The following is a 72,089-nucleotide window of genomic DNA, read 5'->3' as shown; positions in this document are numbered from 1 at the left end:
GAAGACTAAGCTACTTATTACAAAAATACTCTTAATGAAGTAAGGGCCTTGTTTGGTAGTCTTCTTTAGGATAATGGCTTGAATTGCGAAAATAACCTCTTGCATAGCTAGCCACCATCATGCTCCACCATCTTATATTTGCTCCACATGACCAAGCAATCATCCATACATCATATGCTTGATTTGGCTCACGTGTGCTACTCAGGATCGTATCATCCTCCCCTTCTTCAAAAGGATTCGTCCTCGAATCCGTACCTTGCAAAATGTAGAAGAGATTGAGTACATACCCTCTCACAAACAAACAAGGTAATCATCATAAGGCAAATGATAATACTTAAAGTAAGCATCGCATGCAACCAACACACTAAATGACTCACTCTTATGATATAACCAAGCATCATATGGATCTCGAAAGAACATGTATCCAAATAATGCCAAAGACACTTGGCTATTCAAGGCAATGGGACAATAGGGTAAATCAAAGGAACCAATGCACCTAGGAAAACAATCATGCAATTTCTCATTGGTCCTAACAATCAAAAGGCACATATTTTCCCTTAAGTCTAGAAACAAGTGAAATCCCTCATGGATAAGTGACATTTTACAACAAGCCCAACCCAAGTTAAGGGTCTAATCATCACACTAGACCACCTTAAGAAAGGAATCTCTCCTAAGTCCACACCGGGGTCAAATACAAAGGTATTCCCCACACTCTTGTGCTCATATTTCCCATGCAAGCCCAAAATACAATCAAGTAGTAACACTAGAATGGAATCGCATGAATGTCTAGAAGTGTAACCACCATACGCATCACACAAAGAAGTTACCTCCGCAGCTTTAGAAAGCCCAAGAATAAGCATAAGCCACGCATACATACCGTCCGTGAAGGAAGTACAAGATGTGACATCATACCAAGTTGTTGTCCAATGAGGTCTCCTCCAATGGGTATCCTCTTCAAGTCTCCCCTTTGATGATACTTTACAAACAAGTCAATCAAAACATCAATTGCATCAAAAGAAGGAGTTTTACCTTTAGGCTCTTTGAACCTGTGCCAAGCTTCGAGTAGCATCTCCTCACCCTCTAGGTTAGAAGATCTAGCATAGTCCTTCCAATAGGTGTGCTCTTTTCTTTTCAAATTGCTACCCTTCTTTAAAGAGCACTCATCACTTTCGAAAGCCTTTTCCGAATTCGACGTTGGTCTATCAAGTGGGTCACAAACCCTCAAGAAGGACTCTTCGTCATCGGGGATGGTGTCAAGAACTTCACCCACCCCATGCTTGTCATCAAGACCAAGCTCATCATCATCCCATAATGGATTACAAAATATATTATAGCCTCCAAAGGTAGCCACATGCTCAACATTGCAATACAATCCACTATGCATATTATCCTCACTAGTGATGTTATCATCGAATAAGACATTATCTTTTAAGAGAGAAGAATCTATGAACAACGAAGAGTCAAAGCATGCAATTCCACTCTCATAAAGACAAAGGTCACTTTCCACAACACTTTCATGCACACGACTATGTAAATGATCAATTATACAAACATCATTATTAAATTGATGGTCATTAAGCACATCACAAGGTTCCTCAATTAGTGGATTATCATAGCAATCAAATTGATCAACACAAGTATCCACACTAGTTGGACGCAAATCGATCTTGCAAGAAGAATCAACTCGGTCATCGCTAGAATTAACTAGTGGGTGAGCTATCATATAACTTGATAATGTATTAACATGCAAACTACAAATGTCAACACTAGGTGGCCACAAATTGATCTCACAAGAAGAATCAACACGGTCATCAAGAGGATCAACTAGTGTTGGAACACTCACATCAACATCATTGCCAACAACCATTAAAGCACTATGCTCAACACAAGGTAAAGACTCATTAAGCTCAATTAAGTACAAGCTATCATTCACACTCACTTCAACAACATGGTCAATCACATCATTTGGTGTGTTAAGATAAGCTATTTTACCTTGAAGTTTGCACACAACATCTTTTTTACCTCGAATTTCAACTCGGGAGTCCATTTTCTCCTTCGGGAAGCTCTCAAATACCTCATAAACTTTCAAAGTTTGAGGCTTAACATTCGGCTTGCTTCTAAGAATACCTACACCATTATCAAAACAACTAGAGAAGAAGGAAAAATTACAAGGGTTAGAATGGGGTTGTGACAACTCCCTCACAACACTCCTCACAACCTCTCATTTTTCCATTCTAGAGTTGTCACTTTTCACTCCCTTTCTCCTCTCAATCTTTTCTCTCTCAATTTCGTGGGAGTTGGGACAAGCGTCAATTATTCCTTGAGAAGGGTTGAAGGAACCCTCCACTTCAATCTTCTCTTTCGCTTCACAAGGTTTGGGTTTCTTTTCCCTCATTTGTTCCTTCTTGAGTAATTGTTCTTTCAATAGGAGTACTTGCTCCATCAACACTTTGAGACATTCACTTGCGCTTGTGTCTCCTTTAGGATCATTTCTCACTTGAGACCTTGAATTTCTTCTACTTCCATCACATATCAATGCTTCCCTCCTACCATCCACATCATAACCATATTGAGAACATGACACATTCGTATTAGGATAAACAGCATGATTCATTGTATTTCTTGAAGTAGGAAATGTATATTCCTTTCTTCTTCTAGGACGACTCCTACTTGGTCCAATCCACACACTTATACCATCTTTCTTAGTATAGGAAATATCACAAAACGATGTACGTGAATACCCACCAGAAGACTCTTCACAAATTTCATGTTCGAATTCATTATCTCCCCGAGCATATTCACCACAACGCGTATAACCATAAGGCTCATTTTCATCACACTTCCCAATTCATGCAAGTTTTCATCAATTGGTTCATAACGTATATGTGAGTAAGGAATATACTTCAAGTTGCCTCCATATCCATGGTGTGTAGGATGAGAATCGTCATAGCCTTCATCTTCACTATAGGATTCTTCATAGACCTCTTCTACTCCTTCGTCATCTTCATAAGACCTATGAAATCCCCTCGTCTCATATTCGCCTCTGGAGTAGTACTTTTCACCATCATATCGACCATGGTCATAAGTCGTATCATCTCCCCCATAGCCTCCTTCACTATCATAGTCATACCCTCCATTGCTAGAGGCATAACTCTCCAAATCATCACCACAAAATTCCGAAGCTATGGATGACATCCTTATATCTCCGCTCCTTATGACTTCCCTTCCTGTACCTACAAAACTAGCAAACAAGATTAGTAGTAAAGTTCCTCAAGTCACTCGTATTTGCACTCAAGCTTGCCACTCAACCTAAAGTTTCTTCCAATGTTGGCCAAGAACCACTTATCCTAATCAATTTACAAGATTGCTAATCTTTGTGGAAGAATAGATTCTTGTTAATTGAAAGACGGACGACTCGACTAAACAAAAGGACTTGAGCCAAGAAGTTTTAACGATGTTAAAACGAGAAAAGCTTGAAAGAATTGGCACAACATGAAATTCGGACTCAAGAACTAGTTAACAACACGTAAGAATGATTACTCATTGTTAGTTAGCTTTGGAGAAGCAAAGAAGTAAGAAATAATTCGAAATACCTAATCTGCTCCACGCATCCAGAGAAATGCGGCTGCAGATGGGCAAACGCTATAGCAGATGGATAAATGCTAGAGCAGATGGGAAAATGCTGAAGTAGATGGGCAAGTGCTAGAGCAGACAGGCAAATGCGAGGGCAGATGGGAAAATGCGAGGAAGATCGTAAAGCAGATGGATTTTGACCTCACTGTTTTGAAACGCTTTGGGATCTGTGAGGGCATTTGGTGTTTTGCGATACATACGCTAGAGCGGATGACCAAATCATTGGAAAATTGCCATTGCCGTCACTTTGTCCTTGGGATCTGTTTGGAGGCTTTTTTTTAATTATTATTCCTTGTACTTTTTGAGATATTTTGCTATTTTTGACCTCACAAACACTTTTTCCACTTTTTGGACTTGACTTTTTGGATCAAACCCTTCTTTTTGTCTTCTTCTTCTTCTCCTTCTTCAATATGAAGATATGAAGATGCTCAAGAATTTGAAAAATACCAAATTTCTAATTCAACTCCAAATCACCTCGTTTTTCCTCCAAATTACAGATCTAGACTCCTAATGAGTAGGAGAACAAAACTCAATATGAATTAACCCTCAATTTAACCTCAATACCAAGACCCATTTTATGTTCTTCTAAAGCTTGAAGGTCTTCAATGGTGATTTATTCAAACACGTCCAAATGCTCCCAAATTCGAGATCTATATAGATTTGATATCAAGGAACTCCAAGCTAACCTCAAATCAACCAACAACACCAAATTTTCTAATTTTTGATCTTTTTTTTTGTTCAACCAAGGATTGAAGAATTGATGGAACAATCCCTCAACCTTGCTCAGCTACCAAATGATACGATCCGGCTTGTGGAAGACACAGATTCAAACAATAAATACGCGAAAACAAAAGATAGAGTAGAAATCAAAGGTAAGAGGTGAAGAATTTAAGATGAGAAGAGACAGATAGGAGCAAGACCACCTTGATAATTAATACTATGAGCAAACTTGAGTATATTAAACCCAAACCCTCCCAATCGGAAATCAATCAAGGAACCTATACTATTTGAAATCCAATCAAGAGTCACAAACTTGAAATCCACAAATAAGCAACTCTCATATGAATATCAATGGAAAATGGTTCATAGCCAACAAAGGAATCCACCTATGATGAACTATAACTATCACTATTCTATAGCTACCTAGCTAAACAAACTCTCACTCCAAAGAGTATTCTCAATTCATAATTCATCCAATCTAAGTAATGAAATAACAAAATGTAGTATTTATACTACTATGCTGAAGAAGACTAAGCTACTTATTACAAAAATACTCTTAATGAAGTAAGAGCCTTGTTTGGTAGTCTTCTTTAGGATAATGGCTTGAATTGCGAAAATAGCCTCTTGCATAACTAGCCACCATCGTGCTCCACCATCTTATCTTCGTTCCACATGACCAAGCAATCATCCATATGTCATATTCTTGATTTGGCTCATGTGTGCTCCTCGGGATCGTATCTGTAAAAGTAGCTAATTTATGAAACTAGAGGGGCATTTTTGACCCTTTTGCCTAGAAAAAAAGGTTCTCCATGTATTAGAGTTGAGAAGTACATGTGTTGTGCAGTAACCAACCATTTTTCAGAAAAGGGTCAAAAATACCCCAAAACTTTTAAATATTATTTATTCGTACCCTCTCTTATACTTTTCGTCTAATTATGCCCCTACCCTTATACTTTGGCTCAAATATACCCTTACTTTTAACGGAGCCCCCCCTTGGAAACTCCTTATTAAGGAACTCACCCCCAATTTTAATCTACCTGGTTTAAAACTCATCTACACATAATCTGACCCGTTACCCGACCCAAAACCAGCATTGTTCTTCCATCTTTATCAATGTTTGCTCAAAATTTCCAAACTTCTTTGAATCTTTACCAAATTTGTTATAATTTGAGATTTATGCTCCCAAGAAATCCCAACAAAACCCAATAACAAAATAATTCACATTTTCAAAAAATCACTTCACTATTTTGTTCCTTGTTCCAACTTCAGTCTGGAATCTGATTGTGATCTATCTCAAATTGTGATTCGATATGGGTAACAACATCATCGCATCAATCCACTTTCAGAAATAATTTTCAATATTAGATTCGAATATTTTAGTAACAAATTGAGTCCCCCACTTGCTTCCAAGCACAAAATTTTCGAGTACCAAGCAAACCCACCTTCAAAGCTTCATTGTTACTCAACAATGACGGATTACAAAGTTCACCTTTAAATTTCACTTTTGGATGTTGATGATCTGTAATGTATGTACAACAATGCCAAAGCTGGAAATTGAAAATAGCTATGCAAGGATGCAATTTTTAGAGCGAGAAATTGAGTAAAATCAGATCTTTGAAACACCCCGATAGAGAGAAAGGAAAAGGAGATAGAATATATTTGAGAAACGGTCTACTTTTTCTTCAAGTTTAGAGAGAGAAGGGAAATGGGATAATTTTGATTAGAAAATTTTTAATCCATGAAACTTTGGGGACCCTACTTTTGTGATAAAACAATGGAGTGTTTCAACGGAAGAAGGAGATGAAGAAGGTTGGAGAGATTGAGTTTTGGGGTTTAATTCGGTATTGTGTTTAATTAGTTAGCGGGTCGGATCTAGTTAAAAGAGGGATGAGTTATTTAATTCCTGAGCTGCCACGTGGTGCTCCGTTAAAAGTAAGGGTATATTTGAGCCAAGTGTAACTGTAGGGGATCAATTAGATAAAAAATATAACAAGGGTACGAATAAACAATATTTGGAAGTTCAGGGGGTATTTTGACCCTTTTCCGATTATTTTTTGGGCAAGGGTATTAGTTGAGTTCTAAAATCTTAGTTCAGTTGAGTGCACAAATTGTTCTTAGAAAATTGACGTTAATGTTTATTAGTATATTATACGAGTTTAAGTTTTGGCATTGACAGTATAAATTTTTTAACCCAATGAGGTTACTTTATAATAGGCTAATATAATTAGATTAATTATGTAACTTCAATATATATGTATTTAATAAATAAACTCCAAATCCATTGGGTTACAAATGGTAAGTCCATATTGTTAGGTCCAAGATGCCATCTTATCCCAGAGGTCCAAACTTGTGCATGTGTCAGGTGACATGGCACGCCAAATCAAATCAAGAGCCAATATGATCATATCACATGTCAAAATGATGTGTCATGCTTAGTCCAATCAATTAAAAAATCACCATGAGCAAGGAAAATGCTCCGGCTAATCAAATATAACCATGTCACTTCAATCTGATTGGTCGAAGAAGAGTTTGTCCTATTAGCCCCGTAAAGGATCGGTTAGTTCGATTTTGACGCTTGTAGGTTTGAAATTTCAGTTATCCTATTTATCAAAATTTACAACAAATTTATATAGGGTTAGGTTTAATTTTATGTCGATTCAGTTCGATTGAACAATTCGGTTTTGTTCAGTTATCCAACTTTTACTATCAACTATTTTTATTTCAGTTTTTGAACTGTAATAGTCTCATCAAGAACAATAGATAAATCTTATAGCAAATGAGGAAGAAGTAGCAGAAGAAAAGGAGACCCAGAGAGGAGATATTGAAATGCAGATTTGAGATACCGAAAAATTAAAGTTTTGTCAATTCCAACAAGTTTGAAGGAGGAGTGTTGGAAAATAAACTTTATGTTGGAAGAAGAAAAGACTTTCTTTGATTTTGTGATACATGAATTATCTTAATATATGTTTTAGAAATTAATTCAAGGATACATGCAGTGCCGCCTGAAGCCTAAACAACTTGCTTTAGGCCCCAAAATTTTTAATGCCACAAAATTATTATATATATATATATATATAGTGAAATAATTATTTTCACTGGCAAAATTTAACTTTTACCAAATCAATTTCATTTCCAAACATGGTTTCAACATTCATGTATTCTTGTACAATTTCAAAATATTTGTGTTTTCAACTTCAATCAAATATTGTCCAAACGAGCTGTAAATAATTTGAAGTATACCTTCTATTCTATTCTTATGTATGTTTTTTGTTAGTTTCTCACATTATGCAAAGATATATACTAGTTTTATCAAATAGTCTCACCATTTCAATTTAGGTGTTGTAATCTCTTTTTAAATCTATATATAAAAGTGCATCTTTCTATTCAAAAGAATTTCTAATTCTACTTTCCATTTTAGCCTTGATGACATTCTCTAATAGAAATAACATGACATGTTTAAAACCAAAAAATTCAAAAAATATTTTTTGTATGTTATAAACACCTTTAATATAAATAATTATATTAAAAGTCTTTTATATGTTTTAAACTTCATGCTGAGTCAAATTAAGACATAAAATAAAATGAATGATATATCTATTTAAGACCTTTTTTAAGGCTTGACTTTAGGCCACATATCCGTTGAGTCGCCTAGGATACATGTATTCTTTTGTTCATGAATTAGGGAAGAAAAAAATTCGAGTACTATTAAATTAAGGTAAATGCATTAGACTAGGTACATGTTAGAAGAAAATATATACCCCCCCCCCCCCCCCCCCCAAACCCCCTTTCATTATATTTGGCCCTTATACTATAAATTTTCTCTTTTGCTTGTCCATTTTAGCAAATCAAGAGAGATTTATTATTTTCCTCCGGTATTATCCTTATCTTTAAATAAATGCATAAAGTACTTAAATTTTCAAAGCATAATTAATAAGGATAACTTATAAAACAAGCCCCTAATAAAATAATTTCTTAATGGGAATGCCAAGTTAACAAGAGCCAAGTAAAATGGAATGGAAGGAGAATAATTTAACCATTTTATGTAAGCCAAGTTGAGAAGTAAAAATACTTTCTTCCACTTATGTTCCGAAGAATTGAGTAGAGTGTCCCTCTCCTAAAATTTTCAACAGTAATGTTAGCCCAACTACTTTTCCTCATTTTTAATGTAAGTTTAATTTCCCAAATCGAAAATCTTGCAAGTTCATATAGACAATTTGTTGGAATTATTGACGAAAGAACTTCACCGGAGAAGAAGACTGGCTGTGCTTCAAAGAGAAATGATAAAAAGAAAAGAACAGAAGAAGGACTTCGATGATACTTATGTTAATGTCGGTATATAAGAATGGAATATTCCACACAGTTGCAAGCTATACAAAATATGATATATATCTGGGCTGGACCATTTCAGTTTAAGTATGGGCCTGCAGCTACAATTCATCTACAAGCCCACGATAAGTTTCATCCAGAAAAGCCCATTTGTGCTCACATTCTCAATCCTTCAACAAGTACAGCTGTAGAAGGAATATACTTGTATTCTATAGATTTATACTCTAGAACTTTCCTAGTAAATACATTTCTGTATTTTTATTTTTGGAATAAGAATTTGTTAGATAGGAAACAAATAGGAGAAGGACAAGTGTACAGACAGTTAATCCTTAGGATTCTTTTTAGCTAGTTATATATACAGCATTTTAAATGATGGAATATACACAGAAAATTTTAGCTCAATCTTCTTTTACATTTTGCAATCTTTCATGGTATCAAAGCTAGAGATCTAATCTCTAGTCTTTTCTCTTTTCTAATCATCTTTTCATATCAATTTTCTGTTACAACGACTGAAAATGTTGAAACATCTACTGGTACACAAGCACCTCTTACAGCTTCGAGAACTTCTACTGCTCAACTTATCAATTCTGCTCATCCTTACTTCATTTCACCATCTGATTCTCCTGAAGCACTCCTTGTCAACACAATATTTCATGGCAAGAGTTTTGGTGGGTGGAAAAGGGCTATATGGATAGCTTTGACTGCGAAAAATAAGTCAGGATTCATTGATGGCTCAACAGTTGAACCTGAAGTTGGATCAGAATTACACAGTGCTTGGTCAAGGTCTAACAATATGGTAATCTCTTGGTTATTGAATTCCCTTTCTAGAGATATATCTGAAAGTGTTTTGTATTATGCTACTGCTAAAGACATCTGGGTAGAACTAGAATCTAGATTTGGGCAAAGTTCAGGAGCTAGGTTGTACCAACTCCAAAAGTAACTAAGTGATCTCATCCCAGGTTCATGTGATGTTGCTAGATACTTTACCAAAATTAAGCGACTCTGGGATGAGTTGGATACCTTGGATTCATTTATACCATGCTCTTGTGCTTGTTCCTATGGAGCAAAAAAGAAAAAGGTTAAGTCCAAGCAAGATGAACGACTTGTTCAATTTTTAATGGGGCTTAATGACTCTTTATGTGGTGCCAGAGGTGACATACTTATGATTTCACCTTTGCCCTCTATTTCAAATGCTTATGCATTGCTCATTCAAGATGAAAAACAAAGGGAAGTTCAAAACACACCAAAATATCCAGGAGAATCCTCTTCTTTTGTTGCTGCTAGTCAGGCAAACACTGGACAAAAATCATTTACTATTGATTTCAGGACACAAAGGGGTGCTTATGACAACATGAAATCTAACCTTTTCTGTAAATATTGCAAGAAACCAGGACATTTGGTTGACAAGTGTTACAAATTGCATGGTTTTCCACCAAATTTTAAGTTCACTAAACAGAAAAATTTCAAGAATCAGGTTCAAGGTAATGCAGTAGCTTCTAATGATTTTTATGAAGATTCTTTTGTTACTAGTACAGATGCAGAGGGTCAGGGGAAACTTCTTTCTCCTGAACAGTTAGCTCAGGTAATGCAGATGCTACAACACATGAAAAATAGTAATCAAGGCAAGAATCCTGAGATCATAGCACCTGTCAACTGTGCTAGCATAACTATATGTCCCAGTTCTTTCTCTTTTAATCTAAATGCTAATCCTAAAGATTTCTCAAAATCCATTTGGATAATAGATTCTGGTGCAAGTGAGCATATGAGCTATAACAAGGAATTCTTCTTTAACTTTCATTTATTACCCAGAACCATTTCAGTTAGTCTACCTAATTCGCAGAGAGTTAGAGTTTCCTATTCAGGATCTGTCAAGCTTTTCTCCAACTTAATCATTCATAATGTGTTATTTGTGCCTAGTTTTCACTTCAATCTTTTATCTGTTCACAAGCTATGTAAACAGCTTTCTAACATGCTGTTTTTCACTGAATCTCATTGTTTCATACAGGGCTCTTCAATGAAGAGCCCAATGCTCCTTGGTAAAAGTCAAAGTGGTCTCTATGTCCTCAAGAATAGGCTTCCAGTTGTTTCCTCTTCTACAAATTCCTATCCTAGGCTTTCTAGTTCTAGTTTTTATTCCCAGAAGGATGTTATATCCAGTTTATCTTGTATTTTTAATTTTGATGTTAAAAGCAAGTTATGGCATGTAAGATTGGGCCATATGCCCCTTTCTAATATAAAAAATATTAATGGAATTCCTATTTCTGTTTGTTTAAAGTTTTCTATTCCTTGTTCTGTTTGTCCTTTAGCCAGGCAAAGACAAACTTCCGTTTCAAACTAGTCATATTACTTCTAAATGTATTTTTGAATTGATTCATATTGATACTTGGGGGCCCTATCAAACACCTACTTATGATGATTATAGATATTTTTTAACCATAATGGATGATTTTAGTAGGGGAACTTCGACTTTTTTATTATCTACTAAAAGCGATGCTTTCATTATCCTAAAATCTTTTCTAGCCATGGTAGAAAGACAATTTCATATGAAAGTGAAAATTATTAGATCTGATAATGCTTGGGAATTAGGATCCAGTCAAGAACACTCTAAATTTTTATCTTCCCAGGGCATCATTCACCAAACCTCATGTGTAGCCACACCACAACAAAATGGTGTGGTTGAGCGAAAACATAAACATCTTTTAGAAGTTTGCAGGGCCCTACTGTTTCAGTCCCATTTACCACATAAATTTTTGGGGGATGCTTTGATGACTGCTACCTATATAATCAATAGATGCCCTACAAAACTATTTTTTTTTAAAACACCTAATGAGAGATTGTTTCAACATCCTCCTAACTATTCTCATTTTAGGTGTTTTGGTTGTCTCAGTTTTGCTTCTACTTCTGCTCATGGTAGATCAAACTTGGCCTCTAGGGCTGAACCTTGTGTGTTTCTTGGCTACCCTTTTGGCAAAAAGGGATAAAATTATTTAGTTTACATTCTCAGAAGTATTTTGTTTCCAGAGATGTCATTTTTTATGAAGATGTTTACCCCTTTGCTTCCATTCAAACACCTGTTTCTATTTTTCATTTTATTCAACCTACATCTCAAGTTTCTACTGATTCTTTATCTTATTCTGTCACACCTGTGTCCTCTACTTCTATTCCTACTGTTTCTTCTGATCCCATCTCTCCTACTCCATCTTCCCCTATTTCAGACCCACCTTGCCCTATTATATCAACACCTACTCCACCTGTTAATTCTCCACTTGTTCCTGGTCCTATTCTTCTAAGCAGATCAATTAGAGCTATCAAAGCCCCTTCTTATTTAGAAGATTATGTCTTCAATAGTGTACATTTATCTACTGTGTCTGATATCTATTTTTCATCTCCTATCTCTGCCTCCCCTTTTGCTTTTTGTGATATATCTATTTCTAACCAACACTATCACAACTCTTTGTCTCAAATTCAAGAACCTACTACTTTTTCCCAAGCAATTCTTTACCTAGGTTGGCAAGATGCTATGACTAAGGAATTAGAAGCTTTGATCTCTAATGACTCATGGGAGGTGGTCTCTTTACCTCCTGGCAAGAAGGCTTTGCCCACTAAATGGGTTTACAAAGTTAAACTAAATTCTGATGGTACTGTGGAGAGGCTTAAAGCTCGGTTAGTTGTTAGAGGAGATATCCAAAAAGAGGGAGTTGATTTTACAGAGAGTTTTAGCCCTGTTGTGAAAATAACTACTATTAGATATGCTTTAGCAATTGCAATCAAGAAAGGATGGGGACTTTATCAATTGGATGTTAATAACGCTTTTCTTCATGGGGAATTAGATGAAGAAGTTTATATGAAATTCCCTGCCGATCTGAAAGTTGTTGATCCTACTCAGGTTTGTCGTCTCAAGAAATCTCTTTATGGCTTAAAACAAGCCTCGAGACAGTGGTACGCAAGGTTAACTGCCTGACTTTACGATTCAAAGGTTTTATACATTCTTTGAATGACTATTCTTTATTCTACAAGGTTAATGGTTCTTCTGTTTCTATATTAGACGTTTATGTCGATGATATACTTCTTACTGGCAACAACGGAGCTGAATTACAGGCTTTGAAACTCTTTTTGGACTCTGAATTTAAAATCAAAGATTTGGGAGACATACATTATTTCTTAGGAATTGAAGTCATCCAGGAACCACAGGGTTTGATTCTCAGTCAGAGAAAACTTATCTTGGAACTACTCTCTGAATATGGTTGTCTTGATCTTAAACCTGCTCCTTCACCTTTGGATCCCACTCAGAAATTACGAGCAGACATGGGTTTTCCTCTTTCAAATGCAACTGTTTATATGCGAAACCCCCATCACACCCATCTTTTGGCTGCACATCATGTATTCCGATATCTTCTTATGGACCCTGGTTTAGGAATTTTCCTCAATTCTTCTCCTTCTTTTAATCTTTTGGATTTTTGCGACTCCGATTAGGCTACTTGCCCGGATTCTCGTAAATCTAAAAAATAGCCTTCTATTTCACTCTCGTCCGCTGAGGCTGAGTACAGATCTATGCGTCGAGTTGTCGCTGAGTTGACTTGGCTTGTTCGTCTCTTAACAGATCTAACTCTTTCACCTTCTCTTCCCATTCCTCTCCATTCAGATAGCCAAGCAGCGATTCACATCGCTAAAAACCCAGTTTTTCATGAGCGGACGAAGCACGTTGATTTGGATTACCACTTCGTCCGCCAACAATATCTTGATGGCCTGATTTCACTTTCTTTTCTTCCCTCTTCTTCTCAAATAGCGGATCTTTTCTGTCACGACCCAACCCCATAGGCCGTGACTAGTGCCCGAGCTGGGCACCCATACGCACTCAATAACCGAAATCAGCATACAAACAATCTATACCGACATAGAGATCATACGTGGTTCCAAACTGTCACCTACAAACATATAAATTGCACGAAAGCCGGTAAGGCTGTCATAATATATATAACGTAACAAAGCATACATACACGCAGCCGACAAGGCTGGCACGGCGGATGGGCCGCCCAAACACAACTTACTCAACGCGTCCGAACCGAACTGTACATAACCCACATCTATGTCTACAGACCTACGTAATACGTAACGTAATCATATGACGGGACGGGCCCCGCCGTACCCCGAATAACCATAATCATATACATCGGAAAAGTATATACCCCAAAATACGGCTCCGAGAACAAAGGGAGCACTGCGAACAAACGACGGAAATCCTACGCCGGTGGATCACCAAAACGCATATACGTACCGCGGGCATGAAACGACCCCGAAGAAAGAAGGTCGGGGTGACGGAATATGTACTGAGTATGCAAAGCAGGAAGTACAGAACAAAATCATAACCGAAGTAAGGCGTACAGAGCGGAAGCATAACAACCCCAAATACCAAAGTACTTATATCCGAAATACAAATCATACATAAGCCATGCAGAAAACAAACACAACCATCAGAGCGTCCAAAATGCTTAGCTTTATTTTGAAAAACATTCTGTCTCACATATACGAAAAAATAGAACATATTATATAAGCCGACGTTAACCGAATGCGGGAACGTACGGCCCGATCCATAAATAAAATAATAGTGCGGGAACGTACGGCCCGATCCATATAGCATATAATAATGCCGAGGAACGTACGGCCCGATCCATATATCATATAGTAATCATATATCACATCACACCATCATATATCATATCGTATCAGATTATCATATCATCAAACATCATATCACGTATCACATACGGTCCGCAGTGGGACCCGGCGGACAGAACGTGGTCGCCACAACACATCATACTTCAGAAGGTTTTATATCTCCGAACATCTCCGTCACACATCATAACATATATCATATCACATCATACTTCGGAAATCACATCATACTTCGGAATATAACATAGTGCGCACGAACATAACAACCGGCCCGGGATCCGGTGAAGGATGTAACAACCAAACGCACGAGCAGAATCGTAAGTAGCCATATGCATACAATTCATTATTGCAAACTCAACAAAATCACCAAAGCGAACTATTATTTCAAAACCAAGATAACAGTCAAATCAAATTCCCCCGAGTGTCACTCGGGACATATCAAACCGAACTTCAGAAATTGTAACCACGTTTCCAAATCACATGCGTAAAAATCCTCATTTCAGACTTAACGGATAAATAAGGAATCACACTCGGGGGTCGGAAAATAGTTATATTGAATTCTTTCAAAAGCCATTAGAATTTTTACAGAAGAAGATCGCGGGACCCACGGACGAGCGTCAATCCAATCTGGGCCCGCCTACGAAAATCATAGTTATCATATATTATCAGCTCATTATTACCAACTCAAAAGACACGTAAACTATTCGTACTTGATATCGGAATAATCGTCATATCATATCCTTTCAAAAATAGTCATAAGTACATAAGAAAAGTCGCGGGGCCTACGAAAAGGTGTCGACTCAAGTCGGGCCCGCCTATGGAAAACATAATCATCATACATCATGGAATCATTTTTGAGCATATCGAGGTGATCCGGTTCTGTCTGTGAAAGTTACGGACTTTCGTAGTTTTCGGAATCATTTAGGAATAACACTCTCTTAAAACCAATTTTTTTATGCAACTTTTGAAAATCAATCATACAAAAACATATAAACCATAGTTTGTCCACGCAAGGGTGCCAACATAAAAACAAATACGACCCCCAAACGTGCTCGGATTGGAAGAATGGAATTTCCCCCGAAGCTCATAACGTATCATAACTTAGTCGTATCTAAGACATGCCAGAAGGAAGAAGGTAAGCTTTACATACCTCGTACGCACTCAACGCTAATCCAAATTCAAGCTAAAGCCATCCTACGCCTCGGGCTCTCCAAGGTCTACAAACAAGTCAATATATGCCGAACGTTAGCTATAGACATTTTGGGCATTTAATTCCAATTTAGCCCTTAATTCTACAGAAATTTGGGCAGCATTTCCCCTGTAAATAGGCCACCCCGAGAATTTAACTCGGCCAAATCAATCAACAACAACAACAACCAACCTAGCAACATTAATAATCAATCCGAAAAGCAATACAACAATAATAACTCTTTTTTCCATCATTCAACAACATTCATAAATTTAATTCGACGGCTTACCTTCAAGCCAACATCAACGCTTATACATTCAATTACCAATCCGAATCCATACTAACATCATTTAAGGACATTTCAAACAATATATACCATATTTCCAACAATCCAACAAGGCTCCAATTTGCTCAAAAACTGTCCCAAACCCAAGACACCACCATAGCCCATTTCTAACTTCCGAATCATGATTTGCACCAACAATTCACATTCTAACAATGTTATTCTCATCAATATACAATTTACATTAAATGCACAATAACCTTCAAATCAGCCCATACAATTACAGCATTAAACTTGAGTTATTAAAAGCTCATTTCCAACATAGAATTCATTACGACGACGACTAAAACGTTAATCGATATTAACCCATTCTTTGTCATATACCATGACCCATTTTTGGCCAACACAACATATATACATATTGATGATTCTCATTCATTCTTCACCCTACAATGATCATAACATACTAACTAGACCTTAATTCATCACTCAAACATAACACAACACACACACTTCACACGCCCAACCTCACACACATGGCCTCAATTCCAACTCACTATATTTCATGAATTTCCTTCATTTTAGCATACTGCAACATACATACAACCTTTATAACACATAAAACATAATCAAATCTTACCTTTCTTCTTCCAACTTCACAATAGGCTAGGGTTTCCAAGGATGAAAACTAGCGGGTTGATCGCTCCAAAAACACCTCCACGCTACTTAGGGACCTCAAAATAGTGGGTTTGCACCAACAAAATATTTTTGGAGGAGTTTGAATGAAAGTTCAAATTGTGGGGGTTTGGCCGAGAGCCTCCCTCTTGGTTCTTCAACTTCTTGTTTTATTTTCTAAGTGTTGGAATGAATTAGATGACTTAGAAGTCATCTTTTATGCTAGCTTATGAAGTGCACAAGTGTCCTTGGCCCACACCATGTGTTGGAGCAATAAAAATTGAACACAAAATGGGTGGGCCAACTCCAACATCTACACGGCCAAATGCATGAAAAATGCATGATTTGCAAGTTCCATTAATTCCAATTTTGGTCCCAAATTTTCCTAATTGTTCCATACCAACAAATTCATGAACAACTTATGTCTCAAAATAAAATCGAAGGTCAAAGGTCTCGACTTTGTATCCCGAAATGGTTTTGTCTCTAACTTACCATAGATAAATCGGATTGTTCCAATGTACGAAATACGGGATATAACATCCTCCCCCCCTTTAGAACATTCGTCCTCGAATGTTAGATTAACCTTACAGGATCTTATAAGCATTTGGGGGAGTTTCTCTTTCAATTATCACAAACAGTTCATATATCAATCAACATAACCAATTAAAGAATTCAAATTACACCCGCATCCGTACGGTGGCGCCTCACGATCCTATCCACGGGTCAACACATAGGCGGTTCGATGGACCGCCGAGAGACGGAGGCTCCGCCACGGCACGCGCTAGAGTCGGCGTGCCTCGCCCCATCGGGCGCATAGCTGCGAAGGAGAAGACGAACCGGCGGCCGACTCGGTGTCTGGGTCGCACCACCGGACCGCCCCCGTACGGACACTCTCGCATACGGTGACCCCGGCCGCCACAGTAAAACAAGCACACGTGGCGCGATAACACTCTCTCCGGATCGCCCCCCCACAATAAGAACACCGAGGTATGGGTGGCCTCCACCCGGAACCTCGGTCCACCTGTGGGCCCGAAGCCCTGGAGCTCTGACCCGCTCCCGAATATCCCGCACTGTCTGGCCTCCTATCAGTGAGCTGTGGGGGTGTACTCCGCGCTGGCTGGGGAGGATATCTGCTCTGCTGCTGCTGAGGCGCACACTCGGCACTCCCCGAATATCCCGCGGATCGGCCCTGTTGGGTGGCCCCCGTCATAATCCCTATCGGTGATGCCCTGCGTCGTCCTCCATGCTGCGGCGTGGGCACGTATACGGGCACATATCCATACCGGCCGGGCCGCCAACACTGCAATTGCCAACGGCCGGGTTATAATGTGCCGGTGCATCCGATCGGTCATATCGGCAACATATGCGAGCGCGCATATACCGGCCGACGAATCGAACTCTAAATCGTAATCCCGGACACACCGCCCCTCGCTTTAGCAACAGGGATCGTCCACTGCGGCTCGCCGTACCTCGGGGGCGAGAAAATGGGCCGGAAAGCCTCGCAAACTCGCCCCATACGGCCGGAGGGCGCCCTCGCCTCGGGACAGCATCCACGACTCATACCATTAGGCCGCTACATCGTGCAACCGGTATGACGCCATCTCAACCGACTGCGTCTCGGAAGCACTAATCAATCGCGGGCACGCCGCATCCGTCGGATGAACTCGCCGAGGGTTCTCTGCCGGGCTTTGACCCGAAAAACTCGGTGGCCCACAAAGTAGAAAATCACGGGCCCTCGACTATCGCGCTTTACGCACGATCATCCCCTGCTCCTGTTCCGTGGACACCCCGCTACCAACCGAGTCAATAACTATACTGCCTCTCGCAAGGTCCCGTCCTCCGCCCACACGGGCCGGCGGCCGAGGTGCGAGGGCGCTCGAACCTCGTGGGCCGGCGGTGGATCCGCCCCCTGTCCCGGCAGCCGTGGGCGCTCCAAATCCCTCCGACGATGCGGGGGGTAGCGAGAACTGGCCGTCGGAGGCACAATCTCCCGCTCAAGCTGGGCACGGGCCCTAGTAGTCATCCGGCTCGGCCGGTCTCACCCGCCGCGTTGTAGACTTGTCCTTATCGCGCGAACGTGGCCTTCCTCGGAGGCATCGCTGAAAGCATAACATTTCGTCAGAAAAGAGTCATCCTGATAACACAGCTCTATCGCACGATCTAAGATCAGAAGGAAAGATAACATCCTAAATGCCCTGTAGCTTCCTGCTTATAGATGTGGTGCACAACACACCGATAAACAAGACTCTACTAGACACGGTCTGTAGACATTCCGAGGACGAACTGCTCTGATACCACTTCTGTCACGACCCAACCCCGTAGGCCGTGACTAGTGCCCGAGCTGGGCACCCATACGCACTCAATAACCGAAATTAGCATACAAACTATCTATACCGACATAGAGATCATACGTGGTTCCAAGCGTCACTACAAACATATAAACGCACGAAAGCCGGGGAAGGCTGTCATAATATATATAACGTAACAAAGCATACATACACGCGGCCGACAAGGCCGGCGGCGGATGGGCCGCCCAAACACAACTTACTCAACGCGTCCGAACCGAACCGTACATAACCCACATCTATGTCTACAGACCTCTAATACAGAACAACAGAATCAGATGACGGGACAGGGCCCCGTGCACCGAATAACCATAATCATATACATCGGAAAAGTATATACCCCAAAATACGGCTCCCGAACAAAGGGAGCACTGCGAACGACGGGGAGAATGGAAATCCTACGCCGGTGGATCACCAAAACGCGTATCTGTACCTGCGGGCATGAAACGCAGCCCCCCGAAGAAAGAAGGTCAGTACGGAATATGTACTGAGTATGCAAAGCAGGAAGTACAGAACAAAATCATAACCGAAGTAAGGCGTACAGAGCGGGAGCATAACAACCCGAAATACCAAAGTACTTATATCCGAAATACAAATCATACATAAGCCATGCAGAAAACAAACACAACCATCAGAGCGTCCAAAATGCTTAGATTTATTTTGAAAAACATTCCTGTCTCACATATACAGAAAATAGAACATATTATATAAACTGACGTTAACCGAATGCCGAGGAACGTACGGCCCGATCCATAAATAAAATAATAGTGCCGAGGAACGTACGGCCCGATCCATATATCATATAATAATGCCGAGGAACGTACGGCCCGATCCATATATCATATAGTAATCATATATCACATCACACCATCATATATCATATCGTATCAGATTATCATATCATCAAACATCATATCACGTATCACATACGGTCCGCATGTGGGACCGGCGACGAACGTGGTCGCCACTCCATCTGGACGCCACAACACATCATACTTCAGAAGGTTTTATATCTCCGAACATCTCCGTCACACATCATAACATATATCATATCACATCATACTTCGGAAATCACATCATACTTCGAATATAACATAGTGCGCACGAACATAACAACCCCGGGATCCGGTGAAGGATGTAACAACCAAACGCACGAGCAGAATCGTAAGTAGCCATATGCATACAATTCATTATTGCAAACTCAACAAAATCACCAAAGCGAACTATTATTTCAAAACCAAGATAACAGTCAAATCAAATTCCCCCGAGTGTCACTCGGGACATATCAAACCGAACTTCAGAAATCGTAACCACGTATCCAAATCACATGCGTAAAAATCCTTATTTCGGACTTAACGGATAAATAAGGAATCATATTCGGGGGTCGGAAAATAGTTATATTGCATTCTTTCAAAAGCCATTAGAATTTTTACAGAAGAAGATCGCGGGACCCACGGACGAGCGTCAATCCAATCTGGGCCCGCCTACGAAAATCATAGTTATCATATATTATCAGCTCATTATTACCAACTCAAAAGACACGTAAACTATTCGTACTTGAAATCGGAATAATCGTCATATCATATCCTTTCAAAAATAGTCATAAGTACATAAGAAAAGTCGCGGGGCCCACGGAAAGGTGTCGACTCAAGTCGGGCCCGCCTATGGAAAACATAATCATCATACATCATGGAATCATTTTTGAGCATATCGAGGAGATCCGGTTCTGTCTGTGAAAGTTACGGACTTTCGTAGTTTTCAGAATCATTTAGGAATAACACTCTCTTAAAACCAATTTTTTTATGCAACTTTTGAAAATCAATCATACAAAAACATATAAACCATAGTTTGTCCACGCAAGGGTGCCAACATCAAAACAAATACGACCCCCAAACGTGCTCGGATTGGAAGAATGGAATTTCTCCCGAAGCTCATAACGTATCATAACTTAGTCGTATCTAAGACATGCCAGAAGGAAGAAGGTAAGCTTTACATACCTTGTACGCACTCAACGCTAATCCAAATTCAAGCTAAAGCCATCCTACGCCTCAGACTCTCCAAGGTCTACAAACAAGTCAATATATGCCGAACGTTAGCTATAGACATTTTGGGCATTTAATTCCAATTTAGCCCTTAATTTTACAGAAATTTGGGCAGCATTTTCCCTGTAAATAGGCCACCCCGAGAATTTAACTCGGCCAAATCAATCAACAACAACAACAACAACCAACCTAGCAACATTAATAATTAATCTGAAAAGCAATACAACAATAATAACTCTCTTTTCCATCATTCAACAACATTCATAAATTCAATTCGACGACTTACCTTCAAGCCAACATCAACGCTTATACATTCAATTACCAATCCGAATCCATACTAACATCATTTAAGGACATTTCAAACAATATATACCATATTTCCAACGATCCAACAAGGCTCCAATTTGCTCAAAAAATGTCCCAAACCCGAGACACCACCATAGCCCATTTCTAACTTCCAAATCATGATTTGCACCAACAATTCACATTCTAACAATGTTATTCTCATCAATATACAATTTACATTAAATGCACAATAACCTTCAAATCAGCCCCATACAATTACATTAAACTTGAGTTATTAAAAGCTCATTTCCAACATAGAATTCATTACGACGATGACTAAAACGTTAATCGATATTAACCCATTCTTTGTCATATACCATGACCCATTTTCGGCCAACACAACAGATATACATATTGATGATTCTCATTCATCCTTCACCCTACAATGATCATAACATACTAACTAGACCTTAATTCATCACTCAAACATAACACAACACACACACACACTTCACACGCCCAACCCTCACACACATGGCCTCAATTCCAACTCACTATATTTCATGAATTTCCTTCATTTTAGCATACTGCAACATACATACAACCTTTATAACACATAAAACATAATCAAATCTTACCTTTCTTCTTCCAACTTCACAATAGGCTAGGGTTTCCAAGGATGAAAACTAGCGGGTTGATCGCTCCAAAAACACCTCCACGCTACTTAGGGACCTCAAAATAGTGGGTTTGCACCAACAAAATATTTTTGGAGGAGTTTGAATGAAAGTTCAAATTGTGGGGGTTTGGCCGAGAGCCTCCCTCTTGGTTCTTCAACTTCTTGTTTTATTTTCTAAGTGTTGGAATGAATTAGATGACTTAGAAGTCATCTTTTATGCTAGCTTATGAAGTGCACAAGTGTCCTTGGCCCACACCATGTGTTGGAGCAATGAAAATTGAACACAAAATGGGTGGGCCAACTCCAACATCTACACGACCAAATGCATGAAAAATGCATAATTTGCAAGTTCCATTAATTCCAATTTTGGTCCCAAATTTTCCTAATTGTTCCATACCTACAAATTCATGAACAACTTATGTCTCAAAATAAAATTGAAGGTCAAAGGTCTCGACTTTGTATCCCGAAATGGTTTTGTCTCTAACTTACCATAGATAAACCGGATTGTTCCAATGTACGAAATACGGGATATAACATTTTCACCAAACCCCTTCCGAGTACATCTCATCATCTCTTGTTGAACAAATTAGGTGTTCGTTCCTTCCCCTTCAATTTGAGGGGTGGGGGGTGGGGTGTTGGGATTATTGACGAAAGAACTTCACCGGAGAAGAAGACCGGCTATGCTTCAAAGAGAAATGATAAAAAGAAAAGAATAGAAAAAGGACTTCGATGATACTTATGTTAATGTCGGTATATAAGAATGGAATATTTCACACGGATGCAAGCTATACAAAATATGATAAATATCTGGGCTGGACCATTTCAGTTTAAGTATGGGCTTGCAGCTACAATTCATCTACAAGCCCACGATAAGTTTCATCCAGAAAAGCCCATTTGTGCTCACATGCTCAATCCTTCAACAAGTACAGCTGTAGAAGGAATATATTTGTATTCTACAGCTATATACTCTAGAACTTTCCTAGTAAATACGTTTTCTGTATTTTTATTTTTGGAATAAGAGTTTGTTAGATAGGAAACAAATAGGAGAAGGACAAGTGTATAGACAGTTAGTCCTTAGGATTCTTTTTAGCTAGTTATATATACAGCATTGTAAATGATGGAATATACATAGAAAATTTCAGCTCAATCTTCTTTTACATTTTGCAATCTTTCACAATTAAACGAGGGAAGAGAAAGGGCTATTTAGCAACTTTTAATGCAAACAGTTCAAATTGCATTGACAGTTAAAGATGTAAAAATCAAATAATAACACTTTAAATTGCAAATTTCTGTGTGAAAATGAGGGGCGGGATAGAGGTCAATACAAATATAAAGGACAACAGCTAAAAAACACGTGAATAAATACATCACAAGCAATGAGCAAAACAACAAAGACAGCTTAGTCACAATATGATGGTACGAGAAAACTTAAAAGGGACATTTAGAACGTACATTTCCTATACCACAACTATGGCTTCTCTACACTTAAAATTTGCTGCCCTTGGCGCTATTCTCTCTCAATTCAACAAATATATGTAGAGAAAAACACATTGTTGATAATGAAATTTTATTAAATTTAAATCAACAAGAAATTCGGACTATATAAATTCAAGATATTACTCCAAATAAATATTGTGGATTAATATAATTTTGAATTAATTATTTAAGTTCAACAAATTTGGATTTAGTTGATGGTTCGACTTTATTGGGCTAGTCCATTAGTTTGGGCTACAAATGATGAGCCCACTTTACTAAGCCCAAGATACCATCTTATCCTAGAGGCCCAAATAGATGTCACGTGTCACATGACGTGGCATGTCAAGTCAAACGAAGGCGCTAATATGATCATGCCACGTGTCAACATGACGCAGCATGCCTAGTGTACAAGTGACATGTTCCGCCCAATCAAATGTGGTCATGTCACTTCATTCTGATTGGTCAGAGAGGGTTTGTCCTTATCACAACTCTTCCATCTTACAACTATAAATAGGGGTCTCATAATTCAGAGGAGGGAGGAGAATTCAGAACAAGAATCCAGAGGGAGCTCGTGGATCAAACGCTACAAGTTTTTTACAAGCTGCAAGCATTCAAGCACCCCTCTACAAGTTTCAATTCCCCGAAGATCAAGAACGAAGGCAAATCAAATAGAAAGGCGTTCAAGATCAAAGTCAACGAAGGCAAATTAAATACCAAGGCGTTCAAGATCAAATTCACTTGTTCGTCTGAGAATTATTGTTCGTGGCGGCCATCAAAGTGTTCGTGAAGAATCAATTCAAGATCAAGCTTCAAGCCCTCGAATTCAAATACAAGTTCAAGATCAAGAGCACCAAATTCAAGATTAAGCTCAAAAGCCCTTGAATTCAAGTACAAGGCAAGATCAAATAAATTAAGTTCAAGATCAAGCTCAAAAGCCCTTGGATTTATATTTGTAAAGAAGAATAAGAGGATTCATTGAGATTGTAACACTTATATTTGAAATCAAATACGACGATTGCTGCGATATTTTCCTGTCTTGATTATTGTTTTCTCGCGAGAATTTTACTGTCTACACACATATTATTCATTAACGATTTAATGCAAAATAAGGTTTTACCATTAAATTTCTGTGCGCCTGTTTTATTTGTCACATTAGCTTTTTTACGCTCATTAATAAAACATACAAGATATAGTTTACTAAGTTATCCCTATTTATTAGATTTTTTTTGAGAATTTAGTAGTATTAAAAGGTGCTACTTGTTTAGTTCTAAGGGTATAGTTGGAAATAATTTTCAACTTTAGTCTTGAATTCATAAAGTGATAATTATTTTGAGATGATATTTTAAGCTAAAGCGATACTTAAATTGAGATGGAAAGAGTATAAGTTTGAAATAATGGAAGTAAATAATTTCTGTATAATAAGTTAAAATACAATATAGGTTTTCTTAAGTAAATAACTTATGTATATAACAAGTTAAAATACATTATAGTCGGAATAACTTTAGTGTGTCACCGTCAAAAGATGTGGTGCAGTGGATGACGCTGATTCTCCTTTGACCAGAGGTCTCGTATTTGATTTGGGTAATGGAAATATCTTTGTTAGGGAACGCCTCCCCCAGAAATTGGCCTTACCCGACACGAATCAGGATATAGTCGGACTCCGAACACCGGGTGAAAAAAAAAACTTTAGCGTGTCAATCTCCATCAGTTGAATTAAACTCTGGGCATTGGATTTGTGAGGATTAGACTAATTTTGGGAATTTTTAGATAATTAATTGCAAAAAAGAAATACAAGAATAAAATAGAAATTTTAGGTTCATCATAGCATACCCTGCAAATCCGTTACAACCTCTATATAAAGGACAATACTAAGCCCACTTACCAGGCTACACGTGCCTTGGGCTATATTGAATAAAAGACTATCTTAATTAAAAGCCGGGCTTTGGGCCCAATACTAGCTAAACAAAAGGCCCTCTCTTCTGACCCGTCTGTGAAGCCCAAATTAGACTGAAATCCCCTAATTAATAAAATCATAAAAATACGATCTTTACTTCTTCTTCCTTCTCTGTTACAATTCCATCCCCCTTTAAAAATTCCCTTCTCATTTTCAGTCAACGAAATTTGGAAATTGCGATTTGCTGACAGTGTAATCCTCCCACGTTGCTTCATCTGGTGGGAGATTAGCCCATTGAACGAGGATCTGTCCTATGGCTCTGTTTCCCCTTTTTATCATGCGACGTTCTATAATAGCCATCGGCTCTGTCAAAATCTGTTCTTCGTTGGTGCAGTAAGGAGAATCTTTTGAAGGTAAAACCTTGTCACCAACCTTTTTCTTCAAAAGCGATACATGGAATACGGGGTGGATCTTGGATTCTTAAGGAAGACGGAGTTCATAAGCAACTGGTCCTACTTTGTGAATCACTTCATAGGGTCCAAAGAACCGTGCTGAAAGTTTGATATTTTTTCTCAAAACCACTGATGTTTGTCTGTAGGGTTGTAATTTAAGGAACACCCAGTCTCCCACTTCAGACTTTCTTTCTGTCCTTCAACTGTCAGCATAGTGTCTCATACGATTCTGAGCTCTTATGAGGTTATCTTATAGCACTTTACTCATCAGTTATCTTTCTCTTAGGATTTGGTCAACGGAATCCAACTTGGTTTAAGCAATCAGCTCGAAGGACGGCAGTGGTGGCTCATAACCGTATAAGGCCTTGAAGGGTGTCATCCCTATGGCTGAGTGATGGTTGGTGTTGTACCAAAATTCTGCAAGAGATAGCCATTTGCTCCAGTCCGTTGGTTTATGTCCTGTCATACACCTTAAGTAAGTTTCCAAACAACGGTTTCGTCGCTTCGACTGTCCGTCGGTTTGAGGGTGATACGCTGTGCTATGCTTGAGTTGTACTTGTAGTCCTTTGAAAAGCTCCTTCCAAAAGGTACTCACAAATATTGGGTCTCTGTCTGAGATTATAGAGCTCGGTACCTCATGTAATATACATATGTTATCCAAGAATAATTGAGCTAACTGGCTAGCCGTGTAGGGATGGGTTAATGCAAAAAAATGAGCGTATTTGGTAAATTTATCAATCACCACCAAAATGGCGTCTTTCCCTTTAGATTTGGGTAATCCAGTGATGAAATCCATAGCTAGATGTTCCCAAGCTCTCTTAGGAATGGGGATCGGCGGTAATAAGCTGGGGTAAGCTACATTTTCTTCTTTGTTGCGTTGGCATACATCACAAGTCTTCACGAAGTTTTTGATGTCTTCGTGTAAGTTAGGCCAAAAGAAAAGAGACTTAACTCTTAGATAAGTAGCCAGGATACTTGAATGCCCTCCCCATGGTGTGCAATGCAATTCCCCAATTAGCTTTTCTCTAAGCTGGCCATTGGTACCCACCCATACTTTTCCTTTCCTTCTTAGAATTCCTTGTTCAAGTTTAACCTCTGTTGATGCCGCTGAATTGACTGCTAATTGAGTGAGCAGATCCTGAACCTGAGTGTCATGCTTGTAGCTTTCTAGGATGTCTTCTATCCACAAGGGCTGTGTGGTAGTAAGACCATGTCAACTGGCATCTTCGTGCTTCCTAGAGAGTGCATCGGCTGCCCCATTATCAGCCCCTTTTCTATACAGTATTTCATAACTTAGGCCCAACAACTTGGTGACTCCTTTGTGTTATAAGGATGTGGTTATCCGTTGATCCTTTAGGAATTTTAGGCTATAGTGGTCTGTTTTGATGATGAAGTGGCTGGGTTGAAGATAACGGCGCCATTTATCCACAACAACTAACAATGCAATTAGCTCTTTCTCATAAGTTGATATTCCCATGTGTTTGGAACTAAGAACTTGGCTTAAAAATGCAATTGGTCTCCCCTTTTGAGTCAAAACTGCGCCTACCCCTTTACCACTAGCATCCACCTCAATGACAAAAGGAATACTAAAATCGGGCAGTGCTAACACCGGAGCACAAACCATAGCTTGCTTAAGCTCATCAAATGCTTTTGTTGCTTCATCACACCACTGGAAGTTACCCTTTTTCATCAGGTTCGTTAGTGGCTTACTGATGAGAGCGTAGTGCTTGATAAATCGTCGGTAATAGCTAGCGAGGACCAAAAAGCCTCGTAACTGTTTTATTGACTTGGGCCTAGCCCAATCCAGCATTGCATTGATTTTTGTTACATCAGTGTTGCCCCATCACCCGAGATCAAATGGCCCAAGTACTCAACGGATTTTTGAGCAAATGTACACTTAGAACGTTTAGCAAATAACTTGTTAAGCCTTAGAATGTCGAACACTATCTCCAAATGTACCACATGATCTTTCAAACTTGTACTATAAATAAGGATGTCATAAAAAAATACCAAAACGAACTTGCGTAGATGGGGGCCAAAAATCTGGTGCATTAGCGCTTGAAATGTGGCCGGGGCATTCGTTAACCCAAATGGCATAACTTTGAATTCCCACAAGCCATGATGAGTCTTGAAGGCTGTTAAGTGCTCATCCCCATGTCGCATACGAATTAGATGATAACCCGAGCGTAAATCTAGCTTAGAGAAATAATTTGCTCTATTCAATTCATCAAGTAAATCTTCAACCACCGGAATTGGGTATTTATTTTTTACCGTTATCTCATTAATTCGGTGATAATCCACACATAATCTCCATGTTGCATCCTTCTTTTTAACTAATAGAACAGGTGATGCAAATGGGGACACACTCGTGGTCACAGTTTGAGCCTTAAGCATTTCCGCCACCATATCTTCAATTACATTCTTTTGCTCAAAAGAGTAACGATAAGGCCTTAAGTTCACTGGTTTGGAGCTAGGTAATAACTCGATGTGGTGATCGCACGCTCGTGGAGGGGAAAGTTCAGTTGGTTCCTTAAAAAGGTCAACGTAACGGTTCAATAACTCCATTACTACTTGTGAAATTTCCTCCATTGGGTTGGCCGTCACAGTTACAAGTCGCAACTGAGCTATATAAGCCATTGTCCTTTTCCAATCCTTGTCCACTCCTTTTGCCTCAATAATCTCCATGTCTGATGACCCAGTGATGCCTTGCAGTGTGATCAACTTTGAGTCACGGAAGAAAGAAATACTCGCTAGACTTGTGTGAAGTATTAACCGAATCCACCCAATCCATACCAAGGACCATATCGTAACCCCCAACTTTCAGTAATTGCATATCAAATTTAAATTCATGCCCTTGCATTGCCCAACTAAAATTATTACAACTCTTATCACAAAACACAAATTGGCTATTAGCAACTTTGACCCTTAGCAAACGAGGTAACGTTTCGATTTGGGCCTGAATGTTCTTGACAATCTGGGGGTCCACAAAGCTGTGTGTAGACCCGCTATCAATTAATATAACCACTTTGTGTTTCTTGGCCCACCCTTCGATTCTAATGGTCGATGGGGCCTTATTGTGGCCCATTAATGCCAACAGTGAAACCTCCCCTTCTTCATGGGTCTGTTGGCCCTCTTCCACTACGGGTTTTAACACATCTTGTGCATCAATGTATTCTTCACCCTCCAGCAAGTGCAGCACTTTGGGTTTGCATTGGTGACCAGGTGAATATTTGTCATGACACTTGAAACATAAACTCTTCTCCCTCATTTGTTCAATAGTTAAAGGTTTGGCAGCACTAACCCCTTTAGTATTAACCACTACTGGTGCTCTGTAACTGGGCTGATATGGGGAAAATTTAGAATGGGCCTGGCTGCCTTTTGGAGTAAGCTTGGATGAAATTTGTTTATACAAAGCAGTCATGGATTTTTCAAACAATTTGGCGCTTTTATAGGCTTCTAATGAGGTCGTCGGGTTAACATTTTGTACTAAAGGTTGTATATCCAGACTTAATCCCCCAATGAACAATACACAAAATAAATTTCTTTTAAACCCGGATTAATTAAAGTTGCTAGGCACCTTAACTCTTCAAACTTCCGTTGGTAACTTTCTACATCCTTTGTTTGTTCTAACCGATTAAATTCGGCTACTATGTTAACCGGTAAGGAATTTCCAAAACGTTGGCAAATATCTAAGCAAAAATCTGCCCATGTGACCTTTCCTTCATGGTCCACCGCATAGCTATCATACCAATTGTCCACAAAGTCCTTCAAGTGCAAGGCCACATACGTCAATTTGGCCTCATCTTGTATCTAATAGAGGTCAAAAAAAATTTCACACCTTCGAATCCACCCTCTGGGGTTTATTTCGTCAAATTCCGGAAAGGCAAGCTTTGCTAGTGGGGCCCTCCCAAACCCTGTAGAGTGATCTGGCCCAGTGGAATATTGTGGGCTCGGAGTGTACCAGCCCGAAGCATTTTGCGAAAATGAACCAAAAGGGATTTGGTTACTCATTTGGTTGGGACGGCTAGGTATATATGCGAAATTTAGGTCATAGTGGCTTAGGGTTGGAGGGGGTGGTATTGTGGTGACGGTACGAGAGGGGGTCTGTAGGCTGTAGCAGTAGGGTTTAATGGTGTTTTTGTGGAGGAGGTGATTGGGCTTGGTGGTACGGAAAAAAGGGTCTCTGTAGTGAAAGGGGTTTGAATGGAAGAAAAGTTAGGGTTTCCTGGTAAGGGAGATGAGGGAAGTACCAGATTTCTAAAAGCAGTTGAGGTCATGTTATGTTGAGAGGTGGGGTTTTGAGCTCTTAGACTTCCCATCGAGGACTGTCCATCTTCTCTATTTGCAACCGCCGCTGCCGCCATAGCAACGCTGGTCTCCGTCCTTGAAGTTCTATCGCCTAATCCCAAGTTCATCAGCATCTCTTCTACCCGATTGGAAGATGCAGCGAAATCTTTCATTTCGTCGAGTTTAGTACTGAACAAGTCTTGTTTCGCTTGAATCTGATCGAACTTTTTGCCGGTTTCTTCAGTGAATGCGATGAACTTGTTCTCTAGTGTTTTCAGATTCTCTGCGTTTTCTGCAGTGCGAGTCATCGCATCATTAGCCACCATTGTTGAGCCAAAATCGTGGCTACTGATACCAAATTGTGAGGATTAGACTATTTTGGGGAATTTTTAGATAATTAATTGCAAAAAGAAATACAAGAATAAAATAGAAATTTCAGGTTCAACATAGCATACCCTGCAAATCCGTTACAATCTCTATATAAAGGACAATACTAAGCCCACTTAACAGGCTACACATGCCTTGGGCTATATTGAATAAAAGACTATCTTAATTCTGGGCCAGGCTTTGGGCCCAATACTAGCTAAACAAAAGGCCCTCTCTTCTGACCCGTCTATGAAGCCCAAATTAGACTGAAATCTCCTAATTAATAAAATAATAAAAATACGATCTTTACTTCTTGTTCCTTCTCTGTTACAGGATTGCGGTTCCAGGTCAGACAAAATCAGGAGAGTACACGCAATGAACTACCAGTAAGCTGACTCATATTTAAACAAAGGAAGGGCCCACTCTATTTCTCATCTTCAAGAATTTGCAGCTATGGCTACTTTCAGGCTCACATCACTTCACAAATTGGTTTCTTCACTTTCACCCTTCTCTCCAATTCGCAGTTACTCTTCACGGAATGACACCTCTCTTTTTGGTGTAAGGAAGCTAGCTTTCTTCTCTTTTTTTTTTTTTTGGTCTTTCAAGTTACTGGTCTCCTATTATTATTTTCCACTTTTAACTGGACTAACAGTAGCTGAATGCCTGAATTGGCTACTTTTAGAGTAGCTGAATTCGTTTTATCTGTTTGTTTGAAGATTTTGGACTCCTGTTCTCTTTCTGTATTCAATTTATCAATTGATCATAGAATTGCTTGATGATTTCTATTTTCCTTTACTGCCTTCTTCTCTTAAACTTAACTGAAACCGATCACTGTGTTTTTCAGTATAAAATTGCCTTCTTATTCGGCTTATTTAATAGTAACTCTCATGTATTTTTCCTGCAATGTTTTCCTATGTCCCTACATTTCAAGTTTGCTAGTAATAATATTATTATCTGGATCTTCCACAGAGAATTGGATTTATAGGACTTGGAAACATGGGATCAAGAATGGCCGATAACTTGATTAAGGCTGGACACGAGGTTGCGGTACATGACATGTAATGCTTTTCAACTTTATTCACTTATTTATGGTTGCTTACTCTGTAAAATCAATCACACGTCAATTCCTTTTTTCCTTCTATTACATAAGCAGGGTTGGAAAGGGAAAGGGGAAGTGGATAGGGAGTGAGAATTAAATCTATAAGCCTAGGTGGTGTCACAGCTTAGCTTAGTTCCATATGTAATTGGATCTAATGTAGTATCTTTCATGTAGCTATGTTGTGTTATGGAACAGAAATTGCATGTTTGGACACTCTTATATGTGATTTTGGTGTAGCACAATGTGGAATAGGGTGGTTGAGAATAGGAATCCTTCTATATGTTGATGCGTTATTCGATTTAAAGGATTGGTCAGGTCCAAATCAATTCTTATGAAGTTTGTTTTGAGTTTGAGCTCATCAGTTTTTATTTATCCCAGCAATCATAATGTTATGAAGATGTTCTCGGACAAAGGCATTCTCACGGAAGACTCGCCTTTAAAAGTTGCAGAGACAAGTGATGTAGTTATTACAATGTTACCGTCATCAAACCATGTGAGATTTGCATAACATTTTGTATAGCTTTTATATTGTTGTTGATGATAAGTTCGATATGTTACAATATTGGCTATATGAATAATATATTCTTAATCATACAGGTTTTGGATGTCTATACTGGACAAAATGGTTTTCTTAGTGGTGGTAATCCACTCAGACCATGGCTATTTATTGATTCTTCTACAATTGATCCTCAGACATCAAGAAAGCTCTCTGCAGCTGTGTCTAATTATTCTTTGATAGACAAGAAAGGTATATTAAGTGACAAAATGAATTAACTTCACAACTTCTGCATAGTGTTGATAGAGCGTGTGATATGTATTAACTACCTAATATCTGGTCATAAGCTACTTTTATTGTATGTTATAGGCATATAAGTCACTGTTTACCTCTGTTACCCACAGGGAGACAAATAAAACAAAGCAAACATACTCCTTTCTCATCAACATCTACGACGGTGTCACTGTTTGTACCTTATTATCTTGTTTTATGAGTCTTTCTTCTTTTACTAACTTAATTAACCAAACGGCCCAAAAGTGTGGAGCTCAAAGTTAGTTAGGTACGAAATGGGGCAGCAAATGTGCATGTCAGCTATTTTTCTATTTGGATGGTATGTCTGGTAATTGTTTCCATTGTAGTTTCTTCTTCTTCCTCATATCATCCTGGTTGTCCATCCACGTTGCGTATGATATCCAGTAACTTGGTTCAATTTGATAGAAACAAAGTCAAACTCATGCATTATATCGATTGAAACTTGTTACATAACTAATGCTGATTTGAAATTCCAAAACAGTTGAGCCTAGTTTATCTTATTTATGGATAACCTTTCTTCAGCATGTGTAGTTTCTTCTATGGTGAGAATTAAATGCAATCTTATGAATATGAAATCTGTTGATCAAGTTGCTAACTTGTCAACCAAATCATTGAGGTTTTCACAGTGACATGCATTTTCAGCTTTGCATGCAACATAAGATCTATACAATCTAACGTGAGGAAGATTTTCAGAGGATCACAGACTATGTTATGCTGTTACCATTTTCGCACAAAAACATGGCTTTCTTGCAACATGTGAAATGACTATTGTTTTTCCTGTATTGGGTAAAGATTAGATCCACATGATGTTTCGGTCTTTTAGCAAATTCACCATTGTCTTTGCAGATGGCTGGAAGGCTCCTGCTATGTTCGATGCTCCTGTCTCAGGCGGTGTTCTTGCTGCAGAGAATGGGACTCTTACTTTCATGGTATTTCTACAATTTAAGCGGTTCTTAAGTGTGGTTTCATGGTAATTTCACACCCACGCACTTCTTACGTGACTGGCTGTAAGATAAAAGTTTTGTTGTTTCCTGTTAAGTCTCAGTGCCTTCAACAGATTTAGAAGCTCATAAGCCATGTCTCTCAAGATTCGTGTACTAGTAGTAGTAATTGTTGCTAACTATGGCCTTGGGAAGGGAGTAAAACTTTAATGTAATACCTTAGTTCTTTTCTAAGCTATCCATTTCTCAAATATTTATCCCACCTCCAATGCATTAAAGTACAAGATGAATTAACTTCTAAACTTGTTTTTAATTTCAACTGCTGGATATTTGAAAACTTTTAGGGTAATTTACATTTCATGACATACAATTGAGCGTATATGAATGTTTTTCCTTTCTGACACTAATATGTAGTTTGGATATTGAATTATTCAAAGATGTTTGATATCGAAAATTTTAAATTACAGCTAAAATTGTCTGTGGTAAATTACACAGGGTATGTTGTTGTCACTGTTGTCTATGGTATATATGGCATTCCAATGAAAAGATGGATTAATGAAATATAGAATTTCTTTTTGTTTTAGTTGGTGGGATTTGGGGAAGTGGGGCTCTGTTTATCCTTATCAGAATTAGCTGACAGGATGGCACACGTATTTATGGATATCAATTGCGAGGAGATTATAATCCTATGCCAGACTGAAAATTCTCTCTTGTACTTTCTGGCTTCCAAAGTCAGATCCTTGTTGGTTTGAGCTAATAAACTACATATGCATGTAGGTTGGTGGTCCAGAGGAGGCTTACACGGCTGCCAAACCCTTGTTTCTCTCAATGGGCAAAAACACTATTTACTGTGGTGGATCGGGGAATGGAGCGGTATGTCCTGAACCTACATTTCAAAATTTGCACTTTGAGTTTTACATATCTGCTGAGTGCTTATAAAGACTTTGAAAGCCAATTCCCTTTTTTGGCCCTTCTGTTATATTTTGTTTTCCCAGCTTAGACTTGATTAGACACTGTAAGTAGAACCGATAAAACTATATGATGTGAATCAGTAGAAAACAATGTTATATGTCCAGCTTTCTGTATCAGAATATGTAGCAGGCAGTTACTTTCTATGACTTAGATTTAGTAGCGTATGGAAGGCTTTTTGCAAGTAGTATCGACATATTGTCACAATTCAGCTTCTAAGTGGTTTGGGTTTGGGACTGTGGTAGTTTAAGACTTTACTTCCAAGACCATGTTAATGTTTAACTTGTATTGTTTTCAAGCAGTGTCTAGTTCATCTGGGTGTATATCTATTTAAATATTTCTATTTATACATAAATGATTTTTTTCTTAAGTTGCGTCGTATGACACCTTATCCACTACTTACACTCATACATGTTTATATCCAGATTGCACATGCCAGATAGAAGTATATGATTACCGGTCATCAGCAGGGGGTTTCTTTATGCCAGATAGAATTAGTTGATTGTCTGCATAACCTAGCTTCAATTTGTAGTCTTCTACAGCGCAATAGTTTGTATTCTGTAGTTTAAGATCTAAATACAAAATTGTTTCTTGTGATAATGTCCTTAAAACCTGAATTCAAGAAATTTAAGTAGGTGAGACAGAAACTTCATAGGGTCATGGGAGAATATTAACGGAGATAGCCTCGTTGTGTTCCAAACTATTGATCCTTCATTTGGAAGAAGAGAACGAAAAGCCATTATGAAATAACTTGACCCGAAAAAAGTAAATAAGGAAAGGAAAGATCCAAAAAAATAATTTGCCAAATGATCTTTTAAGAAAGGTTTTCGAAAAAACTCTTTTTAAAAGAACTGTCTTAATGCTAACTAACAAAATTCAGATGAACGTTGGTTATAACAATAACGAGATAATATTCCTCAAGTCCATTTCTGCCTAGAAAAAATGGTGGAAAAAAGTTAATGTTGCATTAACTCTTTTTTCTTTCTCAGACTGCAAAAATCTGCAACAATTTGGCAATGGCTATTAGTATGCTTGGGGTGTCAGAAGCCTTTGCTCTTGGTCAATCTTTGGGAATTTCAGCTAGCACTCTAACACAAATATTCAATTCTTCAAGTGCCCGCTGTTGGAGTAGGTACACTGCGACCTTGTATTAAATGCACTATATCATCCATAGTAAGGCAAAAGTCTTAATGGAAACCAATTTGCGTGAAAAATAATCTGCTCTAGTAAATATTTATCTCCTGCACAATGTTCCAATATGTTTATTAGGACGTTTATTTATGGTAGAGGCGTCTTCGTGTATATCTATATTTACTAAGTGAATGTGCATTTTGCTGCAGTAGTATAATACCATGCATCTTGAAAAAAGTGACTTGTTCCTATGCTCATTTTAGTTTGAAAGTTTGTTGAACCAAATAGTGAAGAATAAGAAAGTGTCTCAAAAGTTTGAGCACTCGAGCAGAAAAAAGTATCAGTGCAATGACAAAAAGACTTGCTTCAAATGTAAAAAGCTTTTAGCATACTTCCAACCCAGCAATGCAAGAGCGCAAACTTAACAAGATCCTTTTCTACTTTCAATGTTGATAACAATCTTTGATTTTCCTTATATCAAACATATAATAAGCCAGCAGAGAGGTGCTTATATTTAGATGAAACAGAGGATCTCCAATCCTCAAGCTTAACAGAAATTAGAATCGAGGAATGTATTTTAAGGGATTAGGATTAGACTTCTGGCCTTCTATCATTGATATTAGATCATCGAACTTGAACAGCTTCGCTGAAGCATACCCCAATTCATACAGATGAGATCTTGGCTTTTTATAATTGAGATGATGGTCATGAGCCCTAAACATTTTAACCTTACAACATAGTTCTGTAGGTTAGAACAGGATTTAATTTTAAACTTACCCAATGCTATCAGGTTATTGATTGCTTTCCGATCACTGCCTTATGAGTAATGGTCCAATTTGTAGACTCCATATCTTACTCTTATCACTTGCAAGAAACTTAACTTAATGCAGCCTATTAGGTGATGTCCAGCGATTTCATAGGTCGTCCTATTTATGGAGTAAACTTATCCACACCTGATGTGTACACCAAACTATTGAATACATGAAATATGTCTTTTAAATATAATTTATTACGTAAAATGGTTAATTAATATGTATTCTCATCTCGTTTTTATCACTTAACCGTGTTAAACTAATGTTATTTGGTGTAAGCACCGGTGTGGGCAAGTATTTTCCTCCTATTTGTAATCCCCTCAGAATTTATCTTTCGGTGAAAATACCTATGATTCTGAAACAATATTTCATTTCTTGCCTTGCACACTCAAGACCTTTACCTTATCCTACTTCAAGGTTCACAATGAAATAAGCTATGTTGCTCGGACTCGGGTGCGGGTGTCGGATACGGGTACGGATCTAGAGGTCGGATTCGTCACGATCTAAAATTTAAGATACGAGGGTACGGATCCTGGAAAGGATACGGGTGCGGGGATTCGGCAAAAAATAATTCAAAATCCTAAAAATAGAGTTATAAAACCTAAATTTTGAGATATTATGTGGAAAGCTTGAGGAGAAAATATTGATCAAGAGGAGAATCTCGGAAGGAGATAAAAGGAAAAGGAGTGACATAGAAATTTCTATATACAAGTTATTCCATTTTCTTCAATTTCACCATAGCTTTTTGTTTTGATTACATAAATCATTGAATCTGTCCGGAATTTCTCCCTCGATTTTGGTCAAAGTACCCAAAATTGGTTGACCAGATCGGTACGGATCCCACACCCAAACCCACACCCATGTCGTGTCGACACGGGTGCGGCACCGAAAGTGAAGAGTCCGAGCAACAAAGGAAATAAGTTAATTTATGATCATAACAAAAAGGACCTTAGGATACAAAAAATAAGAAAATAGATAAATGACACTCCAGGAAAGCAAAAGTATGCAAGTTAAATCTTGTCTGTAGCATCTAAATCTGTCCCTTGCTAACATGAACAAAATCCAGGTTTAGCTGATTACTAACTTTATGCTTGTGTGAATCTAATGACAGTGACACATATAATCCAGTGCCTGGGGTGATGGATGGAGTGCCTTCTTCCAGGAATTATATTGGAGGTTTTGCGTCTAAGTTGATGGTACGTGTTCAATCCTGTCTTGATATAGTACAACCATGTTATGTACCTGCTCTGCTAAGATATCGGAGAAGATGAAGGTTCAGTTCTACATTTATAAATGCATGTCAAGGTTCACTTTGAAGCTCACCATTAATACGCATTTCTTTTAAATGTGTTCTCTAATGGGTTTTACTTCTGTCTGATTGCTGGAGATACTTTTGCTTAGTCACTGTGGTAATTATGAGTATGCAAATAATTGCTCGTGTATGATGCATCTGAATGCCTATGTGTTCACTAAAGAGAGAGATCTGAGTTCATTAGGTGTACAGGGTAGCATTAATTAAACAAAGATCCGTTTCACTTTGTTATGAACTATTTCCCTTTTTCTTTTCTACTCAATTCATTTTCTCTTTCTGCTGCATAATCACTTGAAGTCACACTCTAGGAAGTCTACAATAGTGTAGTTTGTATTATAGTTTTGGGGTCTACGCTCCGTTATGGATGTTGGTGTCCTCCTCTGTTCAGGCTAAAGATCTGAACCTTGCTGCAGCATCAGCAAAAGATATTGGATTCAAGTGTCCTTTGACTTCACAAACCGAAAATATGTAAGCCCTTCCTACTTCAGTAACGAGTACATAAGATGGTTCATGTGGCATAGACTGCAGAAAATTGTATGCCTGTGAAGTTAGAAATAAAAGCTATACTGTGACTTTAATTATAGGATCTACTTGCCTTACTAATACTTTGCCTTACTAATACTTAAATGAATAAGGATCTACTGGTCGTATTATTATCTATCCTCTCAACGCATTAATCTGGGGCTTAGGCATTTTGCCATCTGTAATGTTCTCAGTTGCATCTCCTTTCACATACATGAAACTGGAGGTATACTATTCAATTACAATTGTGACATTCTATGCGAGTTTACTAGGCATTGACAACATTTTCTTGAACTATTTTCTATTTTGAACACAACCTAACAGTTATAACAGAGTAGACTTTCTGTTTTCTTAATTAATGTACTGTGTATCATGATATCGCATGTCAGAGAGACTTCATAATATATCTGAGAAAATACTGAATGCTGGAATAATATCAGAAAGTGCTCTATGTTTTAGCTGTTATTATTGCTTTTGATGTGCTGCATTCTTTGTAGTTTGGAAATTGTTTTCTGCAATAACATCTGGTCAATAAACCTTGTTGCTGTGTGTTGCTTTTCTCCAGTTAAGACATCCTGGCCATGGACTCAATCGATGTGATTATTCAGTTTTTGGTCCTTGATTATGTCCTCAACTTTTTTGCGACTCATTTAGCATTGTAAATTGTCTCTTGACCATGAAGTTCTGAACACTTCACCACTATCTTCAGTTCTTGAGTCCCAAAAGAATTTTGCCTGCAAGGAGAAGCAGGACTAGAATAAATTAAGGCGCGTTACAACTTGGTCCACCGTGAACCATTTGGATGCGATATGATAAATATTTGTTAGGTTACAAAATGGAGCAAAGTGGTGAATAACCTAGAGTTATAGTTGAGGGTGGATAAGTGGGCAGGTCTGCTAACATTTAAACGGGTGGGGGATACGATCTAGAGGGACTAAAATCACAATACTCTCTCAAAACAGCATGTTATTATAACATGTCTTCTGGTTATTATCATGTCTGTTGGACTAAAATGTTGTCTAAGTATCTAAAATCCATATCTGAATTCAGCTTCACAGAGCTCTGCAATAACGGTCATGCGGCAAAGGATTTCTCTGGTGTATTCCGCTACTATTACTCTGGAAAGGATGAGCAGTAATTGCCTCAGCTAAGGTATATCTGTTGGCCAGAGTTTCTGGTTTCTTAATTTAGAAGTCTGAAAAGCTTCATCCAAGGTTACCTGCTTGGTACGCTGCAGAAAAGATAGAACTCTGTATAGTGGTATTCTTAATCCTTTACTTCTTGCATTTCAACAATTCACTTTGTTGGAATCGTGTATTCATGAATAACAGTGAAGTTAGTGGACTGATGTTTATTTTACTCCAGTTTCAGGTTCTATCTGACAGCGTGTATAGGATCTTGTGATGTTCCATGAAGATCCCACTGATGGTGTTATGATATTAGATTATTAGCTGATATAAGGCTCTCGATAAGTGGAATAATCAGTGTTGGGAAAACTCTACTACCTTATGTTTAAATTTAAATTTCTGCTTAGATATTTTAGGTTGTCGAATATGTATTATGTAGATTTTATTTTGTGTTTTAGTGGCTATTTAAAGCTTTGTTAAAAAATAAAAGAGGAGATATTCTTATTCACAAGAATATAACAAAATTGGGGCAAGCGAGCCTTTTGAAGTTTTTTTTTTTTCAAAGTAACGGGTACTAAATTTTAGGAAAAGAACTTAAAAGAACTTTTCTTTGCTAGACCTAAATAAACAAGAAATGGACATCTATAACATTATTATTCATAACAATCCCTCTTAATTATCCAGTAATAAATAATGTTCGTTAAAAGCTTACTAGGAAAATGCTAGTGAATCAAAATGAGTACGCGTATCGAATAATATGCACATATTGTCCTCTTTGGTCAGATAGACATCATGGATTTGTTTCTTGATCTACGCCATCATCAAGCCCAAAAGTGTGCATACCATGTGAACTTGTGATATGTCTTATAAAGCCCTTCACTTTCTTTCTCCGTTCCGATGTAGAAGCATGTCAGTCTTTCTCTTTGACCCGCCCTCAGTCATAAGCGTCACACTAGCCGTCTCATTAAACCTTATCAGGAAAATTCAATATGACAAATCTTGTTAAGGGAAAAGCCATATAATGCATATTTATATTTATACCCATGATGAAAACTTGATATCTCGGAGAAAATGCATTCTAATGTTGTATATCAACTTCTCAAATGTTGAGGTTGATACTGCTTTAATGAACAAATTCGTCAAATTATTACTTAAATGTACTTGTTCATGCATTTATTTTTTTGGTGAAATGTGTTTCGTTCTATTTTCTTTAAATATGTATTTTCCTCTCAGTGGATCCATAAATGCAACATTGTCTTCATATAATGTTGTTGGAATCTCCTTTTTTAGAAGAACAACATACATTTCCTGAATGATTGAGTTACTGATCTCAGTAAAATACATTATCGATTTACTTCATAAAAGGCCATTATCTCTACATGATTTGAAAAAGTAGCACCTATAGTTTGGTTTGTTGATCGCCATGATATAACAATATCCCCATATGTAAATAACTAGTCCGTTTGAGATCAGTGAATATTTTGCATCTATATAACCAATTAGTTGTGACCTGAATTCATTTGAATAAGCCAATCTCACATCAATGGCCCCTTAAAGGCATCTGTATATATTTATCATTCTATTGTTTTTATATCGCGCAAAATTAAATCTTGCTAATAAGCTTACAAGAAAAGCTGCATCTAATCTAGTATTATTGACAAGATAAATGTCACGACCTAATTTCTTGTCAAGGCGTGGTAGGAACTCGATATCTTAACTTGGCCGAGTGAACCACCATCCTATATCTTTATGTTATATCATAACGTGCATTCAACCCACATTTAAGAAAATAAATAAACTCTTAACTTATGATACATATAAAATAATTATTTGAATAATCAACAATATTTTTTTAAAGCTGCAAATATCCTGGAAGACATTATGCATAGTGGATATCCAACCCAAATTTCAAGTACGTATATGAAGCCTCTATTGGGAGTTCAGAACGAATTGCACAAGACATAGAATTCCTTGCTAATCCTCGAAACGAATGACCACAATTATAAATAAATACTACCTGTCTGGGTAAACTGAGAAAATTCATAGGCTAAAGCGGATCTGACCAATCAGAACTGCAATGAAGGGGAAATCTAGTCTGTTGTTTGCTCACCTGTAAAACCTGTAGATTCCTACAAGAGAACGTCGGTACACCACAAAGGGTACTCAATAAGTTTCAACAACCCCTCATGAAGTTGGAACAAGACTTTAAATAAAACATAAATGTAATATCGTGAACTCAAGAATTAAATAATTTTAGAAAATGAATCTCATCAAACAACAACATGGTTACTGAGTTTTTCTTAATTAGATACATAGCTTCGTTCATTCATTCATTCTTTTTTTAGTTTTTTAAGTAATTTTAGTCGACTGTAACTTTTTTGTGCCAAACTATGACGATTCAGTAACTCTATATACGCTTACTCGTAATCTTTATATGATTACCATTCTTGATTTTCCTCACATAACAAGTTAGTAACTATTTGTACGATTACTCATAATCCTTTATACAATTATCATTTTTGGATTAGGATTTCTTTAAGCTTCAACTTCATGGTGATATCACAATCAGTTTCCACAAAATATTCATATGATATATAAGATTTAAAAATCGAAGCTTTACATGCTTCAAACAAGTGCAAAGAAACTTTAGATCTTAATTGAACTATCAATAATTGAGTATATGAGAACTAATCTTTACAGGTCAAAGGAATTTTTCTTTCACGAACTAATAACATATGGGGCATTAATTCAATCAACGTTGCATAATGTGAAGTGTTGGTGATAATACAATTGAAAAATAAAATGAAGAAAATAAAGTATCTTCAGGCTGAGGCGCGAATATCTTGCTCTCTTTAAAAAGTTTCAAGCACACTGCAATAAAAATTTACTGGTCCAGCAGTAATCTTACTGACTTGTCCCCTTCAGGATACTACAGCCTGACAGTGTCGTACAACTCAAGAAACTCTGGACAAGATGTTGAGTCCAAAACTCCACTAAAAGAACACCTTCTTCAACTAAGTAAAACTCTTTTTTTTCCTCATATTTTCAAGAACTCTCCAATATTTTTTCACACACCACAAGATAAGGATGACTTCTATTTATAGGTGAAGAAAATCATCCTTGAAATGAATTGGATGAAAAATGGGAGAGTGGGATATTAAATTGGTGAGAATATGGGAGAGTAATGTATTAGAGCCTGCAAGGGAATGAAAGAAAGTAATTGGACACTTTCTTGACTCTAATGGCCACTAACGTAAATAAGAAATGCAGCAGAATGTGGTTTGACATGATGCACTTTAATACAATATTATTTAATATAAAATGCTCTAAAGGTTAAAAAATCCCCACTCATCTATATATAGTATAAAGCTAGGCATAAACAAGGTGAAGTGGCACCTCTCTGGCCAGGTAAAGTATGCGCACCAGCGACCCGATGGGGTGCTTCAAAGGATGCCCATTCCCGAGTGGAAGTGGGAGACGATTACCATAGATTTTGTCACGGGTTTTCCGAAGACCCTTGGAAAGTTTGATTCTATTTGGGTGATAGTGGATCGGTTGACTAAGTTCGCTCACTTTGTTCCGGTTCAGGTTTCCTATACCGCGGAGAAATTAGCCAAGATGTATATTCGGGATATTGTGAGATTACATGGGATCCCTATTTCGGTTGTATCTGATCGGGGTACTATATTCACTTCCCGATTCTGGAGAGCCTTTCAGGAGGAATTGGGTACCCGATTAGACTTTAGTACAGCTTTCCATCCCCAGACCGATGGCCAGTCCGAGCGGACCATTCAGGTGCTCGAGGACATGTTGAGAGCATGTGTTATTGACTTTGGTGGTCATTGGGATCAGCACTTGCCCTTGGTAGAGTTTGCATACAATAACAGTTATCATTCGAGTATTGGTATGGCGCCTTTTGAGGCCTTATATGGTAGGAGGTGTAGATCTCCGATTGGTTGGTTCGATGGGTTTGAGGCTCGACCTGGGAGCACGGATCTATTGAGAGAGTCCCTTGATAGAGTGAGAGTTATTCAGGCCACGCTTGTGGCAGCTCAGAGTCGGCAGAAGATGTATGCGGATCGGAAGGTCCGGGATTTGAAGTTTGCTATTGGTAACTAGGTTCTAATGAAGGTTTCACCCATGAAGGGTGTTATGAGGTTTGGTAAGAGGGGCAAGTTGAGCCCCAAGTATATTAGTCCGTTTGATATTGTGGACTATTTTGGCGATGTAGCTTATGAGTTAGCATTACCGCAGGCTTGGCGGGAGTTCATCCGGCCTTTCATGTTTCGATGATGAAGAAATACCATGCCGATGGTACCTACATTGTCCGTTGGGATTCTATATTGCTTGATGAGAATTTGACTTATGAGGAGGAGCCTATCGCGATCTTATATAGGCAGGTTCGAAAATTAAGGTCAAATGAGATTACTTCCGTGAAGGCGCAATGGAAGCACCATCCTATTGAGGAGGCTACCTGGGAGACTGAGTCCGATATGCGTAGCCGTTATCTCTAGTTGTTCACTTATTAAGGTATTTCCCTCCGTTCCTTCTTTTCTTTGCTCGAGGACGAGCAACGGTTCAATTGGTATTTGATGTAATGACCCGTTTGGTCGTTATAGTTCTTTCAGCATTTTTGCCCATTCTTGAGCATTGATTAGCTCGCTTTTGACCCGAGGGGACCCTTGATACGCTTCCCGGGGTGCCTAGACCGAATTCGGGCAACTTTGGTGAAAATATAGGCTTAAAGTGAAAAATGGTTGACTTAAAGTTGACTTTGGGTAAACGGACCTTTTTCGAAATTCCGTCAATTTCTAGAGGTCTGGATGGTCGTTCAGAACCTATATGAGTAATTGGTTCATTTCCCAATGCATCCGGATGCATTTCGGAACTTGGAATGAAAAATTGGAATTAAGGCATCGGGGGTTGACTCGGCCAACGACGCCTCCGTTGGAAATTTTGAGACCACGAGCGCGTTCGCAACGTATTTTTGTGTGGGTCTGTGTGTTTGGTTTGTGAGCAGATGGCCTCAGAAATGACACGGGATCTCGATTGAAGACTTAGAAAATTCGGGGATTTATGGTGTCTGGTGCCCGCAATGGCGGCAGCAGAGCCGCCCCAGCGGCACCGCTGTGGTGGTGTCATCACCGCTGGGGCGGCCATGTGTAATTTTGGCCGTACAGCTGTGGCGGCATCCCAGCCGCAGTAGCGGGGCCGCCGCAGCGGTATCTCTATCGCCGTGGCGATGGCGGGCAGTTAAATTTCATTAAATGTGTCTTAAATAAGTTCTAGACCCTTATTATTTCTCATCTCGATATTTGAGCGTGGAGAAACTATTCTTGGAGATACTTTGAAGAAATTCTTGGAGGTAAAACTTGCCTAATCCTTTACTCTTCCTTAATCACAATCATCTTAGATTTCCCCCTTCCCTTTAACAATCCCTTAGAGATGGAATTTGAGAGAGGGTTTTGGAAGAACATTTCCCTAGATTATTAATGATAAATTGATGATGGTTATGCTAAAACTTGATGAATCTAAGCTTATTAATCACGTATCTTCCACTTTTAACGTTGAATTTCGGATTTGGAGATTTGGGGTTTATACCCAATTTGGGGGGTTTTTGCTTGAAATCGGATTTAGGCCAATCCTTGAGTTAAATCAACAATTGGTGGTTGTTTTATGATCACTTCGTACTTAATTTGGTATTTTGCCCCCGAATTTCCCGTTATGCCCTTGTGGGCCCGTTTCCCCAAATTCTAGGGTTAAGGTTGACCTAATTGATACCATAGTAATATTAGTATCATTCTTTATGATTTCTAATATAGAATTCGATTATTCTTAGACTACTTTGGTTATGAGCTTCCGAGGAAGGGCAAGGCAAAAGAGTGACTTGTTGGTGTTGCGGTTCGGCAGTCCAAGTAGGTTATGGTTTACCTTTAGTGAGCCTTCATATAGTGAATCACATATTTAGATTATAATATCGGAGACAACATATGAACCTTTGGGTATGAAGTTGGGATGCATATTGCCTTAGGTTGGGCCCTGATGTGTGTTGGGACTAGCCACCCCATTATGTATGCTTGATTGTTCAATTGTGTTGGCTTGATGCCATGTGTAGTTGGTAAATATCGACTTCTATCTTGTCGACTTGATTTGGATAGAATGGACATACCTCTGGTTGGTATTTGTCCTTGGATATATTATTGGCGTACCCACTGTTGTGTTACACCTCGGAAATTTCCCGTTAACGTACAGTGAATAGACTAATGAAGGGCACGCCGTATGCGATGTTTTGATAAGTAAGAAATAGCATTTGATGATCCTAATCGAGATTTCAAAGACATTTGAGGTAAAGGAAGAAAGTTGTCAAGGAAAACAAGGTATATGTTGTGTGTCGGGCAAGATTTACTAGTATCGAATTAATGATGGCTTAATGATGTTTTGGAGAAGAGTTAAAATGTCCCTTAGATTGGTAATGAGGTGTTAAACAAGTGTCAAGAAGGTTTCATAAGGATTGGAGGTCAAACGAGTCGACGAGAACGAACTTCAGAAAGCTGGGCATTATACGGCCCAACGTACTGGCCGTATAAAACATACTGGCCGTATGTTAGGCCATATGTTGTGACCAGAATGGGTCCTTCACTGGACCAGATCTACGGCCATACATACGGCCAGTATAAATTATACGGCCAGTATGTTGGTCCGTAGAATCTGGTTGGGACAGATTTTTTAAAAATGATATAAGGACCCAACCCCATCCAATTTATTTCATTTCCTCACTTTATACTTCAAGAACATTGAAGAGAGCTCTCCACTCTTCATCCACAAGAACCCAAGAGAGATTTGTGATCAGCTTCATCAAACCAACAAAATCAAGTGTATGAAACTCATTGAAGTTCATCCAAGCCAAGAAATCCCATTAGAAGTGAACTACGGTTTTGGTGCAAGAGAAGTATTTCCACTCAAGGCTTATTCCTACACTATCTAAGGTAAGTTTTATGATCTTTTCATGTTGTTTAAGGTAATGAGAGGTTGAAAGACTTAGATTATGGAAGGAGATAGAAAATGGGTCACAAAGATAGGAATAATGAGATTTTGAGTAGTAGCTTGGAATGAGTCATGAATGTTGATATGTGGTGATTGTAAGTATGCTATAAGTGACATTTAGAACATGGGATAAGTATTATATGTGAGAAAATGCAATAGTGAACTACGACCATGATTATGGAGGAATTGAAGTGAAATTATGAAATGTGGATAATGTAGATGAATGATGGTTGTTGCTTATAATATTGTGAATGTTGTTATAGACGTTGGGAGTGGATATGGAATATGGGGAAAGTTGTATAAACAAAGGAAATGCTGCCCAATTTTCTCTAGCGTTAGTAAGCACGTACTCATAATCGATTAGCTAATGTTAATACGAACTTTCTTGAAGGTAGAAACGCGAGCATCGAAGGAGAACGATCAAACGATAGAATAGCTAAACGAAAGAGGTATGTAATGCTAGTCCTTTCCTTCTATGGCATGAATCTTCCTATTTTTCCACGATCTTCCTAAATAACGAAAATTATGAGTCCATGACTATAAGGAGCTACATACACATATGATAAAGAAAGGAGATATGATACGAGCGCGATAATGATGATGATGAGTTAAGTATAAAGAATCTTAAAGTGAGGGACGATGTCCATGAGGTTAATGATCCTAAGTGTGGTTCCATTGATGCTTTTCCTTGTGTACACTCACCTTAAAATGTTAGTCCCCTCAAGGTGAGATATGATGATTATGATCACTCCATAATGTAATTGGATGTCACCCTGACATAGCCATAGTTGCCTCCAAGTTCTAATGTATGTTTTAAAGATAAATGTATGATGATGCTAAGCTTATGATATGCATATGAAATGTATGATAATGTTAAGTTTACGATGAGTATATGATGATGCGATTCCACCGTGCTTAAATGGCCGGGCATGTCACCGCGAAGGTGGGCTGCATATGATTACACCGTGCCTAGATGGCCGGGCATGTCACCGCTAAGGCGTGCTGCTATGTTTACACCGAGCCTAGAGGGCCGGGCATGACACCACTAGTGGGAGGTATATGATGGTTACCCGGACGCTGGTTAACGATGATGGTATATATGATATGGGGATATATGTGCTATGATGATCTATGTAATACGATTATAAATGATATATGTATGAAATGCATCCATTCTTAAAGGTTAAGCATGTTATATCTTCATCTTATGTCTTATGATTCCTCTATTATATCCATTTCATTCATGCCTTACATACTCAGTACAATGTTCGTACTGACGTCTATTTTCTTTGGACGCTGTGTTCATGCCCACAGGTAGACAGGGAGGTGATCCAGACTCGTAGGAGCTATGAGCAGACTTTGAGAGCACTCCATTGTTCCGGAGGTGCCATTGATTTATTCTTTTGTGTATATACATGTTTTGGGCACGACGGGGTCCTGTCCCGTCCCTATGTCTAGCACTCTAGTAGAGGCTCGTAGATACGTATGTGTGGGTAGTATGGTCTCACGATGTCCTTATTGTATGTACATTATTTTGATAGCCGAAGGGCTTATGTATATAAAGGTAATTATGTTTCGAAGTGAAAAATGGTTTTTCCTATGACTTGAGTATAAGATTAATGAATGAACGCTTGATGAGTACGATGGGTAATGGTATGAGCGGTGCTCGGTGGTTAGCCCCGGGTACCCGTCATGGCCCCTAGCGAGTCTTGACAAAAGTGGTATCAGAGCAGTTCGGTCCAAGAAAGTGTCTACGAGCCGTGTCTAGTAGAGTCTTGTTTGTGGTGTGTTGCGCGCCACACTAATAAACAGGAGGCTACAGGGCATTTAGGAAAAATGACCATTCTTCTTCTTACAAGATCGTGCGATAGAGCTGTGTATAAGATTATCTCCTCCCTAATAGTGTGCTATGATTTCAGAAATGCCGCCAAAGGGAAAAGCTACAGCCGCCCAGAAGGGCAAGACTACGATGAAAAGGCGGATAGAAAGGGAGCCGCCAATGAATGTAGAAGAGGGTGAACCACATAATGATGCTCCATCTAATGCCTCTTCTACTCCGCCTATTATAGAAGAACAAGAAGGGGCTTTAGCTCCAGCTCCTATGCCTCCAGTTCCTCCACCGGCTACTTCGGGTCAACAAGTTACTGAGCCTATTCATCTATTGACGCAGTTAGTTGCCGGCCAGGCACAGTGGCAGGGTTCGGGTTCAAGTGACAGGGCCGTTAGTACTAGAGCCCGTGATTTCATGAGTTTGAATCCTCCGGAGTTTTTCGGGTCAAAGCCGGATGAAGACCCGCAAAGTTTTATTGATGAAATGTTGAGAACATTGAAGATTATTCATGCCTCCGAAATCAAATCTGTGGAGTTAGCATCTTATAGACTCCAGGATGTGGCGGTCTTATGGTACAATAATTTGATATCATCAAGAAAAGAGAACGCGCCTCCTCCCGTTTGGCAAGAATTTATAGATGCCTTCATTCGCCACTATTTGCCACCCGAGATCCGCCGAGCTAGAGCGGATAGATTTTTAAATTTGAAACAAGAAAATATGAGTGCTCGGGAGTATAGCTTTTAGTTTAATTCATTGGCTAGATATGCCTCGACTATGGTGACCGACATGGCAGATGGGGTGCACAGGTTTGTGAGTGGCTTAGGGCCACGTTTATTTAAGGATTGTTTGACGGCTTCGTTGCAAGACGGGATGGATATTTCCCGCATTCAAGCCCATGCCCAGAATTTAGAAGGACAACAACATCCACAAAGAGGTGAGCGTGATATTGATAGGAGGCAAAGCAAGAGGGCCAGATCTATGGGGGCAGGTAGTGATTATAGAGGGGGATCAAGGCGGACATATTCTAGACACTCAGGCTAGTCAGCGACTAGTGCACCTCCACGATTTGCAGGTAGGAGATTTGACCGCTCCATTCCTTCAGGAACGGGTCAGAGTTTGAGAGCTTCAGGTTCCTAGTTTGGGGGTGATCATAGCCAGAGGAGACCACCAATCCCACGATGTAGCCAGTGCAAAAAATTACACTCGGGGCCATGTCGCCAGGGCACAGATGCTTTCTATGTTTGTGGACAGACTGGGCACTTGATGCGTGATTGTCCCTCGAGGTATGGTAGAGGTGGGGTTCTACCCACAGGATTAGCAAAATGGTTCCTCTTCGGTGCGCCGGTAGGGGCGTACCCCGCATCCCGGCGTCGAGGTAGAGGCGGAGGGGGAGCATCAACTTCGAGTGCCACTCGGCCCGTATGTATGCTTTAGCGGACGACGGGATCTTGAGTCCTCCCCGGATGTGGTTACGGGTATATTATCCGTATTTTCCCATGATGTGTATGCATTGATAGATCCGGGTTCTACCTTATCTTATATTACTCCATATGTTGCTGGTCGTATTGGGGTGAAACCCGAGCTAATTAAACCTTTTGAGGTATCTACTCCGGTTGGTGATCCCGTGATAGCTAGACAAGTGTACAAAAATTGTGTAATTGTGATATGCGACCGCCAGACTAAAGCTGATTTAGTTGAGCTGGAAATGTTAGATTTCGATGTGATTATGGGTGTGGATTGATTGGCCTCATGTCATACTAATGTTGATCGCCGAATGAAAGTAGTTCGATTTCAATTTCTGGGAGAGCTCGTGCTTGAATGGAAGGGTAACACAACATCTCCAAGGGGTAGATTTATTTTCTACCTTAAGGCAAGAAAGATGATAGCTAAGGGCTATATTTATCACTTAGTCCGAGTTCATGACACCGAAGCAGAGTCACCAACTTTCCAATCCGTTCCGGTAGTGAATGAATTTTCGGATGTATTTCTAGCAGAAGCTCATTATTCTCGGTATTCTATTCATCCAGGAGTGACAAAGATGTATCATGATCTCAAGTTAATTTATTGGTGGGATAGAATGAAGAAATATATAGCAGAATTTGTAGCTCAATGTCCAAATTGTCAGCAAGTGAAAGTCAAACATCAAAAGCCAAGAAGATTATTGCAAGCAATGGAAATCCCTACTTGGAAATGGGAAGTGATCAACATTGATTTTATTGTGGGATTACCCCGTTCTCGAGGCAAGTATGATTCCATATGGGTGATCGTGGACAGACTCACGAAAGCAGCTCATTTTCTCCCAGTCAGAACCACATACTCAGCAGAAGATTATGCAAGGTTGTATCTCAAGGAGATTGTGCGACTCCATGGTATCCCGATATCCATTATCACAGATAGAGGGGCACAATTTACAGCTAAGTTCTGGAAATCTTTCCAAGAAGGTTTAGGTACTCAAGTAAAGCTCAGCACGGCATTTCATCCGCAAACTGATGGGCAACTCGAACGTACTATTCAGACCTTGGAGGATATGCTAAGAGCATGTTTTCTAGATTTCGGCGGTAGTTGGGATGACCACTTACCTCTTATTGAGTTTGCATGCAACAATAGCCACCATTCCAGTATCCAAATGGCTCCATATGAAGCTTTATATGGAAGGGAGTGTAGATCCCCAATTAGATAGTTTGAAATAGGAGAAGTACAGCTAATAGGCCCTGAGTTGATTCAACAAGCAATAGAAAAAGTCAAGGTGATCCGAGATCGATTATTGACAGCCCAAAGTCGCCAAAAATCTTATGCGGACAACCGCCGATCAGACTTAGAATTTCAAGTTGATGATTGGGTATTCTTAAAAGTGTCACCAATGAAAGGAGTGATGAGATTTGGTAAGAAAGGGAAAGTTAAGTCCTCGATACATTGGACCCTATAACATTATCCGCAAAGTGGATCAAGTAGCTTATGAATTGGACTTGCCTCCAGAACTTGAATTAGTCCATCCAGTTTTTCATGTCTCAATACTCCGCACGTGTGTTGGAGATCCTACGAGGATTGTTCCAATAGATGATGTTTAAGTGACAGAAAATCTAGTCTATGAAGAAGTGCCCATTGCCATATTAGACAGGCAAGTACGGAGACTTCGAAATAAGGAAGTAGCCTCAGTTAAAGTCTTATGGCGAAATAACAACCGAGAAGAAATGACTTAGGAAGCAAAAGAGAGTATGAAATCCAAATACCCGCACTTATTTCAGCCCCCGGAAGAGAGCCAAGACGAAACACAGTGATTATGAGGTATGCATGTTTTCATTTTATGCATATGGGTCGTGTGGGCCAACTTATATTGCTATTATGTTGTGGCCCAGTGAGGCAATGTTATTGTGGGTTGTTGTGACAGGATAGTAGTGCCATATTACAAGGAAAACTCTGGCGAAATTTTTGTAGAATTCCTGAATGCTTAACATTCGAGGACGAATGTTCCAAAAAGGGGAAAGAATGTGACACCTCAAAAATTTCTCGTTAATGTACAGTGAATAGACTAACGAAGGGCATGATGTATACGATGTTTTGATAAGTAAGAAATAGCATTTGATGATCCTAATCGATATTTCAAAGACATTTGAGGTAAAGGAAGAAAGTTGTCAAGGAAAACAAGGTATATGTTGTGTGTCGGGCAAGATTTACGAGTGTCGAATTAATAATGGCTGAATGATGTTTTGGAGAAGAGTTATAATGTCCCTTAGATTGGTAATGAGGTGTTAAACAAGTGTCAAGAAGGTTCCATAAGGATTGGAGGTCAAACGAGTCGACGAGAACGAACTTCGGAAAGCTGGGCAATATACGGCCCAACATACTGGCCGTATGTTAGGCCGTATGTTGTGACTAGAATGGATCCTTCACTGGACCAGATCTACGGCCATACATACGGCCAGTATAAATTATACGGCCAGTGTGTTGGTCCGTAGAATCTGGTCGGGACAGATTTTTTAAAAATGATATAAGGACCCAACCCTATCCAATTTATTTCATTTCCTCACTTTACAGTTCAAGAACATTCTAGAGAGCTCTCCACTCTTCATCCACAAGAACCCAAGAGAGATTTGTGATCAATTTTATCAAACCCACAAAATCGAGTGTATGAAACTCATTGAAGTTCATCCAAGCCAAGAAATCCCATTGGAAGTGAACTAGGGTTTTGGTGCAAGAGAAGTATTTACACTCAAGGCTTATTCCTACACTATCTAAGGTAAGTTTTATGATCTTTTCATGTTGGTTAAGGTAATGAGAGGTTGAAGGACTTAGATTATGAAAGGAGATAGAAAATGGGTCACAAAGATAGGAATAATGAGATTTTGAGTAGTAGCTTGGAATGAGTCATGAATGTTGATATGTGGTGATTGTAAGTATGCTATAAGTGACATTTAGAACATGGGATAAGTATTATATGTGAGAAAATGCAATAGTGAACTATGACCATGATTATGGAGGAGTTGAAGTGAAATTGTAAAATGTGGATAATGTAAATGAATGATGGTTGTTGCTTATAATATTGTGAATGTTGTTATAGACGTTGGGAGTTGATATGGAATATGGGGAAAGTTGTATAAACAAAGGAAATGCTGCCCAATTTTCTCTAGCTTTAGTAAGCACATTCTCATAATCGATTAGCTAATGTTAATATGAACTTTCTTGAAGGTAGAAACGCGAGCATCGAAGGAGAACGATCAAACGATAGAATAGCTAAACGAAAGCGGTATGTAAGGCTAATCCTTTCCTTCTATGGCATGACTCCTATGGCATGAATCTTCCTATTTTTCCATGATCTTCCTAAATAACAAAAATTATGAGTCCATGTCTATAAAGAGATACATACGCATATGATAAAGAAAGGAGATACGATATGAGCGTGATAATGATGATGATGAGTTAAGTATAAAGAATCTTAAAGTGAGGGACGATGTCCATGAGGTTAATGATCCTAAGTGTGGTTCCATTGATGCTTTTCCTTGTGTACACTCACCTTAAAATGTTAGTCCCCTCAAGGTGAGATATGATGATTATGATCACTCCATAATGTAATCGGGGGTTTATGACCTTATGTCACCCCGACATAGCCATAGTTGCCTCCAAGTTCTAATGTATGTTTTAAAGATAAATGTATGATGATGCTAAGCTTATGATATGCATATGAAATGTATGATAATTTTAAGTTTACGATGAGTATATGATGATGCGATTCCACCGTGCTTAAATGGCCGGGCATGTCACCGCGAAGGCGGGCTGCATACGATTACACCGTGCCTAGATGGACGGGCATGTCACCGCTAAGGCGGGCTGCTATGTTTACACCGAGCCTAGAGGGCCGGGCATGACACCACTAGTGGACGACATATGATGGTTACCCGGACTCGGGTTAACGATGATGGTATATATGATATGGGGATGTATGTGCTATGATGATATATGTAATACGATTTTAAATGATATATGAATGAAATGCGTCCATTCTTAAAGGTTAAGCAGGTTATATCTTCGTCTTATGTCTTATGATTTCTCTATTATGTCCATTTCATTCATGCCTTACATACTCAGTACAATGTTCCTACTGACGTCCATTTTCTTTGGACGCTGTGTTCATGCCCACAGGTAGACAAGGAGGTGATCCAGACTCGTAGGAGCTATGAGCAGACTTTGAGAGCACTCCATTGTTCCGGAGGTGCCATTGATTTATTCTTTTATGTATATACATGTTTTGGGCACGACGGGGTCCTGTCCCGTCCCTATGTCTAGCACTGTAGTAGAGGCTCGTAGATACGTATGTGTGGGTAGTATGGTCTCACGATGTCCTTATTGTATGTACATTATTTTGATAACCGAAGGGCTTATGTATATAAAGGTAATTATGTTTCGAAGTCAAAAATGTTTTTTCCTATGACTTGAGTATAAGATTAATGAATGAACGCTTGATGAGTACGATGGGTAATGGTATGAGCGGTGCTCGATGGTTAGCCCCGGGTACCCTTCATGGCCCATAGTCGGGTCGTGACATGTTGGTACTGGACTTATTGATATATGTTGGCATAAGTACTGTTGATTGTACTGACCTGCACTTGCTACATTCTTTTATGAATGCAGAGTACCAGGATGGATCTACTTAAACGTGACCCGTAGCTAATCAACACTTTAGCTTCCTCTCGAGTTTCCAGGGTGAGCATGGCGTCCGTTGACCTTGAAGACCTTCCTATCATATGTCTTGCTTTTACTTCAGAGACATAGACATTATGTATTAGTGTTGCAGACTGTATTATTCCTCTTAGATGCTCTTGTTCAGACTAGACCCTGGGGGTATTTACTGTCTTCTGCACTTTTACTACTACCTATATATATATATATATATATATATATCGTGAGACTTACGTATTTATTGATTTTCGCTACTTAACTTTCTTCAATTTATGTATTAGTTCATTGTTAGGATAAGGGTTCGCTTACCGAGGTAGAAAGGTAAGTGCCCGCATGGCCTAAGCAAAATAGGTAGTGACAATTTGGTATCAGAGCCCTAGGTTACCCGGTCTTTAGTACAAGAGCGTGTCTAGTAGAGTCTCGCGGATCGGTACGATGAGCTCCGTACTTATCTGCGGGAGGCTATAGGACATTTAGGAAATCTCACTTTTCTTCTTTCCGTCGTGCGGCTTTATTCAAATTGGTATCTGGAAAGATCAAATCAGTATCTGACTCTTATCTCTTCCCTTACAGATGGTGAGGATTCGCGACACACCAAAGATGGAGGATGTACATGAGGTTGACCCCACCGATTTTTATTGGGCCCCCAAACGAGGATGCCTACGAGTTCATCGTGATCACGCATGAGCTACTCCATGCAGCAGGGATTACGGATACCCTCGGAGTTAGGTATGTTACCCTTAGACTCAGCAGTGGCGCGAGGGCATGGTGGAGAGGCTATCTTGCCAGCAAGCCAGCAGGTGCGCGACCACTTACTTAGGAGCAGTTCTATGGTTTGTTCCTGGAGAGGTACATGCTCCGTTCGCGGAGAGACGGCGCGTCGCGCGCTCGATCTCCGTCAGGAGGGCATGCCAGTTGCTACCTAGACTACCCATTGATTTGTGGCTAAGTGCATCAGCTACTATATTCGCCTTTCCAGGGTGGTATAAAATACTCACATCATAATCTTTCAGTAGTTCTAACTACCGCCTCTGCCAAAGATTCAACTCCTTCTGTTTGAAAATATATTAGAGATTCTTGTGATCTGTATAAATATCAACATGAACGCCGTACAAATAGTGTCTCCACATCTTTAGTGCATGAATAACTGCAGCCAATTCGAGGTAATGAGTTGGATAATTCTTCTCATGTTTCTGCAACTATCTAGAAGCATAGGCAATGACTTTACCGTGCTACATCAACACACAACCTAACCCAACACCAGAGGTGTCACACCCCACCCTAGGTAAGGCGTGATTGGCACCCGACACCTTACAGGAACCGAGCGAACTAACTTATAACTTATATCCTTCGTGTCTCAAATGGAAACAATAAGATCAAGAGGCTAAATATGAACATAATATCATGCATAAATATATGTACAATGGACCCATGATGCCGACATTACTACTGTCAAACTATGACTAGGCTGTATACAGGAACTGTCTGTAAAGCCTCTATGAACATGATTGAAGTATATAACTCAGGACAGGGCCCCCGACATGCCCTCTTGTCACAAAAAAACATATACAACTCGAACTCGACAATGCTCCACGAAGAAGTGGAGCTCACCAATCAAAACTGGTACCTGAAGGCAGCCTACGATGAAAGATCCTCGTCTCATCTATCTACACCTACGGGCATGAACGCAGCGTCCACAAGAAGGGACGTCAGTACGAGTAATGTACTGAGTATGTAAGGCATGAATGGTAGTATGATATCAGAGTGAAGAAATCATAAGATAAAGTAAGTAATTATACCTCGTACTCTTCTTAAGATCTCTGTCATGTAAACTATTCGTCTACAGGAAAAACATGTCATACACATCCATACACAACATACATACATATTCATCCACATACACTTACTATACATACATCTATCATATCCGTACCCGGCCCTTTCGGGACTCGGTGTTATCAGTACTCGGCCCTTGCGGGACTCGATGTTATCTGTACTCGGCCCTTGCGGGACTCGATGTTATCCGTACTCGGCCCTTGCGGGATTCGATGTTATCCGTACTCAGCCCTTGCGGGACTCGATGTTATCCGTACTCGGCCCTTGCGGGACTCGATGTTATCCCCAACATATCAGTGGGATGCAATGCATACATACATACATACATACATCCATATACATAAAAATACATAACTGAAATCAACATCATCATTACCATTATCATTATCACTATATCCTTCCTTAGAAGATCAACTATCTTAAGGTGAAGTCGACGATGTCGTGGGAGTCTCGAGAATCATGAACTTAGATAGCATTAGAAATAGAATTGTCATCGCCATATCTCACCTCGAAAGAACAAGTATTATGAGGTGAGATCAATCACAAAGAATAGTTTCAAGATCATGAATAAGCTCAATAATATCGTAAGGATCATGAGATTCATAGACTTCTAGCATTTGTGGAAGCAAGGATATTATGGATATGGTAAAAAGGTTTCTAACAAGGAATCATGCCTTTAGAAAGAAAGGGTTTAGCCTTAACATAGCTTTTTGGTCGCCTTAACTTTAACTACTCAATGCTTATCCTCCCAGGCTCGTAAATCTATATTCAAGAAAATTGATACTATTGTTAGACTCACCTTTATACGCTTGTCTTAGTCCTTCAAATAAATCTTTCTAGAATCTGCCGAAATTTCGGCAGCATCTCCCTTATTTATATGCTTAGCCCAAAATCGTAATCCAGCAACCAACAACAACAACATCAATACCAACATTAATCATAATATTCTCAACACCAAAATACTCCATAAACATCGCATATGGGGTTTATCCCCATATTTCCACCAACAAAACTTTTATTCGGCTATTTGACAGTTTTATCTCCGTAATTAAACCAAAATTAACATTAATAATAGGAGATTCATACCTCACTCCTGATAATATCGCTATATCTTCACTTTTTCCACCTTAAACTTGAACCACATGCGTCGCTATACGATTCTATACTCGCAACCATACGTTGCCTGACCCGAAATTCAGGAATTATCGTTGACTTAGGCTTGAAATTTGGGTTTGGAAGTTGGGGAAATTTCTAGAGGATTTTGGAACAATTTAGAAGAGGTTTTTGGCTAAAAAAGAGGGGGCAAGCCCCTTTTATATTAGTTCAAATTCGGGTCGGATCACTGTAGCACGCGTTTTTGCTCAGTCAGTTGAACTTGTAACGTACATAATTCTCTACTTCGATATCGTATCGATGAAGCGGTATATTGCGTTGGAAACTAGACTCGACAAACTTCATTTTAGGCTTTTGAAACACCTTGAAACTCTTAATATACTAGGAGATATACCCCTCCAACATTGACCTGAAATTCTATCCAAAATTCTGTCAACTTTTCTCAAATTTTCGACAAATTTATTTTCTTCGATTTGCTTGGTCCTGGAATTTCCCATAGCTTATTATATGAACATAAACCGTCATGACCATAGGATTAGTTCGTATAATATCATATATCATTGAAGGGTACTCCAGTATCCATACTTTAGAATGTCCAACACTTATAAATTTCCACGTACGAAACTACGGGGTGTAACAAGAGGCATCACAATACACAACATAACCGTCTGGTCCTTCTGGGAGTGTTAGGATCAAATAAGTTAATTTATCCTTCAATTCTCGGAAACTGCTCACAAGCATCGATCTGCGAAATTTTGCTGATTTCTGAGTTAACTTCGTCAATGGTGCTAAAATAGAGGAAAACCCTTCCACAAATCTTCTATAGTAACTTGTCAATCCCAGAAAGCTACGGACTTCTGTAGGTGTTGTAGGCCTCGGCCAAGTCTTCACGGCCTCAATCTTTTGAACATCTACTCGAATGCCATCAGCTGAGATAATATGGCCCAGAAAAGTCACAGAATTTAGCCAAAACTCACATTTTGAGAATTTTGCATACAATTCTCGAGTCCGAAGAATTCCAAGGACAATACGCAAGTGGTCTGCATGCTCCGTTTCTGACCGAGAATATACCAAGATATCATCGATGAACACGATCATGAATAGGTCTAGAAAGGGCCTGAATACATTATTCATCAGATTCATAAATACCGCTGGAGCATTAGTCAACCCAAATGACATCACCCGAAATTCATAGTGTCCATATCTCGTTCTGAAAGCTGTCTTGGGAATATCTTCTTCTCTACTGTCACTTGGTGATACCCTGATCTTAGATCAATTTTGGAAAACCATTTGGCACCCTGTAATTGGTCAAACAAATCATCGATCCTTGGAAGCGGATATCTTTTTTATCATCACCTTGTTCGGTTTCGCTATAGTTAATGCACATCCGTAGGGAACCATCTTTCTTTCTCACAAATAGACAAAGCTCCCCACGGTAATGAGCTGGGCCTAATGAATCCTTTCTCAAGCAAATCTTTCAATTGCGCCTTTAGCTCTTTCAACTCTGCAGGAGCCATTCGGTAAGGAGGAATAGATATAGGCTTGGTGTCCGGCAACACATCAATCGCAAAATCAATCTCCCTTTCTGGAGGAAGGCGTGGAAGTTCATCTGAAAATACATCCGAAAATTCGTTTACTACCGGGACGGATTGAAAAGTCGGCGGTTTTGCTTCAAAGATCATGAACTCGAACTAGATGATAAATATAGCCTTTCGCGATCATCTTCCTTGCCTTGAGGTAGGAAATAAACCTACCTCTTGGAGACGCTGTATTACCTTTCCATTCAAGTACGGGTTCTCCTGAGAATTGGAATCGAACTATTTTCATTCTACAATCCACATTGGCATAACAAGAAGCCAACCAATCCATGCCCATAATCACATCAAAATCTAACATTTCCAGCTCAATTAAATCAACAATAGTCTGACGATTACATACCACCACCACACAATTCTTGTATACTTGTCTAGCTATTACGGGATCACCAACCGGAGTAGATACCTCAAAAGGTTTAATTGATTCGGGTTTCACTCCAATGCGGCCAGCAATATAAGAAGTAATATAAGACAATGTAGAACCCGGATCTATCAATGTATAAACTTCATGAGAGAATATAGATAGTATACCTGTAACCACATCCGGGGAGGACTTAAGATCCTGACGTCCGGCTAGAGCATAAATACGGGGGCCGGTGCCACCGAAGGCTGGATGCTACCCTCTCGCCTCTACCACGGTGCGCGAAGCACAGGGAGTCGCCGGTGCATAGATGAAGATGAACCGGCTACTGATCCTGTGGGCTGAACCCCACCTCTACTGTGCCTCGAGGGATAATCATGCATCACGTGCCCAGTCTGTCCATAAACATAACAAACATCTGAACCTTGGCGACACGGGCCCGAATGTAACTTTCTGCACTGACTACATCGTGGAACCGGTGGTCTCCTCTGACTAGGATCACCTCCAAACTGGGAACCTGAGACCCTCGAACTCTGACCCGGACCAGAATAAATAGGGCGATCAAATCTCCTACCCGCGAACCGAGGAGGTGCACTAGTCGCGGACTGGCCCGAATACCTGGAATATTGTTGCTGACCCCCTCCATACTCACCACTAGCTGATCTAGCCCTCTTACTCTGCCCTCCATTAATATCGCGCTCACCCCTTTGTAGATGTTGCTGCTCTTTTAATTTCTGGGCATGGGCCTGAATACGAGAAATAGCCATCCCCTCTTGTAATGAAGTCGTCGTCAAGCAATCTCTGAACAAATGCGGCCCTAAGCCACTCACAAACCTGTGTACTCTATCTCCCATATCGGCTACCATAGTGGGGGCATACCGAGCCAATGAAACCTGTCAGCTCGGGCCCTTCGAACCTCGGGTGGCAAATAGTGACGAAGGGAAGTATCTACAAATTCTTGCCAAACTGGGGGAGGTAAGACCGCTACATCCCGGAGTCTATAAGATGCCAGCTCTACTGACTCGGTATCCGAAGCATGGATAATCCTCAACGTCCTTAATATTTCATCTATAAAACCTTGCTGGTCTTCATCCGGCTTCGACCCAAAAAATTTCGGAGGATTTAAACTCATGAAATCACAGGACCTGGCACTAGTGGCTCTATCACTGAGACCGCACTTTGCCGTTGAGCCTGAGCGGCAACCAACTGGGTCAATAGCTGAATGGCCTCGGTCATCTTTTGACCCGAAGCACGCGGTAGAGGAACTGGAGGCATAGGAGCCGGAGCTGAAGCCTCTCCTTGTTCCTCTAGGATAGGTGGAGTGTGAGAAGTATTGGATGGAGCCTCATTATGGGATTCACCTTCTTCTACATTCACTGACGGCTCCCTTTCCATCCACCTTTCTGTCGTAGCTTTGCCTTTCTGGGCGGCTATGGCTTTTCTCTTTACCGGCATCGCTGAAATCATAACACACAATTAGGGAGGAGAAAATCTTATAACATGGCTCTATGGCACGATCTAATAATAAGAAGAATGGTCGTTTTTCCTAAATGCCCCGCAGCCTCCTGTTTATAAGTGTGGCGCGCTTCACACCCATAAGCAAGACTCTGCTAGACAAGGCTCGTAGACACACCCTAGGATGGTACTGCTCTGATACCTCTTTTGTCACGACCCGACTAGGGGCCATGACGAGTACCCGGAGCCTACTACCGAGCACCACACATTACGCTAGTCATCATACTCATTCTGGACACATATAATCTCAAAGGCAATTCATAAATATACATAAGCCCTCACGGCAGCAAAAATGATATATAAAAATATACACTGATGTATCCATGAGACAACTGTTACCCACGCATCCGTATCTACAAGCCTCTACTAGAGTACTGAGACATAAGGACGGGATAGGACCCCGTCGTGCCTAATTATATATACAAATAATATATATAAAAAATGGCACCTCCGAAATAGTGGAGTGCTCCAGTAAGTCTGTTGAGTAGCTCCTATAAATCTGGGCCACCTCCCTGCCTACCTGTGGCCATGAACATAGCGTCCAAAAGAAAAGGACGTCAGTACGAAAAATGTACTGAGTATGTAAGGTATGAATAATACTAGCATAATAAAGAAATAATGAAACATGAGGTGAAGGTATAACCTGCTTAGCTTTTAAAGGGAAACACATGTTATGCATATCAAATATACCATCATCGTTAACCCGCGTCCGGGTAACTATCACGCGCCGCCCACTAGTGGTGTCATGTCCGGCTATCTAGGCACGGTGTTATCTTAAGCCGCCCGCCATCACGGTGTCATGCCCAGCCATCTAGGCCGGTGTAATCATAAGCCTCCCGCATTCGCGGTGTCATGCCCGGCCATCTAGGCACAGTGTAATCTTATCATCATATACTCATCATAAAGCCTGTATTAGGAATCAATTACATACTATAACTTTGTCGGGGTGACGTAAGGTCGAGAACCCCCGATTCCATTATGGAGTAATCGTGATCATCATGTCTCACCTTGAAGGAACTAGCATTATAAGGTGAGTCTAGCAACAATGAATAACATCAAAGAATCATATAAGGATCATTTGCTTCGTAGAAATATCATATACTGAGCCTTTGGATCTCTAGAATTAGACTCATCATCATTATCCTCATATTCATAACATATCGCTTATTTTTATATCATGAGTAGTTCTTAATAGTCATAGGCTTATAATTTCCGAAATATGAGAAAGTCATGGGAAGATAAAGGAGGTCGTATTATAAGAATCATGCCTTAGAAAAAGAAGGGACTAGCCTCACATACCTTTTCGCCTTTCTAACTTGCCGACTAAATGCTTCCTTCCAAGTTCGTAATTCTACATTCAAGGGAATTCGTGCTAAGATTAGATAATCGATAACATACTTAAACTTAAGTTAAAACGAATAAAGGCTAATAGAAATTGGGCAGCACTTCCTTTGTTTCTACAACCTTCTCCATATAATATAACAACTCCCAAACATCAACAACACACCCACAATATCATAATCATTAAACTTTGTTAAGTTGGCCATTATCCAATTCTTACAATTCTCTCTCAAAGTCATCCATAACCATGGTTATCACCCAACGTCGTATTCATCCACATATAATGCTTCTCCAACATTCTTAATATTATTTATAACAATATTATACTCATAATATCTCAAGAATTATGGTTCATGTCTAACTATTATTCAAGAACACCATTATTTTCACATTTGGGCTCCATATCCTACTTTCTTCCATAATCCAAGTCTTTCAACCCTTCAATATTCTAAATAACATGAAATGATCATATAACTCACCTTTGATTGTGTAGGAATGGGTTTTGGATAGAAATGCTTCACTTGGAGAAAACCCTAGCTTCAACTTCAAAGAGATTCTTGACTTCTAGCAACCCTAGAGAGCTTCCTTGCACTTGATTTCCTTGGATTAATGATGTTGATCTTTGATTTCCTTTGGATTAATGTAAATGAAGTGTGTGGAATATTCTAGAGGTTTAGAGAGAAGTGGAGAAGTTGGAAAATGAGAAATTAGAAGTGGGAACATATTTTTATACTTGGAAAATATTCAGCCCGTCAGGAGTTATACGGACCCTTATACGGTCCGTATAAGTGACCGTATTTCACTATCAGGAAAATTCCCTTTTATGCTGGGTTATACGGACCCTTATACGTGTCACGACCCAACCCCGTAGGCCGCGACTAGCGCCCGAACTGGGCACCCGTACGTACCAAAAGCCGAGAATAGTAACTCAGATATTTAGAAAAAGATTTGGGCAGAGTTTCCTCTGTTTTTCTTACTAACCAAAATTTACCTGCACACAGAAAATACCAACAAAGGCCACACAGGGCCAACATAGCCATATACATATATATAGGCGAGCCGATAAGGTCGCCGCGGTGAATAAACCGCCCCAAACATACAATACGTGCATATAGTCGTACGTACATAGCCACACCTACGTACATGTCTACGCCTCTACACGTAGTAATAAAATCATATGACGGGACGGGCCCCGCCGTACCCCGAACAAATATACACAAAATGTAACAAAGGTCAGCGTACCAAAATCCGGGCTCGGGACAAGGGAGCTCTTCAAGATAGCCGGACAGAACCCTAAGGGCGGCTCACTAAAATGTGTATCAGCACCTGCGCGGCATGAAACGCAGCCCCCGAAGAAAGGGGGTCAGTACGAAATATGTACTGAGTATGTAAAGCAGTAAACACAATAACTGAATCATACGGAAACAAAGAGGACAAATAGGTAATACAGTACCCGGATCTCATAAAACTTACCTTGAACGTAACTCATGCTTTTCAAAATCATTAATGGACTGAGTATCATAATCAAAGAAATCATCATGAACATAGGTATACATAACATGCCCCGGCCCTCAAATGAGGGGCGCGGTAAGTAAAATCATCATGTATATGCATATAACGTGCCCCGGCCCTCTAGTGAGGGACGCGGTGAAAGGAATCATCATATGCCATCCCCGGCCACCTCCCCGTCATCACATCATCATCATATATATATATATATATATATATATATATATATATATATATATATATATATATAACATGCCCCGGCCCTCTAGTGAGGGACGCGGTGAACAATGCAGTGGAATTGCACGAATACATGCCCTGGCCCGGGACGCAGTGAAAGATGTCATAACAGCTCGCACGAGCGGAGTAGTGAGAAAAAACCATATGCAAAATAAAATATAGCACATTTACAGAGACTCGCATCATAATTCGGATGACAAACCATATGACGACGAAGCGGGTAGTAACCATAGTGTATGCATTTCGGATATCACAATAGCATATGTCAAAATAAGCTTTTTGTAATCATGTTCATGTTTCAAAATACATTATGGGGCTTATCAAAATAATTCAAACGAATGTCATATAATAGTTAGAGAGAGTAGCCAAGAGTTTTCCTTTGAACTTTATTCCAAAATAAGCCAAACGGAACAAATCGAAAAATCCGGGGAAGTGGGCCCACCTCGGGCCGAATGAGGTGGCGTACACAATTTTACGTACGTTACATTTCATGATGTCACTGGTGAGGGTTTTAGGGTAGTCGGGTCTTATTTGTACAAGTTCTAAACGTTTAGGCAATTTTTCTAACTATTCGTAACATATTCAATTCAATTCTACTGAATGAAAAGGGGCGTTTTTAGACGTAAATTCCGAAGAATAGAGTGGTCCCCGAGGTCCGAATCCAATCCTATTACATCTAAGACATGCCAAGAGAAGAATAGGTAGAGCTTTACATACCTTTTATGCTCCTTACGCCTTTCCAAATTCACTTCCCGTTTCGCCAAAAATCTGCAAATGGTCACATTGACCAGTTACTATTCATGAGACTTACAATTTCCAAGCTTAACCAATATTGTTCTATAAAAATTTGGGCAGCATCTCCCCTATACATATAGCATCCCCGAGATTCAACTCGGCTCAAAATGATCAACAACAACCCAACAACAACACCAAGAACATCAACAACCACAACACAACACAATACAATACACAACTAGTCTTCTCTTAACATAATGCAATAACTTCCATCCCGACTTCAAATTTTCAAATCAACACCATCATACTCACATTCATTACTAATCAAAATCATTACAATGCCATTCGGAAACATTTCATATCATTTCTACACTATATACACAAGATATACAAAATATACACACCTTCCACCAAAGCCATAGTTTATCCAATTCTTCTAATCTTTAACATACACATTCATAACACATTTCCATCTTCTAAGTTCATCAACGATCATCATAATTTGCACCTTAACAACTTAATTCCATAATGTCATAAAATCCTAAGAAAACGACATAAGTTCCCACATTCCATTTCAATGCAACTTACGTCATTTTTCCTACATTTACAATGCAAGGATCACAACAACGCAATTAACATATTAAACAACATTAATCCATTTCCATTTCATCATACATGTTCCCACGGCTAACATGGAGATTTTCCAACTTTCACCAAATTCATTCAACTTTCATTTCCAATATTAATTCCACCCTACTCACAACTAGAATACAACTCATTGTGAATATACAACATATATACACACACGGCCACACTCCTATCTTCACACCCACTTTACAAACTTCCATATTTCCATACTTTCTACTCATTTCTACATACTACAACATAAACAAAGGCTTTATAACATATAAAAGGGAATGAATCCTTACCTTTTCCTCCAATCTTCTTTACTTGCCCAAGTTGTTAAAACGACGAAATCGGCGGTCTATCTTCCGAAATAACTACGCCACGTTGTAGAGGGACCTTGAATTAGTAGGAATTCAACAAGAAAATAATTTTAGAGGCAAGATTTTGAGGGGTGAATTTCCTATGGCCAAACCCGAAATGGTCCCTTTGGGTGTTCTTGGTTTTTCTTCTTTCTCTTCTTTCTTTGTTTCTTGAAAATTCTATTAGATAATGACCATTTATAATTAATTAGCACATGGAAATATTCATTAAAACCATGGGTTGGGCCTCATTTGGCCGGCCACCCCTTAAACATTGGGCCTAAATTTTCATTTTTTTTTTTTGGGCCAACTCGGTTGATCCCGAGTTGGGCCTAGCCCACTGACCTTTCGACCTTAAAACGTTCATATCTCCTTGTACCGACATCACCTGGGAACCCACGACCTATGGATGGAAAGCTGATTCAATTATCTACAACCTCTATTTCTTGGTATTTTCCCAAATTCCAAACTTATAATACTGTTTTTGCCCTCAAAGTCAGGTCACCCGAAAACGTTTTCTTAAAAATATTCGTTTGGAGGGCTTCCACTTTGATTTGGCCCAAGGGTACTTCATGAGTTGTGTTCAACTTTACATATGTGATTCATATGACTTTACAGAGGTTCCAAAAAAAAAAATCTCGGTGTGTGGGCCCCACCCCAGTAGATAATCCGAGGTTCAAAAATACGGGATATAACAATACGGACCGTATAAGTGGTCGTATAACTCCACTTTTCTGAAATTATTTTCGTCATTTTGTTTAATCTCTAATCCTTATGGAACCTTCTTACCACTTGTTTAGCACTTCATTAACAACCTAAGGAGCGTTATTACTTTTCCTCAAAACACTATTTAATCAACATTAGCTCGGTACTTTCCAACCTTTCCGAAACACGACTTATACTTTACATTCCTCAACGAACTTCCTTCTCTTGCCTCAAACGTCTTTGGAATCTTAATTAGAATCGTTATGTACCCCTTCTTACTTGTAGGAACATCACGTACATATTACCCTGCGTTAGTCTATCCACCACATGATGACATGGAATTTTTTCGAGGTGTAACAATAAACAATTTTTCCAACTTGTATATGCTTTAAGCATTTCGATTCCTAAATTTTCATATAAATTTGGTGAGTCAGCCATATAGGCTGTGACAACTTTTATTTAGTATTTAAATGACGTGACACCTTCTGATGCCTAGACTGCAGGTCCAATAAACTTTACGCTTATCAGGATGCATCATGTCACTTGAAAATCATTTCGACGTCAGTAGGCTTTAACAGACGTAGAATTTAGATCCTCACAATCTTTTACAATACTGCGCACTATATTGTACCAAATACATTATCAACGAGATATCATTTGTATCGGTTCGCAATTCGACGCAACTTACTGAGATCTCATTACTTCATCATTTTTAGGTACCTAAACCTCCCATAATGTTTCATGAAGTGTTATGCCATAAGCTCTTTAAGAGCACATTGCCTTCTTATTATGATTCTTTAAATCGTTTCCCCTTTTCAAGGTTATTATATTTGGAGCTGATTCGTCTACCATGCTTCATGCATGTTGTAGACTTGTCCTTCAGGGACATTCAATAGGAGCATTTGCAGGAGAAATATGAGATTAACTTTGGGTCAGCAAATGCTTCCGATATTTGACTTGAATTATCTTTTGAATAAGGATCATACCGATGATAATTTACAACATATTTCTTAACTGCTTATATATCTCCCCCTCATGTTAGAGAAACTAACATATATCCCCACGTTATTTGGAGAATCCATCTGTGCGGATCGTGGTAGATCCATTAATCACATACTGCACATCAAAACTTATTAGATGGACAATCATCCGGTTCCTGACCCTGAACCAATTTGAAAAGGGGGAAATTAATCATAGTTTATTGATTTAATGTATATAAGTTGTTGTATGCAATATTTCATTTCTCAAACCAACACACGAAATGTTGTTCTCATAAGCAATGGTTTAGCCATTTGTTAGAGGCATTTAACACTAAAACAGCTTTGATATAAACCAAAGATTATCAAGATGAATTATCTTGATTACAAATCTGGAAATTGTGCTCTTAACTAAATTATTTTGAGCAAGCAACTTTGTAAATGTCAAACTGCCGGTTGACGATAAACGCACATGTGACCATCTCATAGACGCATCTATTTAATACATCACATTGTAGGTGAACGGGCCCATATTCACCTTTTATATTTTTCAGAATTTAGGGGATTCAGTCCCAACATTAGCTGGTGTAATCAACTTAACATGAGAACAAACAATACAAAAGAAATCTTGAAGTATCTTCTAGTTCTTAAATATAGGTGTATTACTCAATATGCACTTCATATTAAAATTGGATGGCAAAATTGCTCATGCCAACTGATAGAATTATTTATACTAGTAAACTTCAAGTTTACACATGTGCTATTTGTTTTGTAAACTACTGATTTACTATTGCATAAGATTTCATATCAATAAACTTCTGACTTATTGTGGAATATGGTCTTATCATGCTCAGGTAACGTTTTACATACGTATTTCTTACTTGTTGTTTGGAGATATTTAATCTTTCAATCATTTGTAGTCTCAATATGATAATCATTTTTATTGTCAATAAACTTCAGGTTTACTACAATTTGTGTTCCGATCGTACCAATTACGATCTAGGATGAATGGTGCTATCATTTATAACCTCTTTATGAGACTTTAATTTATACCGTAATGAGATATTATTTGGACACTACTGGTCATGTCATGATTCTTGTAAACAAACAATTACCTCTTCTGGAGCCCTTGGACGATATATTTGTATTACCAAATATTGCTTAGATACGGCTTGTATCATGAAAGAAAATTTGGTTAGACACCACTGATGTCATGAAAGAAAACAACAATCAAATGAAAATTTAAAGACTGTTTTAATTTATAAAGTACAAAAAGTAAATGTTAAGTTCTAAACTTTAGTATTTAAAATATCTCCTGCAAAGAAATTAACCATTAACATCTGAATATTTTGTATCAAATCGGAAATCACATAGTAATCACATCCTTCATGAAAAGATACATTAATTATTATTTCCTTCGAGGAAATCAATAACAACTAACCATAATGTATCAATGTGCTCATAGTAGAAACGTTATACCCTGCTTTCTTTTGGATTAAAATGATACTTAATACATTTATTTGAGATATTCTACGTACGACATGTACGTGTTGTAATGACTTTTATACACATGTATTTCCATTGTTATTTTATCTCTACAGGAGGTAGATTTTGGTACATTTTCATTAGCTTTGAAAAGTGAAACTAAATTATTCGAATGTGCATGATAAACGATGCTCATCTTTAGCTCATTATTTTCCTCAAGCACAATAAGTCCTTGCTTTAGAAAATTTCTCAAATATTTTACCAATTCTTTCTGCTTTAGGAGTAAAGTTTATTGTTTTACAACTTCGGGAGTAAATTTTAAACGTTTACTACTTAGAGAGTAAATCTCTAGGTCTTACTACTTCAAGAGTAAATTTTAAAGTTGTACTACTTCGAGAGTAGATTTCGGAGCTTAACTCTTTCGGGAGTAGATTTCGGAATATATACTACTTCGGGAGTAGATCTCAAAGTTCTACTACTGTGGGAGTAGATCTCATAGTTATACTACTTCGGGAGTAGAATTTGGAGTCTAACTACTTTTGGAGCAGTGATAAAAGTTTACGACGTAGAGCTCACTGTTCTACTACTTCAGGAGTAGAGTTCAAAGTTCTACTACTTTTGGAGTATAGTTCAAAGCTTGATACTTTGGGAGCAACTTTCTAAGTTTGCTACTTCAGGAGCAGATTTCTGAGTTACTACTTCGGGAGTAAAGCATAAAATATTTAGATTTTCTTTTCTCAATTATTACCTCTTCTCGAGATGAGTTGTAACATCTTCACAATCAAGACCACGTCCATATTTATAAGCTTTACTACATATTGTCACATTCACTTCATGGAATAGAGCTGTATTTGTAACATTTGTCAAAAGTTCTCATTCTTTAGGAATGGAACATATTTGAACGGGCCTTAAGTGTATTAAAATAAGATAGCTTATAACCTCTTTTAAGATATTGCTACTTCACGATCAAATTGTCGCATACACATAATCTAGAGAATTTTCTCTAATATATATCGAATTGTAATCACAATAAGTGTAGTAAAATATTACCACTTCTGGTGGTTATAGGCGTAAATATAATTTAGCCAGAACAAAACTTAGTTATGAAATATTCCCACTACTAGTGGCCATATATTGCTTGTTAACTCTATAGGAGTTCAAGTATATCCCCCAATGGGAGATATCCAATTTATAAGATTATCGAAGAATAAATTCTACACTTAAAACATATATGTAGTAACCAAACAACATTAACAGTATGAGACAGGACTTACCAAAAAAAATAATCTCTACTAGACTTGATTTGAGGTGTACAAAAATAAATTTAGGTGATAGAAAAATACTTACCTTTAAGGTGAGCAACTAAATTATAAATTCAAAGTTCAAACCTTCTCTCAAAGAAAGGTTTTCGTGAAGAGAGAGTATCGATCAATAGCATACCCCAAACAACTCATCAATTATGAATTTCTTGAATCCAACTCAGTGGTGGAGTCTCGTGCTGATAACGTGTTATAAAACTATATATAATTGCAAATAAATAAGAGAAGCAAACCAATAACTTTCTAGATAGGAGGGAGAGATTGTCTTATCACTTTTCTTGGTGTTACAAATGAGAAACAAATTCATTACATGTTTTAGTAATTTTTATTCCAAGAATAAAATTTGCCTCACCAAGATCTTTCATATCAAAATGGCTTCTAAGAATGTTTTTTGTTTCTCCAATAATATTCATGTTAGAGCGAAAGATCAATAAATCATCAACACAGAGACAAATAATAACATGTGAATTATTCCAAAACTTCTATTAAATGCACTTATCACACTCGTTTGTTTTAAAACCATTTCCAATCATGCAGGAATTAAATTTCTCATGTCATTATTGAATTAAATTTCTCATGTCATTGCTTCGATGCCTGTTTCAAGTCATATGGGGATTTAGTAAGTTTATACACTTTTCTTTCTTGTCCTGCTCCTACAAAACCTTCGAGTTGTTCCATATAAATTTCCTCATTTAAAAAAAAAAAGTTTTTACATCCATTTGATGAATATGAAAAATTGCATCAATAACAATTAAAAGTCTAATGGATGTAATTCTAGTTATAGAAGAAAAAGTATCAAAAAATTCTAAGCCTCCTAGTTGCTTAAAATCCTTAGCAACTAGTCTAGCCTTGTATTTATCAACAGATCCATCTGGTTTTAACTTTTTTATTTGAACCCCTTTGCACTCAATTGTTTTACAACCCAGTGGTAAATCAACTAACTTCCAAGTTTTATTGGAAATTAGTGATTTCATTTCATCATCTTTTCAAAAAATAGCATCATGTAAAGATAAAACTTCTTGTAAAGTGAGAGGTTCATCTCCAACATTAAAAACATAAAAATCAGGACCAAAATCTTTTTCTACTCTAGCACTTTTACTTCTTTTTGTTTTTTTAAGCAAAATCTAGCACTTTTACTTCTTCTTAACTCAAAATCATCATTTTCTTTATCTTCCAAAACAGAAGTAGAAGAACTATGTAGTGGAAAAATATATTCAGTCCTTTGACCCCCACTACTTTTAGAATCAAATGAAAATTTATTTTCATGAAAAATAGCATCAACTGATTCTATCAATATATTATCTTCAGGACTAAAAAATCTATAGGTTGTACTATTTAAAGCATAACCAAGAAAAGTATAAGTAGTAACTTTTTTACCCAATTTAATAATTTTGGGATCCATTACCTTTACATAAGCTAAACAACCCCAAACTCTTAGATATCCCAAATTTGACTTGTGACCTTTCCACAACTCAAATGGTGTTAATTTATCTTTTTATAAGGCACCCGATTCAACACATAACAAGCAGCCAAAATAGCTTTACCCCAAAAATTTAAAGGTGCATTTGACTGAATGAGCATGGCATTAGTCAACTCAATCAAAGTTCTATTTTTTCTTTCTGTTACACCATTAGATGCAGGAGAATAAGGTGGAGTAATTTCATGAATTATTCTCAATGATCTAATAAAAGAATTAAATCCATTGGACTCATATTCATGACCTATATCACTTCTAAGTCTTTTTATTTTTCTACCACATTGATTTTCAACTTCATGGAGATAAACTTTAAAATTTTCAGAAGCATCACTTTTATATTTAATCAAGAAAACATATGTATGCTTAGAAAAATTATCATAAAAATTGATAAAATATCTATTTTCTCCGTGAATTAAAGTTCCTCTAAGTTCACAAATATCAGTGTGAACTAACTCTAACAATTTGATTTTTCTTTTAACTTGAAAATGAGACCTTTTAGTGATTTTGGCAAGCCTCACATTTTTTAAAATCCTTTTTGATAATTGAGATTAATCCTAAATTACTCATGATTCCCACATATAATAATATCACACAAGATAATACACCAAAGCACATTTTCTCTACTCTTGGCCTTAACCAATTTGCTCTTCAATTTTTTCACCTTCTACTTCACTTTTTCAAGCTCAACTTCCAATCTAGAAATCGACTCCATCTTTATCTCTTTTTCTTCAATTAATCCTGTTGCATGATGCTTTTTGTCCATTTTCAAATAATTTCAATCTATTTTCATCTTCACTCAGATTCTC

The 72,089-nt window shown here is 38.6% G+C and overlaps 1 protein-coding gene and 1 long non-coding RNA gene across 5 annotated transcripts; one reads left to right on the top strand and one right to left on the bottom strand.

The window, feature by feature from the left end:
* The first annotated feature begins 30,633 nt into the window (after positions 1 to 30,633).
* Positions 30,634 to 39,593, top strand: LOC132042682 (probable 3-hydroxyisobutyrate dehydrogenase, mitochondrial). Of its 4 annotated transcripts, none has more exons than XM_059433209.1 (11): positions 30,634 to 30,880; positions 31,292 to 31,380; positions 31,800 to 31,914; positions 32,019 to 32,169; positions 33,076 to 33,158; positions 33,948 to 34,043; positions 35,129 to 35,271; positions 37,194 to 37,278; positions 37,783 to 37,862; positions 38,967 to 39,068; positions 39,288 to 39,593. In XM_059433209.1, exons 1-10 carry the CDS (start codon positions 30,776 to 30,778, stop codon positions 39,052 to 39,054), a joined length of 1,035 nt encoding a protein of 344 aa, XP_059289192.1. In that variant the 5' UTR covers positions 30,634 to 30,775; the 3' UTR covers positions 39,055 to 39,068; positions 39,288 to 39,593. The 4 variants fall into 4 exon arrangements, 2 of the variants coding, with proteins under 2 accessions (XP_059289192.1, XP_059289191.1); XM_059433208.1 differs by having other exon boundaries at positions 39,282 to 39,593; XR_009411545.1 differs by lacking the exon at positions 37,783 to 37,862 and having other exon boundaries at positions 30,635 to 30,880.
* Positions 39,484 to 40,211, bottom strand: LOC132042683 (uncharacterized). The gene is made up of 2 exons (XR_009411546.1): positions 40,085 to 40,211; positions 39,484 to 39,646 (listed from the first exon to the last, which is right to left on the bottom strand). It is a non-coding gene; the product is annotated as an uncharacterized LOC132042683 (long non-coding RNA).
* Positions 40,212 to 72,089: the final 31,878 nt, after the last annotated feature.

This window comes from Lycium ferocissimum, unplaced genomic scaffold (assembly GCF_029784015.1).
Source record: "Lycium ferocissimum isolate CSIRO_LF1 unplaced genomic scaffold, AGI_CSIRO_Lferr_CH_V1 ctg1707, whole genome shotgun sequence".
NCBI classification, from domain to species: Eukaryota; Viridiplantae; Streptophyta; class Magnoliopsida; order Solanales; family Solanaceae; genus Lycium; species Lycium ferocissimum.
Note: the sequence above shows the minus strand (reverse complement) of the source record. Positions and strands in the feature narration are given on the sequence as shown.

What these genes read in the sequence shown, in the direction of transcription:
- LOC132042682 (XM_059433209.1), top strand. Translation starts at nt 30,776, where the DNA reads ATGGCTACTTTCAGGCTCACATCACTTCACAAATTGGTTTCTTCACTT. An exon ending in GAGGTTGCGGTACATGACAT is followed by an intron (nt 31,381 to 31,799) that starts GTAATGCTTTTC and finishes TATTTATCCCAG; the next exon opens with CAATCATAATGTTATGAAGA. An exon ending in AGTGCCCGCTGTTGGAGTAG is followed by an intron (nt 35,272 to 37,193) that starts GTACACTGCGAC and finishes ATCTAATGACAG; the next exon opens with TGACACATATAATCCAGTGC.